Source organism: Labeo rohita, chromosome 13 (genome assembly GCF_022985175.1).
Source record: "Labeo rohita strain BAU-BD-2019 chromosome 13, IGBB_LRoh.1.0, whole genome shotgun sequence".
In the NCBI taxonomy this organism is placed as follows: Eukaryota; Metazoa; Chordata; class Actinopteri; order Cypriniformes; family Cyprinidae; genus Labeo; species Labeo rohita.
The window spans coordinates 21,998,246-22,051,151 of record NC_066881.1 but is presented as its reverse complement, the minus strand read 5'-3'; the positions used below and the strand labels follow the sequence as shown (position 1 = coordinate 22,051,151).

Here is a 52,906-nt window from a genome sequence, read left to right as displayed (position 1 = left end):
AAAATATAAACTTGCAGTGGTGAGATATAAAATCAGAATCATGAGATATAAACTCGCAGTTGGTCAATATATATATATATATATACACATACACACAGACACAATATATTTTTGGTGTGTTCCTCACCTACCTATTGTAGAGCTTTAGATGACTTGGAATTTTGTGCACAAATCTTATGGAAAACTAATGGGTGAACTAGTCATATTTTTGAGCTTCAACCTGGGTAAAGACAGCAAAGTTATTTCTGAAAAAAAAAAAAAAAAAAAAAATCTTTACCCTAAAAAAAAAAAAAAAAAAAAAGTCCAGGAATGTGAACAAATTATTTACTGTACAACAAGAACATGGTCACCTCAGCTTACAGCTACATTTAAACAGACATTGTTTTAAAACATTGCAACATAACATCAAACTTAGAAGTGTTTCTTAAAAACCAAAAAAGTGCAGCTGAATAAATTTTTTTTCAATACAGATTAAGGAACCCTGCATTGTGCAACTGAAATTTCTTTCTCAAGTAGCAAAAATGACAAAACTAAAACACTGCACATTTGATAGAAGTAACATTCACATGTTTCCATCAACATCTTCTAATAAAACTGAAAACCCCACAAAATCTTGTGCAATGCTAGGAGACAATTCTCTTGTGTATGATGCTCCTCACATATTCAGCAAGGTGATTGGATGCAGCTGAAACAGCACGCCTTTGGATTTCCCATCATCCTTCTCCTGTAGCTCCATCTGCTGGGAGCGATCCACCTGATGACACATGGTGAAGAACCCAATGAACTTGTTCTACTGATGAGCTTTAAGAAATTACATTTTTATGGAACAGAGGATTCTTACCTGGTTCCACTTTTTGAACTTCTCATAGTACACAGGTGTGCACTCTGGTCTGGGAGGGGTTTTAATGAACAGTCTAAAGAGACAGAATCACAGATGTTTCTGTTAGTATTCCCATGTTATAGAGATTCTCAAACGTCTCAGGAGGAGGATGGATGGTGATTGAGTACCCAATGAGCCGTTCCCGGGCCTCCTCCTGAAGGCTGCTGATCTTGTCAGGGCTCAGGTTGATCAGGCCGTTTGGTCCATCACACACCAGCTTGTTCACTGTACCTCTCAATGCATTTATCTACACATACACATCATTCAAACAATCACATTTTACCATGCAACTTATTCTAGCAAACTAGAATCCGACACTCAGCTGACCAATGAACGCATAATAACACGCATACACGCCAAAACATACCTCTGTGATGTCTTCAATATCAAACTTGACGTCAAAGGCAAGCTCAATGTCATGTTCAGGCAGCACGGCACTTTGGGAAACAGTGTTCCAGCCCAGCCCGCACAGAGCACCAGTAAAACAGGTCCTGTCCTCATTAGTACTGCAGAATACATCTCAGTGTAATTAAACTGACACATTAAAGCATTCATATTATGCAAAAAAGGATAATTATGAAGATAAACAAGTGTGGGTTGCAATTTGCAGGGGTTGAAAAGCATGGATAATTTTAACATCTTGTGAAAATTTGCACATGGTAGGACTGAATGAACATCTCCTCAAACAGATTTTTTTTTCCTTTACAGAGTGATGTGAGAATCTATGTAATTGAGAGGAAGCGTTTCCATGGTGACTGTTACCGCAGTTCCATGACAGGGGTGAAGAGCATAGTAACAATGGAGGGGAGGCCATGGATATGAGGCATCAGAGATGTTTCCTTCAGCAAAATACGAGAACCTGCACCATGAATTGAATCATGATTTAGGAAAAAAAACATGAAATTTGTTTTCGCACAACCACTATTTTACCAGCTGTGGTAACTTAAAATTAGCCACCACTGATATACAAATACAGGAGTAAAATTAAAATTGATAAATTAATACAATGTGAAAAATGTGTTTATTCTTTAAAGGTCATTTAATATCAATTTATTATGTTTTTTACAGTAGTTTTTATTTTATTTTTTTTTTTTTTTTGGTAAAAAGTGCACTATAGAAGCCCATTTCCGCCACTGAATAAGAAAATAAAGATAATTGCGACTTTTTCATCTCACAATTCTGACTTTTTTTTTTTTTTGCAATTGCAAGCTTTCATCTTATAATTGACTTTTTTTTCTCAGAATTGCACAAGAAAGAAATACTTGCAATTCTGACTTTTTTTTCCTCAGAATTGAGATATAAACTCATAATTGCAAGTTATAGTCAGAAGTTGAGAGTTGTGAGTTTGAGATATAAACTCACAACTCTAAGAAATAAAGTCAGAATTGTTTGATGTAAACTCACAATTCAGAATTAAAACTCACAATTCAGAGTTATAAAATCAGAATTGAGAGATTTAAAATCGTAATTCTAAGAAATACTCACAATTCTGACTTATCTCAGAATTGAGTTTATATCTCGACTTTATAACACGCAACTGCAAATTAAGTCAGAATTGTGAGATATAAACTCGCATTTCTGAGAAAGTCACAATAGTGTGTTATAGTCAGAATTGCAAAATAAAGTCAGAATTGCACATTTAGATATTGCAATTCTGCCTTTATAACACACAAGTTGTTAAGTCAGAGTTCTGAGATGTAAATTTGCAATTCTGAAAACATATCAGTGTTTTTTCCCCCTCAAAACGGGACTGGACCAACTCACAATTGTAAGTTCAGATGTAACATCTATCTCTAAGAAAAAAATCAGAATTGCAAGAAAAAAAGTCAATTACGAGATATAAACTCAAAATTTGGAGACAAAGTCAAAATTGCGAGATACAAACTCAAATTTGTGAGAAAAGTCAGAATTGTGAGTTTGTATCATGTAACTGTATAAAAAAAAAAAAAAAAAAAAAAAAAAATCTGAATTGTGAGATAAAAAGTCACAACCTTTTTTTATTTTTCTATTCAGTGGTGGAAACAGGATTCCATAGTACACACATCATTCAGGGTTGGGAAGGTTTTTTTTTTTTTTCCTTTTTGAAAAAAAGTCACTTATCCTTGCCAAGGCTGCATTTATTTGGTCAAAAACAGTCAAAACAGTAATATTGGGAAATATTATATTTCAAATTTACTAACCCCAATCTTTTGAAAAGCAGTACACATTACATTTACTATGACAAACCCAACCAGTCGTCATCATGTGATTGTGTGCATACCTGAGGCACTAAGAGACACAGTTGCAGCCACCAACATCCTCTCATGGCCGTCCTGTGGATTTTCATTTACCATTACCGAGTTAATGCTGTCCCTCTCAATGCCAACAGCCCTGCAAATAAAACCAAACCCACAACAGTCACCGCATCTGTTCCTGGGATGCAACTTGTGTGTGTTCTATGAGATGCAAAGACAGGTCTTACCTGAAGCTGCTGATCCTGCTCATGCTGTGAAAGCTGACCTTATGTGGGCTGCTGGGACCATAAACTAAAGCCTACAGAGTGACGTAACAGAACTCAGAAACCAGAGAAAATACACATCACAGTTCAAATGTAGGTGATCACAGGGCTGCAATGCCAGCACCTTGCACTTGGGGGCGCTGCTGCCAGAGGCACAAAAGTGCTGAAGGAGCTCGTTGATGAGCAGCTTGTCTTCCTCCATCCTGCTGTTCAAGGAACCACTAGTAGAACTAGGGGTGAATCTGCCACAGGCCATATCCTCATACAGAGACATCAGAACCTCATGGGACTGCTGCAAATACGCAAAAAGAGAAGAGTGGAAAAAAAAAAGCAGATTTAGCTTCTGCATTTTCTCCCCCCATATTTCCATTTTTTTCTAGTTTAATAAACTATAATTTTGAACTTTATGCAAAAAAGTGACCCTGGACAACAAAATCAGTCGTAAGTATCATGGGTATATTTGTAGCAATAGCCAAAAAATTGGGTCAAAATTATCAATTTTTCTTTTATGCCAAAAATCATTAGGATATTAAGTAAAGATCATGTACAATGAAGACATTTTGTAAATATATCAAAACTTAATTTTTTTCAATATTTAGATTTTTTTTTTTTGCACCCTCAGATTCCTGATTTTCAAATAGTTGTATCTCAAACAAATATTGTCCTATCCTAAACAAAAAAAAATATACATCAGTGGAAAGCTTTCAGATGATCTATAAATCTGTTTTAAAAAAAACGACCCTTATGACTGATTTTGTGGTCAATGGTCATAAATATATTAGTGCATATTTCAGGAGTTATTCATTGTTACTAGGCAACACTGGATGGTAAAATGTTAAAATCTACATTAAAATAATGGTATCAAGAAAACTTTTCAGGTAGTCATTACTGTGGTGGTGGCATTGTTACCCGACTCTCAAAGCTTTCAGGGATGTGGCAGGCATGTCCCTCCTGCACCAGGAGGTCCGCCACACTGACATCGCCTGTCTCCATGGAGATGTGCAGGTCGACGCGCATGACGCCGTGCAGAATGGAGCAGAGGGACACTATGGCAGAGCGGCCACTTGTGAGTGTTTTAAAACGGTTACGTGCCCGACTGCTCCAACGACCACCCAGAATCAGCGACTGTGCAGACGGACCCATGCCTGCGATGCAAAACTCCTGTGCCTGCAATTTAACATGCAGATACAGCTTAAGGCTCATTAAAATCCATTAAAAATATCCAGCTGTAGACAGCTAGGAGATATACCATATATTCACAATGACAAATTTAAGCAGCTTCAGGAATGATGCAATGATTTTAAAGAGCTTTTTATTTGGACATTTGAAGGGATAGTTCACCTAAAATGAAAATTCTGCCATTAATTACTCACCCTCATGTCGTTCCAAAAATCAGTAAGACCTTTGCTCATCTTAGGAACACAAATTAAGATATGTCTGAAGAAGTCTGAGAGCTTTCTGACTTAGCATAGACAGCAACGCAACTGACACGTTCAAGGCCCAGATAGGTAGTAAGGACATTGTTAAAATAGTCCATGTGACATCAGTGGTTCAACCTTAATTTTATGAAGTTACAAGAATATTTTTTTCTTGTGCACAAAAAGTAATGACTTCATGCAACAATTTCTTCTCTTGTGTAAGTCTTTGACACACATTCATGAGTACCACCATATATAATAAGGGAACTTTTATTTTTGGGTGCACTATCCCTTTAATATGCCGAAATATAATATAACTTTTTTTTTTTTTTTTATCATTTCAAATTGTGGGGAAAAAACACGTACCTGAAAGGGGGGAGTGATGAGGTCAGATGGGAGTTCTCTCAGACTGCTGCACGGGACCACAGAGGTGTTGCCAAAGTCTACAAAAAACACCTGCGCACATATGTAACCCAGGACCACAAAACCAGTCATAAGTTAGAATAGGACAATATTTGGCCGAGATACAACTACTTGAAATTCTGGAATTTGAGGGTGCAAAAAAAATCTAAATATTCAGTTCTTAGCAATGCATATTACTAATCAAAGATTAGTAAGTTGATATATTTATGGTAGGAAATTTACAAAACATCTTCATGGAACAAGATCTTTACTTAATATCCTAATGATTTTTGGCATACATTTGGCGATAATTTTGACCTATACAATGTATTGTTGGCTATTGCTACAAATATACCCATGTTACTTAATACTGGTTTTGTGATCCAGGGTCTTATATGTATGCATAGATATACACGTAGAGCAATAATTATAGATATGATTGAGGGTTTTGTTCTGTATTGGAACATTGTGAGTGTCTATGTGTGTGCGTGTATGGTACGTACCTCTACGTTGCTGCCTAGGATGTGCAGAACTTTAGCTCTATAGTATTTGGCCATTTGCTGTCCATCTTTGAAGGGGGCCACACACAGCAGATTTGGATAGAGAGAGACAGATAAGGGTCTCAGATCTCTCATGTTTAGGGCTGCTGTTAACTGACACTGTTTCTCTACGCTGCTCTCATCTGTCCGAAAGCCCCAAAAATGGCCCACATCGATCACCTACAAATAATTGTACAATTAATGACCTGCACACTGCTCAAAAAAAAAAAAAAAAAAAAAAAGAAGAACCAAGAATGGGTCATAGTTAAGCTACATTTCTCTATAAGCCTTCAAAAACTAAATTAAGAAGGCTGAGGTGTCACCTCTGTGATGTTAATGATAAAATCCCTGCTGGATGGAAGTTTCTCTGGATTAACAGTGCTGCTCAGAACTCCAACAGGAGACACAGCATGGCTCTGAACATCCACATTAACTCTGAAAGAGAGATTTCTGTTTGAAAACTGCATGTGTCTTTTTTAAGGTCTCCATGTATGTGGACTTGCAGCTACCTTGTGTAACGTAGGTGTGCAATGGGCTTTCCTTTAGCATGCGCCTCGACCTCATCTGCATGGTGCACTTGCAGCTGAAGAGCGGGAGTCTGCCTTGCTCGCAGCAATGCCAACAAGACCTCAGGTAACACACCAGTCTCCCTCACACAAGAGCGATAAAACTCCACATACGCTCTGTGGGGGGAAAAAAAAAAAAAAAAAAAAAAAAAAGGATTTGAGACTTCACAATTTTGAACTTCAAACTAAAATCTCGTAATTCTAAATTAAAACAAATTTGTGAGATTACAACACAAATCTGAGATTATTTATCACAACTCTGAGTTAACATCTAGCAACTCTGAGTCTAGATCTAGCAAATCTCTAAGTTTATATCTCTTTTAATGGCACCTAATTTTGTGGATGAAAATATTTCTTTGTATTACGAAATGCACAGCTCATGAAAAATACATGATGCATTTTATGATCCAGATATAAACTTGCTTTTCTAGAAAAAAAAAAGTTACCTGGATCCATCGAAAGCGATTGATTTGACCTGTCCGCATTGACGGAACAGTGACTGTAGCTGCTTATAGCACAGGAATGCAAATGGAGGCAGATTCCTAATCTGAGAGAGAGAAAGGCATTAGGCCTTAAATACTCAGCACAAGTACAAAAAAAAAACGGTCAATTCATTGCAAGTCTGAGGTACCAGTTCTGGTTGTAAAGGGGGCTCCTTCAAATGTTAACACCTTTAAAGTTACCTTCACAATCTATGCCATTAAACCAGTTGTGTTATTCATCTAGCTAGCTATAAACATTTATAAAGTCTAATTTGCTTAGCAAGATTCATTTCAAACTATTGCTCCACAATGACAGTAGTTTTTGACAGACTTTTGTAAGTGGAGACACTGGTACCATAATGGTGGTCTTTGGATCGTTTCCAGAAAGTTCCTTAGATGCCAGCTGCTCATCGATCTCTCCCTGAGAGAAATAATTTGGGAAGAATGCACCCGCAATGACAACCTAATCCAGAAAGACAAAGAAAGTATAAACAATCACATTCTGTTGGATCACACGCATACTCAAACACCCAGTACCATTTGGAGTTGGTAGAACTGTTCTGATATGTTTAAAACAAGTCTTTTATGCTCACCAAGACTACATTTATTTGATCAAAAGTATAACTGTAAAACAAGTTAAAAACAAAACCTGTTTTACATTTACACTGTAATTTACTTTGCAAATTATATCTGCAATTTAAAATATCAGCTTTATATTTTAATATATTTTAAAATGTAATTTATTCCAGTGATTGCATGACTGTATTTTCAACAGCCATTACTCCAGTCTTCAGACACATGATCCTTCAGAAATCATTCTAACATGGTGATCTGGTGCTCAGTGAACATTTATTTTAAAGAAATGTAAATGTTAAAACTATTTCAGGATTATTTTAATAACAGAAAGTTCTAAAAATCATAATTTATTTGAAATGCATATTGTTTTGTAACTACAGGACTGTACTGTAACCTTTGTTCAATTTAAAGTGTTCTTGCAGTAGTGTAGTATATTGTTGTGTGTGTATACCTGCAGGATGAACCTCTGTTTGTGCAGACTGGTGTAGTCTGTGGGGTTTGAGGAACTGCTGATGTGCATGTTAAATCTGGACACTCTCTTCTTCAGATCCTCAAAGAGCTCTGCCACCTGTAACACACACATACAATGGGTATAAAAAGCAAACTGTGTAGAAAATTAGCATGTTTTGTCTATGCACACTGTATTTACCTCTCTGATTCGTTTGATCTGTATGCAGTTCTCTTTGCCCCATTCCAGTTCATCCTGTTATTTGGAGAAAAAAAAATAACGGTGTTGGAGCGTGCACACAGGACACATTCTGGTTTGACTGTTGATATATGTACACAATGCACTGTCTTTAAGTACACTGCAGCCTGAGCGCCTTTAAGACATTGTGTCAAGCTAAATATAAAAACTTCTCTTGAGAAGGGTTCCATCTAGTGGTTTATGAGAGCAAAAAGCCCTAGTGTGTCCTTTGCCATCTTTAAATATATGATCAATGTCTATGTTTTTACCTTTGGGTGTCTGAGCTCTCCTTTAGCTCTAGATGTGTACCAGGCCTGAACAACAAAGAAGAACAAAATCAGACCAATTAGTTAAAAAAAAAAAAAAAAGAGTTGAGATTGGCCCATAACAATATTGTCAAAACTATTATGTAGTAACTAATATTTACTATTACAGAAATTGTACATTAAAAGATGATAATCTAAAGAAGTTATGTTCAGGTATTTCGTACCTTGAAAGCATTGACGAAAGCAATGAAGTCACTTGGAACATTCTGCGCAAAGCTCAACTTGCTCCTGTAAGATCAAACAGAGACGACAGTACAGACAAGGATTCTAGTGTAAAGGATCAAGTGTAAACCTAATTCAGATAACCAATGAAGTGTATGTGGGGTCAAAGGTCAACCTACCTGTACCCGGCCAGCTGCTGCAGTGATGGCATGGCAAAGAAACTCTTTAGTGAGAGAGATGCAGCTAAAAGAGAGTTTATACCTTTTTATAATTTTTAAAAAATTCATAGCAACATGGCACAACCTGATATTATGCTATACAAATGATATACAGATATTTTCACACGCAAATACACAAAATGTTATACCAATGATAAGACACTCCTCCAGACACCCGAATACATGTCCAAGAACGATCAGCTTGCCCAGTTGCAAGTCCACAGGCAGGTGTGCCAACACACGACCCAAAAATGTCAAATCGCCATCAAACTGCCTCTGATTGTTGCTCTGCACAGAAAGAGCTCCGATCTACACACACACACAGATCAGGGTTATTAATTATAGCTAACTAAAACTTATATTTAAATTATTTCAAAAAATACATTGTTAATTAAAATAAAGCTGAAATAAAACTAAATTATTAGATGAAAATTATAAATGTTGCCTTGGCAACAAACTTGGCAAAAAAAATAAAAAATCTAAATAGTACTAATAAAAAAAACCCCAAAACTAAAAATGACGCAAACACATAACAAAATGATTAAAAATTAATTTTTAAATGAAAGCTGAGAACAAAAATATATAGGCTAATTCTCTCTCTCTCTATATATATAGGCTATACACGTGTCTGTGTGTGTGTGTATGAACAGTAAGACTATAGAAATCATACTGAAATAACACAATATTCATATACAAACTGTAAAATTAAATATAATCACTAGAATATCAAGTCACTTTTATTTCATTAAGACGTGAATTTTCTCACTTGATGTCACTTCCTGTTCTTATTTAAAACTTATACAAAAATGTTGTGTGTTTGCATTAATATGCCATGTAATTTTAATGTCAGATTAGAAGTTCAACATTAATCTGTCAAAACTGCTCATATTTGCAACCAACAACCACTAAGCTTTATCGACCTGTTTGAGTTGCAGGACGGTTCTTTCGATGTCACTGAGGTTGGGTGGTGTGAGGGCCGTGGAGAGAACTGAGCGGGGATCTCCCATATCCAACAACTTCACCTTCAACAAGGTACTGGCCAATGGGGACCGCTGCAATTTAATACACACACTGTCAAAACCAACTCAAAAAAACTTTATAATTAAAAAATTACTATTTCTGAAGATCTTCCAGATCTTGCTGCCATTGATAACATGAAATCGCTCCCTTACCAGCATCTCTGGGATTGTGAAATCTGGAATCTCATTCTCCCAGAAATGTCTGGTCACCAATCTGTAACAGAAGCCTTTAGATACGCGTCCAGCACGACCTGGGAGGATGCACAGGAAAAGACGCAAACTTCAGAAAACCAGAGAACCAATTGCGCCATTACAGTAAATCTGTGCTGTTAAACATCAGGCAACATATGCAGCACCTCGACGCTGGTTGCAACTGGTTTTGGATGCCCAGGTGATTCGAAGAGATCTGTAATTGGTCTCCTTATCGCAAACCAACTGACGCACAAGGCAGAAGTCAATCACTACATAACACACAAAATAACGCATGTGTTATACTTATTACTATAGGATGACCTCAAGAACTCACAGGAGGTGTAAAAATAAACACCCACCGTATTTAACGTCAGGCACAGTGACAGAACTCTCTGCGATGTTTGTGGAGAGAATTATCTGTAAATACAAACAAAGCAGGAATTTATACCATTACATCCTTCAAACACTCTGAACATACAAGTAATTAACTTTGGCTTCAGAGTAAATTTTACCTTCCGGTATCCAGGTACAGGAACCAGGAACACTCCATTTTGCTCCTCTAACGTGACAGTAGAGTGAAGAGGATATACCTGCAACCTATGAGCAAACAAACACACACACATTAACACATTTATACACAAGCACACTTGTTTAAACACACTACACACAGACGTACCTTTTGCGCACAAGTTTTCCGAGGGCCTCCTTCATATATTGTATCTCAGCAAGCCCAGGCAGAAAGACAAGCACACTACCTCTCTCTGGATGAGTAGCACTTCCGGTTTGCTCCGAGGACCTGCTCCACACAAACACACATCTCATTAACAGTTTTAATTAGTTAAAATGTGATTTTTAATCATTAAACATACAACAAACAAAGATACAAAGCATCAAAGAATCCTGAAAAAAAACTGTATCAGTTTCCAAAAAATATTAAACAGCAGAACTTTTTCAATACTGATCATGTGACACTGAAGACTGGAGTAATGGCTGCTAAAAATTCAGCTTTTCCATCAGAGGAGTAAATTAAATTTTAAAACAGAAAAAGAATTTAATTGTAAAAATATTTCACACTATTATTTATACAGTAATTATTTTACTCAAATACATGCAGCCTTGGTGAAGCTTCTTTCAAAAATATTTCAAAAATCTTAAACGATATTGCACGTATGTCTCATTGTGATTACTCACCTTTGATCTTTAGCCTCCATCTCATCAAAGCTCTGGATGAGAGAGACGGCAACATTATACATCTCCTCTGTGATGCAAGGGTCTATTGGGAAGGTTTGCTCCACCTGACACATAAACACAAACATTTATATAAGCAATTTAAACAGAACATATATTAAAAAAAATATAGCTTTTTGTATGCTTTCCATACATTGACTCCAAGAGGTAGGATGGTTTTAAGCTCATCCAGGTAGAACTCTTCAATGGCATATGGGGCTCCTTCCACCTCAAACACGTATGCTGGATTCATCTGATTGCGGATCGGAGATCCAAAATATTCTGCAAACTCTGCACAGTTTATGGTGGCTGACATCAGAATGACCTACAGAAAGAGAGGTGGGACAAATGGAGAAAAGGTAAAAAATTAGAATGTAAAATCTGGTTGCGTGATTTAAAGGCATTGTTCACTCAAAAATGAAAATTGTGTCATTAAATTACTCACCCTCATGTCGTTCCAAACCTGTAAGACCTTTGTTCATCTTTGGAACACAAATTAAATGTTTTTGATGAAACCTGAGAGCTTTCTGACCTTGAATAGACAACTGACACATTCAAGGCCCAGAAAGGTAGTAAGGACATAAACAGTCCAAAAGGTAAAGGTAAAACAGTCCATGCAACATCAGTGTTTCCAATATAATGTTATGAAGCTATGAGAATACCTTTTGTGCACAAAGAAAACAAAAATATTCACTTAATTGAACAATTTCTTTATTCAAAAAGTATTCTTGTAGCTTCATAAAATTGACTATTTTAATGATATCCTTACTACCTTTTTGGGCCTTGAATGTGGTAGTTGCACTGCTGTCTATGCAGGGTCAGAAAGCTTTCGGATTTCATCAAAAATTTTGGAACAACATGAGGGTGAGTAATTAATGACAATTTTCATTTTGGACCAACCCTTTGAACTAACCCTTTAAAGTATGCATGTTGCACAAACCTTGACATATCTGGAATTTGTCCGCAGCAGTTTTCTGACAACCAGCAACAGGAAGTCAAGTTCTTCAGTTCTCTCATGTACCTAAACCAGGTTAAATTGCAAACAATGAAGGCTACATGCTATTGTTTTCAAATTCAACTTTTTCATTATAGCATATTTGTTTTTACCTGCATATTCAGATTGGTATCATTAAAGGAAAAGTTCACTTCCAAAACAAATATTCACATATAATGCACTCACCCCCTTGTCATGTTTTTATTAAAATAACCAATCGTTACGCTAGATAAGACCCTTCTGTCTTGGCTGGGATTGTTTGAAGCCGCATTATCAGCACCATATCAGTCCATTATATGGAGAAAAATGCTGAAATGTTTTCCTTAAAAAACATAATTTCTTTACAGCTGAAGAAAGAAAGACAGGAACATCTTGGATGACAAGAAAGGGGGGGGGGGTACATTATATGTGAATCTTTGTTTTGGAAGTGGACTTCTTTAAATTTCACCAGTATGGCTTAATTATAACTACTTAAATTTTGGTATTGTGAATATCACTAGTCTGATAAGTAAATATGCATACTGTTTCTATAACTGTACACTATCACTCAAAAGTTTAGAGTCAGTGAGATATTTTTTTTTTAAGAAATTAATACTTTTATTTATCAGGGGCACATTAAATTGATTATTAAGTCTTTTTCATTGTTAATAAATGTGTATTTCAAATAAATGCGGTTCTTTTGAACTTTCTATTTATCAAAGAATCCCGAAAAAACATATCACGGCTTCCTCAAAAATATTAAGCAACACAATTGTTTTCAACTTAATAAGAAATGTGTCTTTAGCATAATTTCTGAAGGACCATGTGACACTGAAGACTGGAATAATGGCTGCTAAAAAACTAAGCTTTGACATTACAGGAATAAATTACATTTAAAAGTATTTAAAAATAAAAACATTATTTTATATTGTAACATTTCACAATATTACTGTTTTACTGTACTTTGTATCAAGCAGATGTGGTTTAAATGTGGCAGTAGTACATGTCTACAATTCGCAGATTTGTTTACCTCATCTATGAAGATGTGCGAATACTCTGTGAGTGTTTTAGCTCCCACTAATTTCTGCAGTAAGACTCCTGTGGTCACATAAATCAGCTTGGTGTGCTCTGTGGCCATCTTCTCTAAACCCACCTAGACAGAGAGAGAGAGAGAGAGAGAGAGAGAGAGAGAGAAACATTAAATAAGACATTAAGACATTAAATAAATGTATATAGTATTTAGTCTTGTACCTGATACCCCACCAAACTGCCTAGGGTGCATTTGCGTTCCCGTGCCACCCAGCGGGCAATGCTGGTGGCCCCAATTTTGCGTGGCTGAGTAACAACCAGGTTACAGGGTGTCTTTTTCTCTGCATAGTGATCCAGAATGAACTGCGGCAGCTGGGTGGTTTTCCCACTGCCTGTCGCTCCACGAATGATGATCACAGAGTTGTTCTCAATCAGAGAGATCAACTACACAAACAAACACAGAGAGCGATTGTTATATGCACATATAAAAGCTACACAACATAACCAAACAAGAGAAAATTGATAAATCTTTTACTGAATTATGAGTAAATGTGTCCATATGTGCCTTGCATATGTATGTGTGTACCTCTTGTCTGTTCTTAGTAATAGGGAGAATTGGATACTCATAACTGGCCAGTGAAGGTGGGGTGGTTCCTGGACCTATAGTATAAAGGTCACATGTCAAAACAGTTTGAACAGTGAATGCGAGTTAAGCAATAACATCCTAATAGGTAACACAACAGCTAAACATGGTAATAGGACAGATGTTATGTTAATAGCACTGAAGAGTACTGATTCTAGATAATTAAATAAGCACAATCAAATAACAGTCTTTGGCATGTGGGTGATTACTGGTTAGTAGTTCTGGCCTCCTGCTCTTCTGGTTTCCTCCCTCTGATCCTGCCTTCTCTGGAGAAGCCTGTTCAGACAACTCTTCCACAGAACTGCAGCAAGACAAAAGTGCATGTGGTGTTGTCTTTAGGTTTTCTCTCAATCTACTGTCTAGTTTAACACTACGCAACACTAAAGCCTGGTTTAAAAAGGTCACTTTTAATTGTATTTTTATACAAACCGTGTATACTGTGAAAATGTTAAATGTTGCTTAGTATGGAAGACCCCGTAAAACTAAACTTAGGTAAAGGGTCATACATTAATACTAATTTTTTAGGACATGAAAATGCTTGTGCTAAAATGCAATGATTGACTCTATGTGAAAATCAATCACGTGTCTCCCGAGTTGTTTTCTTCTAATAAGCGATAACTACAGTTGATACAAATATCAGTTTCACCAATATTTATTGTTTAACATGTTTCTTAATCCTCTTTAAGTAAGTTTGCATAATAAAATAACAGTTTTAATTAGCAAAACCACTCATGCCTTCATGACTTATACCTGTCTGCAGCTGCAGGAGCTTCGGCCTTTGCCTGCTTTTTCACTTCATCAGTGATTGTGATGTTTGCAAACTGTACCCCGACAGTAAACCAATGTGCTATCTGAGCTGAGGTGATGGCCTGATGCATCCTGCACAAACCACACAAAAAATCACGCAAAAACAACAAATAAGCAAACACCGAGAAAAGCTCACGTGCGCCCAATTGCTCTCTCCAGCGTCTCTTTCCGCGGCCGCTTCGCCAGGAGGTGCAAGTAGGTGGTCAACGCCCACTTTTTTAATTCTAAACAGTAACGAAATCTTTTTGTTACTGTTGTATATGATATTAAAAAATATAGCTTAAAAATAAATGTGTGCGTCTTTACAGTAATCAGGGACCTGTGACTGTTGACTGCCCGCCAAATCCTTCACGGAAAACCGCCTGCCAAAAAAAAATATATCATTTTTTTCTTTTTTGAAATAAAAAATATAATTTTTTTTTTAATTAGAGTAATTAGAATTAAGCAAATATGAGCCTCGACAAAATTATAGTTTTTTAATTAAAATTAACTTTTGTACAAAGCTACACTACCAGTCAAAAGTTTTTGAACAGTAAGATTTTTAATGTTTTTTTAAGAAGTCTCTTCTGCCCACCAAGCCTGCATTTATTTGATCCAAAGTACAGCATTTAAAATAACTGTTTTCTCTTTGAATATATTTTAAAATGTCATGTATTTCTGTGATTTCAAAGCTGAATTTTAGCATCATTACTGTTACTATTGTTGAACACAGCTGAATAGAATTTTTTTCAAGTTTTTTGGATTAATAGAAAGTTAATCTGAAATAGAAATCTTTTGTAACATTATAAATGTCTTTATAAAGCATCCTCGCTAAATAAAAATAAAAGTGTTAATCTGTATTATCCCATATTTTTATTGTGAAAAAAATATTTTACAGTATTACTGCATTTGCTGTATTTTGGATCAAATAAATGCAGGCTTGGTGAGCAGAAGAGATGTCTTTAGAACATTAAAAACCTTTTTAATGTTTTTTTTTTTTTTTTTTACTTTTGACTGGTAGTGTAATAGAAATACAGAAGATGTAGTTAAAAAAGAAAAGACGAAGTAAAGAAAACGTTAAAACAGTAGAAATAATTTAAAAAAGCCTTTTTCTATTTCTTATTTTGTTTAAAATATACTGTAATGTTTGTTGTTTTGTTTCCATCCAAGTAAAGTTATTGGCTGCTGTATAAGAGTATACTCAGGGTTAGAGTAATGTGCAGCAAAAATCTTCAGTATGTAGACTAAAGTAAGCAAGGCAAGGTCTTTAGTTTAATGGAAGGCTTCACTGTAGTTTTTATTCCTGGAAAATAACAGTGGAAATGTTTAATAGCTTTTTGTACAGTAGGCAGGGCTTTTAGGTATGAGTTCTTACAGAAACTGTGATTTTCAAAAAGAACCAACCATGAGAAATACCCACTGGAATAAAATCAAGTAGATGGAAACCTGTGTTTGCCACACAGTTTTACATCTAACTTACTCATGATGAGTAATTATGAGTCATTTATGGTCATCAGATTATGGCCAGATCTGCATTTAGGTAACGTTACATTCGAAAAATGAGCTCAAGTTAAATTCTAAACATTAATAGTTACTTTAAAAATACTTGAGATTAATAATTACTACTTTCATTTGTTTCATTCATAGCCTTAACAACATGTTCAGTTCAGACTTCAAAAGATTCCACGCTAAACTCCGCCCACACCTACATAACTAACTTTTGATTGGCTCTCCAGAACCTCGTCTCCAAGATACACCCAATGAACTCTAACGGGAAGTTACAATCCTCCCTTAGATTAATGATTTATAATACTGCATATGTCTGGTAGGGTCGATAAACTATGAAACATAATATATATATATTATTCATCCTTATTAATGCTAAAATATTTTAAACCGGAAAAATGCTACAGGAGGTTTAATATAAAATATGCAAAGCCGTTACAGGAAGGACACGGTTTTTTCCGTGTCGTGTTTGCAGTTTCACATAGTTGCGCATCGTTCCGAGGCTTTGATTGGTTGAGCGCTGAGATGGGGAGGTCGGAACGTCATTCATTGCGGACTCGTATGAGAGGAGGGTCTTTTTCACAGTACTCTTCACAGAGCCTAACAACCTGTTCGATCTCAGAGCACACCGTGCTGTCTGTAGCTGCTACCTTGTCTTTGTGAATGTCTGAAATGGCTGCATACAAGCTGGTTCTCATTCGCCATGGCGAGAGCTGCTGGAACCAGGAAAATCGCTTCTGTGGTTGGTTCGACGCGGACCTGAGCGAGACAGGGGCTCAGGAGGCAAAGAAAGGCGGTCAAGCTTTAAAAGGTTTGTATAATATTATATTTTACAGCGTTGTACATCTGCCGTCCTAAGTATATCAAAAGATTAGATCTAGATTTGTTGAAAAGACATGTACATTTTGTCTAAATTGAGTATCCCTTTATCCGCTTTGTGTTATTAATGTTTGCATTGAGAATTTTATGTTTTAAATAAGAAAAATCAAACCGGAAAATTAAAATGACTTTCAGAAGACTGTGCATCCCCAGCACAGCCCCGCCTCCGACATGACGTGTGTACGCTCTGAACCAATAAGATGGCGGTTTGCCTTTTACTGACGGGTTGAGGGCGGGGCCTATCTGATGGCGAACGTGCTACACAGAACGTGATTTTATTCACGTGCTGAATTTCCCAATCAGTAAAGTGAATTTTTGACGCAATTAAAACAGTTTTGTGTATATATTATAAATTAAAATATTTTAATAATTACTTTTAATATTCTATTTTTTTTTTTTACAAATAAATGATGTAATATTAATTTGTATAGTTTTTAATTCCGTATTAGGGCTAGCTGTATTAAATAATATTTTAATAATAAGAAAAATATGATGTACTATGCTGTTCCATATTAAGTCTATACTGTGTCTTTGCAGATGCAGGGTTTGAGTTTGACATTTGTTATACCTCGGTGCTGAAGAGGGCCATCCGGACGTTATGGATTGTTTTGGACAGTATTGATCAGATGTGGCTGCCTGTGCACAGGACCTGGCGCCTGAACGAACGCCATTATGGTGGTCTCACTGGGTTAAACAAGGCCGAGACTGCGGCCAAGCATGGTGAAGCCCAGGTTAAGATTTGGAGGCGCTCCTATGACATCCCTCCACCAACTATGGATGAAGATCATGACTTTTACAGCATCATTAGCAAGGTGGGGACTTCAGCATCTTTCTTTTATTATGAAATGTACTCTAAACCCAAATGCATATTTTAGATGTATTTGTCATCATAATTAGTCACTTCCTCTTCTTTAGATTCCATAGAGTCTCAAAATACATAAGAAACAACAACTCATAAGTGTATAAATGCACATGGTGTCCGATAGCTGCCGCTCTAGAGGATGTGCTTAGTTTTGAGCTTTGTGAATGGATGATATTGCCCAATGACAGCATGCCTATCAACTTTTTTTATTATCTGCATTCTTGTGTCCTGTATTACGAGTCATTTTAACATGTATTTTATCCCAACTCATGAGTCTTAAGACCAAATTTTCAGTTACGTGTTGCAGCACGCTGATGCTACGCACTGAAATTGACGTCCAAGTAGTTAATCAGTGCAAAGACTCAGAAAACAAAGGTCAATCCTTATTTGTATAGGAAACCGCTTACAAATGTTGATAACATTCCAGTTCTCTGGTTTTCCTATGATCTGGAACAAACAAACAAGTCAAGAATTTCAATTAGACTGAACGAGCAGCATTATTACAATGCTCCAATTTTATGTTTTGTGGGATATCTGGTCTTCCTACAGGACAGACGTTATGCTGATTTAACCGAGGACCAACTGCCTTCTTGTGAGAGTCTGAAGGACACTATTGCACGGGCGCTACCCTTCTGGAATGAGGAGATTGTGCCTCAAATCAAGGAGGGAAAGAGAGTGTTGATTGCTGCTCATGGAAACAGTTTGAGAGGCATTGTGAAACACTTAGAAGGTAATTATCCCACAGTATCATTTCAATCCATTATTTAAGGTTCCCACTATTTTTGAAATCTTTTAAATATGATTTCCAGGTTTGGAAAAGTCAAAATCTTTAAAAAGATAAAATCTTTAAAAAAGATTGTGTATAAATGTTGCATGAAAATCCTTCCATTTTCCAAACTGCCTGTTCTAGGGTTGTGGGGATGCTGGAGTCTATACCCAGGGTTGCCAGGTTTTCACAACAAAACCCACCCAACTGCTACTCAAAACTAGCCCAAAACTAGTCCAATCGTGTTTCGAGGTGGGGGGGGTCCCCTGTTAAAAATGGCATTTGGCGGGGTTCCCCTGGTTAAATTCGCATTCCAGGGGACAAATATCATGTTTTTGGGGTTGCTTTAACCCGTGGACATAAAAAAAAAAAAAAAACGCAGCAACAATGTTAAAGTAGCCCAATTCCACGGGAAAACCACAGACTTAGCAACACTGTCTATACCAGCATTTTAAACAATAGGCAGGCTTATGATGGTTTACTAAAACTAAAACCATTAAAAAATTGTTATTTGTAAGAAACATTACCTGATATAAAATATATATTTAAAAAAATATATATTATTTTATTTTTATTTTTTTTTGCCAAGGTATATCTCGTTTTCATTTATTTCAACTTTTACTAAAGTAACTAAAATTAAAACAATAAATTAATAAAAAAATATTTGGACATATTTAAAAAAAAAAAAAAATGGTAAAAATGCAAAAACAAATTACTTAAATGTGAAAATAAATAAATGACTTGTGAGGTCACCCCAAATTATTTAGATTTCATTTCTTCCATAGTCTTATAGTTTGTTTCCTCACTCACAGGTATGTCTGAGGAGGCCATCATGGAGCTGAATCTGCCCACAGGCATCCCTATTCTTTACGAGCTGGACAAGAACCTGAAACCCATCAAGCCCATGCAGTTCCTTGGAGACGAGGAAACTGTTCGCAAAGCCATGGAGGCTGTGGCAGCACAGGGCAAAGCCAAGAAATAGAGTATATACTTTTAAATTATACATCAGCACTGAATTACTTTAAACAAGACTTCCGTATTAAACATCAATGAGACAGAGCTCTATAGAATAAGTATATACAAGTTTAAAAAAATGGGACCTATATGTAACCAGCTTGAAATGTTAGAATTTTGGAATGGTTGTGAGTATTTATTAGTTAAACAGTTTAGGACCACACATTTTTGTTTGGATTTGTCTATGTAATTCATTCCATAATTAACTTTGTCTCCACTTTATTTTGAAGAATATGTTTGGTCAAGTGTTGTCAATGTATGCATCCCCAAATACATTTCTTTTCACATTAAACCAATGTTGAGATGTATGCTGGTAAATGTAAACTTGTGTCAATTATTGTTTATTTGAAGATGGTTTTGCAGTGCTTTATGCAGATTGACTGCTGAATTTAAGTAACAAATCTTAACTAATGCTGTTTTAGCATTAGTTATTTACACCAAACATAATTTATGATTTCATAGCCAATCCATGTGGCCTAAAAGAAATGGGCATCCATTATCATACTAGCATAGGCACATTAATACTTATCAATCACTTTTTGAACGTCAATGATATAACATGTCTCTTCAGGCCTTGTTCCACATCCTTCAAATATCTGATTTGAAATACGTTATTCTGCTCCACAAACTTCTCAAACAGATGAAGGCCACCTCCTACTCCAAAATAGTGAGATTTGGTTGCCAAATAAACAATACCATTCTCATCAAGCAGGTCATTAAACACATTATGCAGTGAAGAGTAGTAGTCTGTGTTGTATATGGTTTCTGATGTGAATATAATGTCATATTTCAGCGATGGGGTTTTATTTCGCACAAGTCCGAGAAAAGAGTTCCAGTCGCCTGAGAAGAAACCACAACGATCTACTAATTTCTCTGATGCATTCAGGGCTTTCCTCTTGGACGGTGGGCTGTCATTTTTCTCATCGTTCTTATCATCTTCTTCACAATTGAGAAACACATTTGGTATTGTTAATTGCTCTATCACAGTGCTGTTATAATCCTGGAAGTCCACTTTTGTGGCTCCTCTCTTTAATGCAAGTATGCCAAGTAGACCTGCTCCACAGCCCAAGTCTAACACTCTTTTTCCAGTAAAGGTCTCACCTTCGTCATCAACGTACTCAAGAAGATCGTAAGTGCATTCCCATATCTTAAGTCCACCCTCATAGACTCCAGAGATGAGGTCAGAGTTTTGATTCAGTGTTTTGGACAGTATCTCCTCACTGTCCTCTAGTTCAGAAGCGGTCTTCTCAAACACTGATTCATTGAGATAGAGAAGGGCAGGCAGGGCACCTATAGTGATAGTCTCAGGCACCCAGTTATCAATTTGGGACAGTGGATCCAACAAAGGTTGGTGCTCCACAGCATCCTTAATATTCTTTGATACGGTTGAACTGGATTCCTATAAAAAAAAAAAAAAAAAACACAATGTGCATTTGATTTTGACAGATGCGATCACAACTTACTTTTTGATTAACGTTAGCGTTTTAACTACACCCACTGTTAATATGGAAAATTATTCAGTCCTAAAGTTTACAGCGTGCTGTATTGCAGCATTAGCAGGTTTTAAAAAGCTAATGATATATTCCCTTACCGAGCACTTAAGATCCACATCTTTTGCTTTGTCGTCTTTGTTTTCTTTATCGTTTGTTTCGTCTGTCTGTAAAGGAATATCGAAGTTAAAACTGAATGCCATGTCTTATATTATTTCTACCCTCGTAGTGCCTTAGCACGTGTGAACGTCTGCTATCGTTGTTCGAATCCTGATTTGGAACGAAGCTTTCGAGTCGGATCTTTTCCATGAATCAGTTAAACAGGTTTAGAAATAGATCTGAGGTATTTAAACAGCTTTTTACAAAAACACATTGAATGCAATTTATAGCTGTGTTTTAAATAAATAAATGTTTTATTAGTTTTTATGAAGTGATTATTCATGACTGCAACGAGCTGGGATTAAATTTAACTACATACATGTAACACGTAAGCAGCACGTAAAATGCCTTTTTGGAGCAGATTTGAACAAATCCGCTAAAAGGCTATTAATAATAAGACTATATCTGATGAAAGACTCACTGAATTGTTTTTGAGTCGTTCCTTTGAAAGGAAGCGTTCGAAAGAACCGATTCGCGAAAATGACTTGGACATGAATCAAACTGCAATTCCCACAATTCTTTGCTGCAGTTTGATTTAAATCCTATGAACAAATCGAACTGAAATACGTTTAATCAATAAATACCACATAGTGTAACGTAATTTTGATTATTAATAAAAAAATATAGATTATAAAAATATTCCCATATAATGTTTCCGTTTTCCACTTAAACTCCACTTCCCAGAATTCCCAGCGTGACAGCTCACATCTCTGAGCGTCAGTCAGACAGACAGTAGATGAAATCAAAGGGATAGTAACTACTCCGTCCATTTATTTGTCTCCGTCTGTCCCGAAAGAAAAACCTTTCGGCGTTATAATGAGTTGATTTTATCCCAGTTTTAGGAGAAGGTCTTGGGCAGGTAAGACAACCGACTGTATACATTTCTGCCATGCTGTGCTTTTTGATGTTTAGCTTTTGCTGTTTGATTTAGTCAGGTCGAGGTACTAAACATCACTGTACCTTTGTTTTATCACTGAACGGTATACAGAGAAATATATATAATATACATATCTATGTGTATGTATATGTATGTATCTATGTATGTATGTATGTATGTATGTGTGCGTATTAGATAGATAGATAGATAGATAGATAGATAGATAGATAGATAGACAGGTGTATATATTGCAGATATTATATTTTGACCAATGTACTTGACACTATCTGTGCATTTTTTTTCTTAATAATAATTTTAGAGACACAGACTTACAATCTGTCTCCGAGATTATAGTCTGTTTATGACATGGGGGGGATGGTGTATGATGTTGACCATTTCAATCCAAATCTCACAGTGTCTATTATCCACTAAAAACATTAACATGTCTTTTTAAAATGTCTTTAAAAACATTTCAATCATACGGGTGGTGTTCCTTCCACATTCACTAGTGTGATCGGAATGTAGAACACCCAGATCCATAGTAAACATGTATGAATTTTACAGTGTCTGGGCATGCTGTACTAAGAATATTTAGAATTCTAACCGGGACACACCTGTATGATTAATAAATTCATTGTTTTAAAACTGGCTTGCCACTGATTTTATGGCCTTAGTAAATTTTAAATAACAAAGTTTCTCTTCATCAACCCAGATCTGTGTTATGCATATTTTAATCTTAAGTCACATCCAATGATTTTTTATGTGACGTTTGAAATTCTTCTAGTAAGAATGGTTTGATTCCAACTACAAATCGACAGAAAGACACTTTAGTCACTAGCCTAACCATCCCTGTTTTGTTTTGTTTTATTTTTTTCCAAAACCTACGTAAACTTAAAAGGGCGGGGTGTTTTAGGTGCATTGTGTCAGTGCAATCATGTAAAGTATGCTGAACATACTTCTGTATATTTGTATTATGTTAGATAATTGAGGGGTATCAGAAAACTAAACCATGCTTGCATTATTAGTTTGGATCAGTCCACACCAACTGCTTAGATGGATACTTGGTTAATCTAATTGGCTTACGGGTTCAACACGAGGGGAACTGTCAGTGAGCAAATTTCAGAGGAACTTGCTTGTGCCGATATTCAGGATGTTCGAACAGATTATCTAAAAGATAAGATCTTGTCTTTACAGGGGCTGAACATGCGTCCCTGCTCTTCTGTCATGCACCTGCTGCTGCGATGCCTGCGTGGGTGTGGCAGGCACGGTCGCAGTCACATGCCCAGAAGACTGAGGCAGCCTGTGAGCTACATCAAACTGATCTTCAAATCCCTTTATTTTAACTCACTCACTAACTCTGAAGTGGTGCTGGACTGCATCCTTGAACCAGTGTTTTGGATGGTGGAGGTTGTCACACGCTGGTTTGGAATGGTACACATTTTATTTCTCATAATCATGTTATTTTGTTACAATGTCTGTTTGTTTCTCTTACCCTTTGCTTTTTCTTTTCTCTAGGTTTTTGTATTTTTAGTAGTAGCTCTTACCAGTTCTGTGGTTTTCATCGCTTACTTCTGCCTTCTTCCGCTGGTCCTCTATACGTACTCTCCGGGCTGGATGATGTGGCACATTTGTTACGGGCATTGGAACTTGGTCATGATAGTCTTCCATTACTACAAAGCCACAAACACTCCTCCTGGATATCCTCCAAAGGTTCGGCACCCCTTAGATCCAGTAGAGCTGATGGATGTGTTAAGTGTCATTCATGACCTAACAGTTTCTCTTTCTTTCCTCACATTGCATTCAGATGAAAAACGATGTTCCATTTGTGTCGTTCTGTAAAAAGTGTGTCATTCCTAAACCAGCACGAAGTCATCACTGTGGCATTTGTAAAACGTAAGAAAGACACAGTTTTCTCTGTCTAAACATTTAACTGGTGACTCAGTGTCAGCTGCATTGTATACTATTATTGTAAGAAACTCCCATGTATCTAAACATACCTGTATCTTTCTCTACAGCTGTATTCTGAAAATGGATCATCATTGCCGTATCCTTTTTAAATCAGCATATTGTACATCTTCTGGAAAAAGTTTACCAATTTGGTCTTATATTATGTTTTTACACTGTTAAACATTCAGTTTAAAGGAATAGTTTAGCCAAAAATGTACAGTTGTGACCCTGGACCGCAAACCCAGTCATAAACAGCACGGGTATATTTGTAGCAATAGCCAACAATACGTTGTATGGGTCAAAATTATCGATTTTTCCTTTATGCCAAAAATAATAAGGATATTAAGTAAAGATCATGTTCCATGAAGATGGATCCTACTGTAAATATATCAAAACTTAATTTTTGATTAGTAATATGCATTGCTAAGGACTTCATTTGGACAACTTTAAAGGTGATTTTCTCAATATTTAGATTTTTTTGCACCCTCAGGTTCCAGATTTTTAAATACTTGTATCTTGCAAATATTGTCCTATCCTAACAAACCATACATCAAGAGAAAGCTTATTTATTCAACTTTCAGATGATGTATAGATCTCAGTTTCAAAAAATTGACCCATATAATTGGTTTTGTGGTCCAGGGTCACAAATTTGTCAATATTTATTCACACTCATGTTGTTGCAAACCTATATATTCCCAAGCTGTATTGCATTTATTCATTATAATTCCATTGAAATAACTGACAACAGTTTCCAGAATAGAGTTCAACAGTTTTTTAAATTATAACCTATAAAGCTTTAAAAACAACCAACTGTGAGCTATGAGGTTGTACACTGTTGGCATATGCTTTTGTTAAAGCCATCAGCTCACATTATTTCTACTTATTTTTAAATAATCATGTTTACCAACAGAATTCCTTGTGAAAAACTACTTTACCCATGATTCTGAAAAAAAAAAAATCCCTATTAATCAGAGAAACTGAACAAACAGATTGGCCCAAAAGAACACTTCAGCCCCCACGCTCCCATGAAGCACTGCAAATGACAAATGACACTCTCAAACTACTTAAATTTTTGTATATGTATTCATTTTGCAGTGAACATGAAATATATTGTCTCTATATACATATTCAACATCTTTAAATCAGTAGTTTTATATTTATCCATTGCTTTTTGTTATGATTGTTATTCACAGTTCGTCATGTTGTAGTTCAGAATTGTGAATTAGAATTGGAATTGGAATTAAAACCTTTAAAGGTACAGTTCACCCAAAAAATTCTCCCTTCTGTTGAACATGAAAGAATGGGGAAAAAATAGTATGGAAGTCAATGAAAACAGAACTTTTTTGGTTACTCACATTTTTCAATATATCTTCTTTTATGTTTAACAGAACTATCCCTTTAGCACTTTTAAGTTCTTCTATTATTGTATTTTTGTCTGATTTTTAAATACCTTTTTGCTTCAAATCAAAATTTCTAATATGAACCACTTTGTTGCTGTTCGGAGACTTTATAAAAACTCCTATGGGAAAAATACTGAAATGGACAGGCATTGCTGCTTTGCAATTTCCCTTGAGTGTTTCACAGGGGGGAAAAAAGTAGTAAAGGTTTGGAATGACATGAATATGAATAAGTGACAATCAAATTTACATTTAAATTGAATTTAGATAGAATTGAACTTAAAATAGGTGAGTTATTCCTTTAACAACCCAAATGCATTTAAGCTTTTTCCACTTCTGTGTAGTTGACTCCTTAATTATTTATATTCAGCTTGGCTTAACAACTGTGTTGGCCATTACAATCATCGTTACTTCTTTTCCTTTTGTCTCTTTTTGACTTTGGGCTGCATGTATTGTAGCATCAGCGGTCGCTATTTGTTTATCGACGCATACAATGCCATAGACGTAAGGCTTTGTTTATTTTTGAAGCATTTGTTGTTTTGTCTTTGTCTTTGCTCTTTTCCATTCAATATTACTTTGTCTTAGTATCATAACATTTTGATTCTTTCACTTGCTCCCAACTCTTGGAAACACCTCAGTGGGTGTATTTTTTTTCTGTACTTATTCTAATGAATGAAGAGTTTTTTCCCTCTTAAGATACTGTTTATCTCATTTTTTTCTGAATGGTTGTGTCTCTCCTTTTCTCTTTCTGTTCTTAAAGTCTGGTGTAGTGGGCATGTCTTAACTGCCAGCTGTCTCTCTGCCATTCCATAGCAATTCAGACACTTGGAAGCGGAGAAACAGGGCGTTCCGGTGACAGGGATTGGGTTGCTCATCGGCATTGTTCCGTCAGAAGGCGTGGCTGGGAAGGGAGTACAGGTGGCTCAAGTCGTTTTTCCTGCTGTCATTAGCTTTAGAGCTGATGAACTTTAGACTTTTTAAGCTCTGCTTGGTACAATCTGGTGTACTAGAATTTCCATTTAGCTTGATGATAATAAGAAATGTTTCTTAAGAACCAAATCAGCATATTAGAATGATTTCTGAATGATCATGTGACACGACTGGAGAAATGGCTGCTGAAAATTCAGCTTTGCCATCACAGGAATAAATTTCAGTTTTAAATTATAATACAATAGAAAACAGCTGTTGTAAATAGGACTGTTTTACTGTATTTTGAATGAATACATGCAGCCTTGGTGGTCATTATGCTTTATATTTTGAATAATATAAAATATTTTTTCTTTTCTGATGCTTCAACCAACACAGGAGGTTTCGCAACCTCCATACACCTACAAAGACAGAATGTTTCACAAGAGTGTTATCTACATGTGGGTCCTCACAAGGTACATCTGTTCTTTCACTGCGGGCCCAATACTGGTTTGACTATTTCTGTAGACTCACATCTTTTGTTATGTTTGCTCTTTTTCCATCAGCACAGTGGCAGTCGCCTTAGGAGGTCTCACATTGTGGCACGCTGTACTTATCACACGTGGAGAAACCAGCATTGAACGCCATATAAACAACAAAGAGGCCAAACGGTTGGCGAAACGTGGAAGGGTAAGAGTGTATTCAGGCTATTCAAAATCAAAATCTTGACTAACTGTTTACATAGGGATTTGTCATTCTTTCTTTATCTGATTTAACCTTTTCCTCTCTTTTTAAAGGTCTATCGAAATCCTTTCAGTTATGGTAAACTAAACAACTGGAAGGTGTTCTTTGGTGTAGAAAAGAGAAGGTGAAATGATGTGATTATGAATTTTACATCCTATTCTGCAGTCTGTAAGCTGTGATTTTAATGTAAATTCTTGTAATTGTCTTCACAGTCATTGGCTGACACGTGTTCTCCTACCCTCTGGACACACACCATATGGTGACGGACTGACATGGGACATTTACCCTTTTAAAAAAGACATGATGCCAGTCTGAGACATTAAAGACTTGACTGTCTTAGTTGGCGATGACCAACATGCTCATCAGGGTGAGTTTCACCTGCTGTGCCAAGGCTGAATGCAGAACCAGAGGCCTGGGAAAATGGGAGTCTGCAGAGTCCAGATTTAGACTGATCTCACTGGATGACTTTTGCTCTTTCTGGCCAAGTGAAAGGGCTGCTTTCCAAAAAAATACCATGCATATTTTGGATGTTTCTATCAATATTTTGTAATGACGTCTATGACAGTTGTCTGTGTGATCTATGGAAGATAGTGTTTTTAAAGGGATAGTTCATCCAAAAATGAAAATACTTTCATGATTTACTCACCAAGTTGTTCCAAACCTGTATAAGTTTCTTTTTTTCTGTTGAACACAAAAGATATTTTGAGGAATATTGGTAACCAAACAGTTAATGGTAGTTATTGAGTTACATAGTATGGAAAAAAAATACTATGGAAGTCAGTGGCTACTGGCAACTGTTTGGTTACCAAAAATATATCATCTTTTGTGAAAGAAAAAGGTTTGGAACAACTTGAGGGTGAGTAAATGATGACAGTATTTTCATTTTTGGGTGAACTTTAAAGCTCAGTTTGTAGCCATGTGGGGCTTAATGTTTGATTATGTAAATATGATTTTTAACTTATTTATATCACAATATCATTATTTAAATGCACTGAAATCCAATACTTCATTTCCAAGTCAACCACATCTGAAGAAACTTGCTGAGAATTTTATTACATGTTAAATAAATGTTTTGGTTTTTAGCAGCATTTGTTGTTTCATCATCTTACAGTTTAGGTTTTTTAGTTTTAGCTTTAGTTTTTCTTAGTTTAGACATCTATAAATGCGTCACTGTACATTACATATATTACTGCCTTTAGATGGCAGTGTACCATCAATTTTTTTTTTTTTTTGTACCAGGTCAGTTGTGATTAATAGCAAGTACAGTTTTATTGTTGTATCTGTAGTAGCATTTCGGAAAATGTATATGAATATACATTTTAATTAATATTAATTTTTATTGTAGAATTGAGATTTGTTACCCCCTGCTGTGCATCTGCTGTTTCTCCATAGCGCTTTAAAGGAGAACTCCACTTCCAGAACAAACATTTACAGATAATGTACTCGCCCCCTTGTCATCCAAGATGTTCATGTCTTTCTTTCTTCAGTCTTAAAGAAATTAATTTTTTTGAGGAAAACATTTTAGGATTTTTGTTCATATAATGCACTGCTATGGTGCCCTGATTTTGAACTTCCAAAATGCAGTTTAAATGCGGCTTCAAACGATCCCAAATGCAGTTGTAATCGATCCCAGCTGAGGGAGAAGGGTCTTATTTAGCGAAACAATCGGTTATTTTCATAAAAAAAATACAATTTGCATACTTTTTATTCTCAAAGGCTTGTCTCGTCTTGCTCTCCCTGAGCTCTGTGTATTCTGGCTCAAGACAGTTAGGGTGTGTCGAAAAACTCCAATCGTATTTTCTCCCTCACCTTCAAAAATTATTTCAAAATCATCCTACATCACTGCAGAAGTACCGACCCAGTCTTTGCAAAGTGAACATGCAAAGAAGATCAAACACCCTTAATAAAAAAAGGTAAAACAGCGATGTTTGAAGTTGAGGAAGAACATGAGATGGGAGTTTTTCGACATACCCTAACTGTCATGAACTGGGAAAAAAACAGTTAAGGCAGAGTACGACAAGGCGAGCATTTGGCATGATAAAGTATATAATTGTATTATTTTTATGAAAATAACTGATCGTTTCGCTAGACAAGACCCTTCTTCCTCGCGTTTGGGATCGTTTGAAGCCGCATTTAAAACTGCATTTTGGAAGTTCAAACTCGGGGCACCGTAAAATAGTCCACTATATGGAGAAAAATGCTGAAATGTTTTCCTCAAAAAACATAATTTCTTTACGACTGAAAAAAGAAAGACATGAACATCTTAGATGACAAGGGGATGAGTACATTATCTGTAAATTGTTGTTCTGGAAGTGGACTTCTCCTTTAACAGATTCCTCCGCCTTGTTCACGATAATCACTGAACGAGCGCCCTCTAGTCGTAAATTTCTCTAGTTCTACACTGATTTATTCTTGAGGGGTTTGAGTGTGGATTACTTCGTGATGTATGTGTGTGTTGAGCTCAGAGGATAATTAAATATCAAGTTTAGATTTGTATTTTCTATTTATTGACTGCATTAGTGTGATAACTTTGTCTTAATGGGCGGTCACTAATCAGCTTAAGGATTGTGTCGACTCAGCGGAATACAACGGGCTTGTGTCTCCCCTCGGACAATGCATCGAATAACTTCAAATAACATTTAACTAGACACACACTTTCTAATTCAGATACAAAATATCATTTGTTAACGTCATTGACTTGGACCTGGATCCTGTAGAAATGCATTTATTCGGGCATCCAGGCATCTGAGGCTTGGTCCTGATGTGGGTTTGAGTGATGGGAAGTTGTTTGGGAGTGATACGTCAAAGGTCTCACCTGTCCTCCAGGAATTCTTCCAGATATAGCGTCAAACGAAGAGGTAAGGGTTGGTCTGTCGAGGAATTCTGTTTGCAAATAATTAGTGTGAATGCACAGGCTATGGTGTTCCTTGAATGAAAAACGTATTTGTGACTCTGGACCACAAAAGTCTTATGTAGCACGGAGATGTTGATTTTTCTTTTATGCCAAAAATTATTAGGATATTAAGTAAAGATCAAGTTACATGAAGATATTTAGTAAATTTCCTCCCGTGAATAAATCACAACTTATTTTTGGATTAGTAATATGCATAAGAACTTCATTTGGACAACTTTAAAGGTGATTTTCTCAAAATTGTAATTTTTTGCACCCTCAGATTTCAGATTTCAGATTTTCAAATAGTTGTTTCTCGATTTATACAGCTCAGTTTTGTTCAAAAATAAATTTGTGTCAAAAAATTAACCTTATGACTAGTTTCTTGGTCCAGGGTCACATTTGTTTTACTCTATCTGCATTATAAATATATATATATATATATATATATGTATGTATGTATGTATGTATGTGATATTTAGAGAATGTGTCACTGTAAAAAGGCAAGATCTTTTATCATAAGGGTTTTCTATTATTTAAAATACCAAAGATGTCCATTCTCATATAAGAGGACCCTTATACTAAACATTCAAAGGAGTCTATAGAATTTCTTGTATTAAAAATGAACATTAATGTGCCTAAATTATTATCTGAAAAATATTTAATTTTTGTACTGTTTGATCATTTTATTTATTTTTTAAATCTATTTATTGTACATTTTTATTTACTTGTTATTTGTTATTTATATATTTTGCTTTCTTTTTTTTTTCTTTTTTTTTTACTTAATTTATCTAAACATTCCATGCACTCCCTTGTGGCCCCTTGGGGGTCCCCGGACCCTATTGTGAAAACCCCTGTCTTAGATTACCAAAATCGCCTTAAAAACTTCTAGGCACAATTTCAAAATGGGTAGTTAGGGTCAATTTTCTTTCTTTTACACAGGTATAACTTACACTGTGGAACCCATAAGTTCCTGCAGGAACTCTGAACACTATTACTGGTTTCTTAAGTATCCCTACATAAAAGATAACTCTCCTTTTTCCTTGAATTGCTTCATTTTGATAGCACAATGCAAAGACGATTGACATTGGAGATTATATAAACTTCTTGTCTGCTTAAATGTGAAATGTTCTTCCTTTACCTAGAAATCCATTAGGATTTGGACATCTTAGATTAGATGTATTTGTGGAATTGCTTGGGTGCACCTGCTCTGGACAATCCTGGGATTTACAGTTTATTTTTGACTCTCCGTCCTGGTCTAAAATAGAGCCGTCAAGATTAAGTTTGTTGTTAAAAGTCACTCATACATCTAAACCCAAGCCAGGGATTGTAAAGGCAAGGACTATTTCTTGCTTCTAGAAACTATCTTGGTGATCAGTTTTGATGTAAATTTGTTCAGTTGTTATTTTTAGATTCAGAAATCAGGTGATGGGCGTGTACATTTTACAAGAAACTATACTAAGCTACTAGCTGAAGGTCAGAGTTTTACTGTGACTGGACATCTTGTAGCACCGCACATGTGGAGTCGATTCTCTTTCAAACCCCTACATGAAGTCATAGGAGCGACTGTTCGATAACTTTTCACTGACTAGAGGAGTAAGTGACCGCTCAGACCATGGGAGTTGCAAACTCGAGAGACTATCAACCAACGATAACAGTTGTGCTGAAAAGTAAGTCGATTAAAGGACACAATTACTAGCAGTGTGCAAGATAAGACCTGGTAAGATTGTTTAGAGATACTTCTAGAGCTGCTGAGGTTGTTGATATACAGTAGCATACTTATTTTTTAGTATAAGAGGCTAAACGAAAAAAAAGTGTCATTCATGCAGATATTACGTTTTTTAGTTATGCTAGCAGGTGTTGTTTTGTTTGAAACCATTTTATACCTGTTCTGTCACACCAAAGTTCCCTGCCTTGGTTCATCCTGCCAGTGGAAAACAAATTAAATGAACATTTTAATCTCCTGTATTAATAAATGAAATGGATTTGTAAGTCCACAAAATGTCAGATGGACTGACCATGTTTCGTCAGTTTGATTTTCGTGAGTGTGGCGTTTCGGTATTACTTTAAATGTGTGTTAAACACGTACGGTATAAGCCAGCATATATTTTTATATTCTTTGTTTATCAGAAGAATTCATCATGGCACGATGAAGTTTAGTGAGTAGGGCTAAATTGTTTGATATTTGTTTATTTATGTTATGAAAATTTTGTCTGTTGTGGTGTGTTTGTTTTGTGCCATTCTGCTCTTGTAAACTCTCATCTATCTAGGAGTGATGCATGATGGGAAAAGGCCACTAAATCCTGTTTTGCATCACCCGATTAAGTCTTTAATCTCAGACACTATAAATAATTTGTTTTTTTTATTTTATTTCTGCAGTGTGTCACAGTGACCGCTGCTTTGACTCAAGACCAAGTTATTACAATTGTGATGAAGATTCATATGTTTCTTTTGAAATCTGTGCTGTGATTTTGTCACGTTTTGTTTGTATACAAATGATTCAGCCTCTTACGTTCTGAGCCAATAGCCTTCAAAGGGATTTCCCTTTGGCGGACATAAGCTCTTCGTCTTTAGTTGACATTGAGCTGGTCTGGCTTGACTGTTGAGATTTAGGTTGTGGTTTCAATGCCATATACACTACCAGTCAAAAGATTTTTAATATTCTTTAAAGTAGTCTTTTTTGCTCACCAAGCCTGCATTTTTTTATTCAAAATACAGCAAAAGTAGTAATACTGTGAAATATTTTTTACTATTTAAAATAACTGCTTTCTATTTGAATATATTTTAAAATTTAATTTATTCCTGAGATCAAAGCTAAATTTTTAGCATCATTACTCCAGTCTTCAGCGTCACATGAAACTTCAGAAATCATTCTTATATGCTGAATTGCTGTTCAAGAAACATTTTTATTATGATTATTATCAATATTTAAAACCGTTTTGTCAGTTTTCTTTAAAGAATAGAAAGATCCAAAGATCAGCATTTATCTATATACAGTATACAATATTATATACAATATACGTGATACGATATGGGAATTAATACTTTTATTTATTGATCAAAAGTAATGATAAAGACATTAATAATGTTACAAAATATTTCTATTTCACATAAATGCTGTTCTATTGAACTTTTATTCTTTAAAGAAACCTGAAAAGAAATCTACCCAGCTGTTTTGTTTTAAAATGTAATGTAAGTGATTACATTGTAAAATATATTCAAATAAAAAAAACAGTTATTTTAAATCTTAAAAATAAGATGCACTGTTTTTGCTGTACTTTGGATCAAATAAATGCAGGCTTGATGAGCGCAAGAGATTTCTTTAAAAACATTACAAATCTTACTGTTCAAAAACTTTTGACTGATAGTGTAGCTTCATAGTTCTTTTAAAAGAAAAGTAGTTATTAAACCGGCATGTTGTTGTGCGACTTTAAAGAGTCGCTACACGTCAAAGAGAAGCTTCTACCATGGAAAATCTGATTCTTGGAAAGATCCACTGAATCTCATTTGGGCAAATGCAGTGATGTCACATACACTATGTAAGACGTGTTTGTTGTCCTAATTCTTTAACAAGAATTCAGGGCCGTTTTTGCAAAACAGGATTTTTACACGTCATCCGGATACATCAGTCAGACCACTTAATGCATCTCTAAATGATCAGGTGACATTTCTACATTGATGACTTTTTCTCCTGTAGGACGCAATGAGCCTTTGAAGAAAGATAAGCCCAAGTGGAAAAGTGAATATCCAATGACAGAGGGCCAGCTGCGCAGTAAAAGAGATGAATTCTGGGACACGGCCCCAGCTTTTGATGGCCGTAAAGAGATCTGGGATGCGCTGAAAGCTGCAGCTGTAGCGATTGAATGTAACGACCATGAGCTGGCGCAGGCTATTGTAGATGGAGCCAGCATCACACTGCCTCATGGTAAACATTTAAACAGCATTTTAATATACAGATCTAGTGCAAATGCTTCTGTTTCGCATTTTGTGTAATACTACTTTTTTCTTATAAAATTGCATTATTATACACTACCAGTCAAAAGTTTTTAGACAGTAAGGTTTTTAATGTTTTTAAAGTCTCTTCTGCTCACCAAGACTGCATTTATTTGATCCAAAGTACAGCCAAAACAGTAAAATTTTGAAATATTTTTACTATTTTAAAAGCTGTTTTGTATTTGAATATATTTTAAAATGTAATTTATTCTTGTGGTTTCAAAGCTGAATTTTTAGCACAATATTACTGCTTTTGCTGTATTTTGGATTGAATAAATGCAGGCTTGGTGAGCAGAAGAGAGTTTTAATTTGTTCTAATTCAATTTGTTTTAAAAGAATTAGTACTTTTGTTTAGCAAAAATGCAATAAATGGATCAAAAGTGACAGTAAAGACATTTGTAAAGTTACAAAAAATATATTTTTCCTATAAATGCTGTTCTTTTGAAATTTCTGTTAACCAAAAACTCCTTTTTGCACAAAAACATTAAACAATAAGAAGAAGAAGAAAAGTTATTTGAGCATCAGATCAGCATGTTAAAATTATTTCTAAAGGATCATGTGACACTTAAGACTAGAGCAATGACTGATTGAAGCTAAAATAATTGAAGCTTTTGATTTGCTCTTTCAGGGTCCCTTATGGAGTGTTATGATGAACTGGGGAACCGCTATCAGCTCCCTGCATACTGCTTGGCACCTCCAGTCAACCTGGTGTCTGAGGGCAACGATCGTAATGTGTCTGAACACTCTGAGCTACAGGAGAAGAAGGAGAAGGAGTTCCAGCTGAAGGTGCGTCTCTCCACCGGAAAAGACCTTCGCCTCAGTGCCACGATGGCCGATTCCATCCGTCAGCTGAAGAAACAGCTTCAAACTCAGGAAGACATTGATGCAGCCAACCAGCGCTGGTTTTTCTCTGGAAAGCTACTTACGGATAAAACACGTTTACTAGACACCAAAATGCAGAAGGACTTTGTAATACAGGTCATTGTTAGTCAGCCCATTATTCCCAACTAAACACACAAAACTCTGAACCGGGTCTCAGTGAACTCACACCATACGAACGCTTTATATGTTTCCATTATATAAAGCCATTGATCAGGTCTTGAGTTATAACACTCATCCTTTCCAAATATTAAGCACAAACATTTCTTCAAGAAATGTCTATTTTCTTAAACCTATGAGGAGCTGAAAAGGCCAAATATACATGCATATAAGCATGTGTAAAGCTTTAATATAGTTCCACAACAATCGGAGAGCATATTCATAAGACTGTGCTAAATCAGCTTTTAAGTTTACTGTATGCTTAACAAACCATTGTGGCATACTAAGTTGTGTAATACTCAATTAGATACTTTGCCTTCATGGTTTTAATATCCTTACATATGTCGTGTGGATATTCATTTCCATATTCTATGTGGTACCAATTGCCTTGATCCTTGATTGAGTCTGCTGTCCATTGCTGAGCAAAGCTATTTACTATCAACAGAGTGTATGGATTTTTAAAATCTTATTAGGACAATAATCATAGACTGTTTTGAGATGTATACATTTTTATGTTAAGTATCTGTGTTATCTGTAAAAAAAAAATGGTCATTTGTATACATTTGTTTGTAGACATGCTTTTATAATTTGTTGTGGAGAGACAAGTTATTTATTTATTTCTAATAAAAATGCATTTTAAATGAATAAGGTTTGTAATCGATGATGAAACAAAACAACTATGTCTAAATTGTTACTGTATATTGTAACATTTAATTTGAACGTTTCATTATGAAACAGAATTGCATAATTACGAATCTGGAGGAAAAACACTGTCAACATTTTACAAGTTTTTATAAAATTTGAATTTTGAATTTTCTATTGAAAGGTTGACTTGCTTCATTTATGAATTGGCTTAAGTGAATACAAGTGAAATTGTGTTGACAATATTTGCAGCATAATTTCTGCAGAAAGGATTTATTTAAGAATTTTATTTAAATATGATGTGATGAAATTGAATTAAATAGCAATTTTAATAAATGTATCAATGTAAATACCAGTGCATGATTTATTTTTAACACCATGTTTTAATAAAAACCTATAAAGATATACGTCTGACTGACGAACTCTTGTTTCTTTTCCTAATGTCAACGTATCATATGCCCTGTCATGTGTGAGTAAATTGAATCCTTTTTGTTATCCTTTGATCTTTTAATATTTGATGTTTTGAATGTATAGTATATTTTATATCAGTGCCTGCACAGTGGTGATTTGCTGCACAATGGTCCAACAGCGGGAATAATAATTAAAACTGTTAAAAATTTAATTAGTAACAGTGTGATAGGGTTATGCAAAGACCCAATATTTGCAGTGTTGACCCTTCCTTTTCAAGACCTCTGCAATTCATCCTGGCATGCTGTCAATCAAACTTCTGGGCCACATCCTGACTGATTGCAGCCCATTCTTGCACAATCAGTGCTTGGAGTTTGTCAGAATATGTGGGTTTTTGTTTGTCCACCCATCTCTTGAGGATTGACTACAAGTTCTTATTGGAATTAGAGTCTAGGGAGTTTCCTGGCCATGGACCCAACATTTTGTTGTTTTGTTCCCCGAACCACTGAGTTATCACTATTGCCTTAAGGCAACCCCACTGGTTGAGAACCACTGCCTTAAGGCAATAGTGATAACTCAGTGGTTCGGGGAACAAAACAACAAAATGTTGGGTCCATGGCCAGGAAACTCCCTAGACTCTAATTCCAATAAGAACTTGTAGTCAATCCTCAAGAGATGGGTGGACAAACAAAAACCCACATATTCTGACAAACTCCAAGCACTGATTGTGCAAGAATGGGCTGCAATCAGTCAGGATGTGGCCCAGAAGTTTGATTGACAGCATGCCAGGATGAATTGCAGAGGTCTTGAAAAGGAAGGGTCAACACTGCAAATATTGGGTCTTTGCATAACCCTATCACACTGTTACTAATTAAATTTTTAACAGTTTTAATTATTATTCCCGCTGTTGGACCATTGTGCAGCAAATGAATCGCGCATGCGCATGGCCGCCGATAATGCCAATTCCAAATTATAGCAATAGCCTAGTAATGATAATAGGCCTATACTGATGATAATAATAATAATAATAATAATAATAATAATAATAATAATAATAATAATAATAACAATAAAGCATGTAGCATCATATAATTATATAGCAATAGCCTAGTAATGAGGATAGGCCTACTACTACTCATAATAATATTAATGTCTGCAAGCTCACATTAGAAGTCTGGTGCTACTGCCAATTATGACAATTATGACAATAGTCTTAGTAATGATAATAGGCCTACCAACCGCTACTGATGATAATAATAATAACAATAATAATAATAATGTGGGCCTAATAATAATAGCCTAGGGCTATCTATCTATCTATCTATCTATCTATCTATCTATCTATCTATCTATGTATGCAAGGTGTTATGGTTAGTTTTGGGGGGTTGGGGGGGTGGGGGGGTGCGGGGTGGGGGCCCAACTGCAATGAACCAGCTTTGGGGGGGCCCAGCTTGCAAAAGGTTGAGAACCCCTGCCTTAAGGCAAGGTGCTCCATCATGCTAGAAAAGGCATTGTTCGTCACCAGACTTCTCTCGGAGGATGTTTATGTGTGAAAAAGAACGGTCAATACTGCAAATATTGAGTCATTACATGAACTTAATGTACTTGTCAATAAAAGCCTTTGACATGAAATGCTTGTAATTTTACTTCAGTATACCATAGTAACACCTGACAAAAAGATCTAAAACAATGAACCAGCAGACTTTGTGAAAATTAATATTTGTGTCATTCTCAAAACTTTTGGTCATGGCGGTACAACAGAGCAGTACAATCGAGGAGCCCTACTATCTACAATCAACTCGTGCACAGTAGATGGCGGTATAGACGATGAAGACGCTTGCTGATGACGCAAGGCCAAGCGCGACACGCAGCGTAGAGAGACCAACGTGACTGCAGCACTGTACGGATTTCCACCTGCGAAAATGGTGAAGTCCGGAAAACTTCGATCCGGAGCAGCCCAGAAAATCAGGCGATGGAAGAAAGGTCACAGTAGTGACAGCAATCCAGAGACAAGTCGCTTTCGAGCGGCCGCGAGAAGCCGATATTTTAGCCGTCCATCAGGTGAGACTCTGGCCTGGCTGACAACACGTGGGTAGCCGGTCGAACTTTGTAAACAAGTTAAAAAATCACGCTTGGTTGCTTTGGAGGGCGATGACGACTTTATTTTCGGGTTTATTGTAAAGTACATTAAAAGAAATGTAAAAATGTTTATTTCTGACCGTTGGAAAACTCTTGTTTTGACTGTATTCATGACTAGTATGTCATAACATTGTGTTGAGATGGTTAGGTTGATGTGAATGAGAGATTCATCAAACCTCTATTTAAACAGAAAAAAGTGATCTGACAGTAGATGCCTTGAAACTCCACAATGAGCTTCAGGCAGGAGCTCTGGAGAAAAGCAGTGATGCCATGGAAGCAGGAGATGCCATGGAGGATCAAGCCCTGACAGAGAAAACCTCTGGGACTTTTCTTAGCGGACTGTCGGACTGCACCAACCTCACTTTTAGAAAAGTGCAGCGCTACTGGGAGTCAAACTCTGCGGCACATAAAGAGGTCATTTTTACTAGATTATTATTAAAGCAGAATTTCACCCAAAAATGAAATTTAGCTGAATTTTCTTGTAGATGAGTTTGTTTGGAACTGTCTTGGACTGTTTTTGCTTGTATATGGTGCTTGGTCTGTGCATATTTCACTCCTGATTTAGACAAGATACCTTTTCACTGGAGAAGGCAATATTTTGGAGAGAACTCAGATTTTAGCTGAAAGCTAATTATTTTTTTAAGTTTACAAATGTCTTGATGCATTCGTTTATTACAAACAAGCAGCTTTTTACTTAACAAGATGTTATTTCATGGACTGGTCTTGTGTGGATAACTTGTAGATTATTGTGATGTTTTTATCAGCTGTTTTAACACTCATTCTGACGGCACCCATTCACTGCAGAGGGTCTGTTGGTGAGCTAGTGATTTAATGCTAAATCTCTTCAAATCTGTTCTGATGAAGAAACTCATCTACATTTTGGATTGGCTGAGGGAGTGGAATTATATAAATTTTATAAATAATTTTTTTAGCAAACTTCCTTTTGGGGTGAATTATTCCTGTAAGTTAATACCAGATGATGTTTAATGGATGGCGTCTTTTTCTACAGATCTGTGCTGTATTGGCGGCCGTAACTGAAGTGATTCGCTCTCAGGGAGGAAAGGAGTCAGAGACGGAGTACTTTGCAGCCTTGGTAAATTTAAAGCCACCATGAAATCAATTTGCTTCATATTGACTTGAAATGTCGAAATGCTTAAAAGTGTGCTGTCTGTGAATCACTCCATGAATTTCCATTTTGCACTTTTTTGAATGGCAGATGACAACACTTGAGGCTGTAGATAGCAGCGAATCTCTGGCAGCTGTTGCCTACCTCCTAAACCTGGTCATGAAAAGGTGAGTGTTGTCATTGGACAAATGAGCAGCACCATAGGAAGATGTTAAATTCTGTTGTAGCATTTCAGAATCTGGCTGTTAGTCTGAATAAATACATCTTCTGATTATCTTCTTAAGGGTTCCTCCTGCGGTGCTTAAGAAAAAGTTCTCAGACACGGCCAAGACTTTGATTGATGTCATGTCAAACCAAGCCAGTTCTGACTGTTTGTCCAGCCTGCGATGGGTTTGTACACTCTTCTTGTAAATCTAAGCCTTTAGTATTCCTTAACATTTGTTTAATTTTGTTTAATTTTTTTTTTACTATATCTGACCCTGGACCACAAAACCAGTGATAAGGGTACATTTTTGGTTACCATTGATGTATGGCTTGTTAGGATAGGGCAATATTTGGCCGAGATACAACTATTTGAAAATCTGGAATCTGAGGTGCAAATAAATCAAAATATTAAGAAAGTCACCTTTAAAGTTGTCTGATTTAAGTTCTTAGCAATGCATATTACTATTGAAAAAACTTGATAAATTTATGGTAGGAAATTTACAAAATATCTTAATGGAACATGATCTTTACTTAATACCCTAATGATTTTTTGGCATAAAAGAAAAGATAATTTTGACCCATACAATGTAGTGTTGTCTATTGCTACAAATATACCCGTGCTACTTACAGCATATTTTGTGTCAATGATATTAATTTTTTAGTTTGTATTCTAATGGAATTTTATAGTACTACACAATTTTTACGTTCTAGTGCGCCATTTACTTTTATATAAAATAATACAAATATTAGGAAAATATTTCATATTTTCGATTAATACAATATTTAAGTTTAAAATAGAACAAAGGTATTTAAAATCTAATGCACTGATAGTAGATAAGACATTATCAAACACTTCTTCATGGCTGATTTGTAGATTGTGCCCCAAAATACTTCAATGTATTTTTGTATATTTCTTATTTCTATTAATTTCCTGTAGCCATCGCCTTTGACTGCTGAGAACATTTTAAGACCATGTAGCCTTTTCTAATGTCCACAATTATTTATATATATTTATTTTTTCATATAGCAAGTGCAACAAAAGTTTTGTGCCATTCTAATGAAGTAAAAAAAAAAGTTAATTCAAAACAATGAATATCACCAGTGGGGAAATGTAATGCTCTGTCTCCACTCATTATGTCACACATTGTTATTGTGTTAATCTAAATCGCTCCTACATTCTTTTGCAGATCATATCCTGTCTAGCGACATTGCTGCGTAAGCAGGATCTGTCAATCTGGAGTTACCCTTCGACTCTGCAGATGTACCACGGCCTTTTGAGCTTCACAGTGCACGCTAAACCAAAGGTCTGTCTGTTCGATTCCCATTCGGTCAGAGTTGGAAGGTTACTGTTAATATAAGATTCCTTTTGTGCCTTTTTAATCAGACTATCCGCCGCTAGTTATTATAGTCATATACAATGGAAGCACTCTTTTTGTATTCACATTAGAGAGCGAATATGATTATTTGATATTTCTAAATAATGATTGTCCATGTGTTGCAGGTGCGAAAAGCAGCGCAGCAGGGTGTTTGCTCAGTCCTTCGCTACAGCGACTTCATGTTCTCCGATAACGCCCCGGTCCATCACCCAGCAGCAGTCGCCACAGCCAAATTCTGCTGCAAAGAATTGGAGCAGTCAGGAGGTCAGCGAACTCATGTTCTTACTGTCAAAATGCTCAAAACTAACAATTACACCTGCTTATGAAAAGTTATCCAGCATCTAAAGCTACCACTAAATAATTTAAAAAAAATAACAATAAAATTAGAAAAATCAGCAACAGTGCATATCTCAATCATTTTAGTTTTTTTAAAAACATTTTAGTTGTAGATAAGATACAGTTCTAAGTTTAAATTCAAACTGCATTAAAGGGATAGTTCAACCAAAAATGAAAATTCTGTTGTTAATTACTCACCGTCATGTTGTTCCAAAATCGTAAGACCTCCGTTCAACTTTGGAGGGTTAAAATATTTTTCATGAAATCTGAAAGCTTTTTGGCCCTGCATAGATGGAAGAGAAGAAACTGTTGAATAAAGTCATTATTTTAGTTTTCTTTGCGCACAAAAAGTATAACATTACAGTTAAACCACTGATGTCACATGGACTTTATAACAATGCCCTTACTACCTTTCTGGGCCTTGAATGTGTCAGTTGCGTTGCTGTCTATGAAGGGTCAGAAAGCTCTCAGATTTCATCAAAAATATATTAATTTGTATTCTGAAGATGAACAAAGATCTTACGGATTTGGAACAGCATGAGGGTGAGTAATTAATTTTCATTTTTGGGCAAACTATCCATTGAGGTTATTGTGTAAGCTATTGTGCAGCAAAAATTGCACGATAGCACCACCTAGTGTCCGTTACACTTAGTAACAATGGATTAGAACTGGGCCCAAAAAGTACCCCCCAAGTTTTACAGAATTAAATAATATTCTACTTATTGATTAAATGATTCTTTCTGACTAAAGGTAGCAAAGAAGACACTACCACTCTCCACGTGCTTGGTCTTCTAAAAGACCTGCTGTCTACTTTTCCTCTGAGCTCTGTCAAATCTTGCTGTGAGTCCCTTCTCCGTGTGATGACCCTGAGCCATGTGGTAAGAGAGCAATTTACCGGATACATTTTCATTTAAAAATAAGTTTTGTGATGCTTTTTATCAATTCTTAACACTTGCCTCTGTTTCTCTGAAGCTGGTAACAGCAAATGCAATGCAGGCTTTCCACAAGCTTTTCAGCAGCAAGCCTAGTCCTACCAATATGTCCGCAGAACTGAATGCACAGATCATCGCAGTGAGTATGATAATTGATAAACACATGCACAGATCTCAAAATGATGTTGTTTCTACATTTTAATTTCCCAGTGCATTTATTAATGCATCTTTCAACACCCTTCTTCCAGGCGTTATATGACTATGTTCCAAGTGAGAATGATCTGCAGCCTTTACTAGCATGGCTTGCTGTAATGGAAAAAGCCCATGTTCATCTTTTCAGGTAGGCCTTTTTCAGCAATGAGTCTTTGTTTGCTGCCTTTGTGAGTAATATTAGTCATTACATAATTTTTAACCTGTAGTTTACAGAGCTCTCTGAGTGTCGGTCATCTTCCTCGCCTCTTCTCTGTCGCCATGACGTGTCTTCTGTCCCCGCACACACAAGTAGTGTCTGCTGCAACTCAGACTCTGAAGGTTTGTCACTCCTTGTGTATTAGTGAATTCTGTTTTTTGGTAGAATTTCTTGTTCTTGTATGTTTTAAAGAATTTTCTTCCCTTTCTACATCCAGACTCTGTTAAATGAGTGTGTGGCTCCACACATGGCTGACATTGGACCTGTTTTACCAAGCTCATCAGCTGGAAATGGAGCTTGCATCCTAAAGATGTTTCAGTGAGCTATCTGTGACTTCTGTCTTTCGTAATGTTGTCTGTCTCTAGAGCATGGTCTTTCTAAAGTCTGACCTCTGTCTCTTTCAGTATCGTGGAGGAAGGGTTGTCCTATCGTTTTCATGCTTCTTGGGCATTTGTGCTGCAGATCCTGGGCTGTTTCTACCGAGCTGCAGGAAAACAGGCTCACCCGATTATGATAAAGGTTGATTGGAATACAGTATTTTTGTAGTTTGTGCGTTTGTTTAATTGATAGATTACTCATAGATGTGTGTGTGTGTGTGATCCTCAGAGTCTGCAGTCTCTCTGTGAGCTGCGGGCCACTCCTCAGTTCCCCTTCACTGGGGAGCTGGATCTGGTCGTGGGCAACGCGGTAGAGAGCATGGGCCCAGAGGTGGTCCTGAAAGCTGTGCCCCTCCTTATCACTGGAACAGAGTGAGTTACTTTGCTGGTGTATCTCAGTCTAGAAACTAAGGCTTTTAAATAAGAATGTATTAATGCTGTGAAATGTGTTTGTTTGCAGTGATGACTTGGAGTTCCCACGTAGCTGGCTTATCCCGGTCATAAGAGATCATGTGAAAAACACTCAGTTGGCTTACTTCACCTCATACTTTTTCCCTCTAGCAAACAAACTTAAACAGACAGGTATGTATCAGTCCACACACATACATTGGTTTCATGTTGAAATGTCATGTGGTGTCAGTATTACTGTATTAAATTACATGTTAATATATGCAATGTGTCATGATTTTTGCTCTGATATTTCAGCTGATGAACAGGAACAGTCAGGACAGAAACTGATGGCTAAAGTGTATCAGACTCTGCAGATGCAGGTGCGCTAAGTATTTTGACACATTGGCCGATTATTTTGACTGTTACCATCTATGCAGTGACTGCAATTAAAGGATTAGTTCACTTCTAGAATAAAATATTCCTGATAATTTACTCACCCCCACGTCATCCAAGATGTTCATACCTTTCTGTTATCTGTCACAAAGAATTTAAGGTATTTGAAGAAAACATTCCAGGATTTTTCTGCATATAACGGATTTAAATGGGAACCAATGGGTTGAAGGTCAAAACTGCAATTTCATTTCTGCTTTAAAGGGCTCTACACGATTCCAGCTGAGGATTAAGGGTCTTATTTATTGAAATCTTTCATTTTCTAAATAAAAATTGATATACTTTATATACAAGTAAAAATTGATATACACAAATGCTTGTCTTGCGCTAGATCTGCGATGCATGTCTTTGACTTCACATTATGTAATCATGTTGGAAAGGTCACTTGTGGTTAGTTCTTTCATCTGTGTTCTCCAGTTCTGAAAAGTAAAAATGTTTTCTTTTTTTAAAGTATATATAAAAAAATGTTTTGCTAGATCAGACCCTTATTCCATGGCTGGGATCGTGTAGAGCCCTTTGAAGCCACACTGAAACTGCAATTTGGACTTTCAACCCGTTAACCACCATTAAAAAAAATCCTGGAATTTTCCTCAAAAACTTTAATTTCTTTGAGACTGAAATTTGATGACATGGGGGTGAGCAAATTATCAGGAAATTTTTATTCTTGGTGTGAACTAATTCTTTAAAGGGATAGTTCCCACAGAAATTAAAATGATCATTTACGCACCATCATGCTGTTTCAAAACTGTATGATTTTTTTTTTTTTTTTTTTTTTGTGCTCTCGTGAATACCATATATACTGTTTTCTACCACTTATCCTTCCTTCGTACATGGAAATGTTTGGATTGTCATTGAGTGAAATTAATCATCGATTTGATTTATTTTTCCAGTGTTTTAAATGTTTAATTTTTGTTTTTCCAGATTTGGACCATGTTACCTGGATTCTGCACTAAACCCACTGATCTTCTGACCTCGTTTAAGGGCATTGCTCGGTCTCTGGGTATGGCCCTGAATGATCGCCCTGACCTCCGACTGTGCATCTGTCAGGCCTTGCGGACTCTCATAAACAAAAGCTGTGAAACAGGTCAGCTGCATTATTAGAACCATAACTCAATAGCATTGGGCTTTTTCTTTTTTTTTTTTTTTTATTGCTGTGGCTGTATTTTCAGTGAAGACTGCTCATTGAGATTTATGATTGTATATGAATTTTATTTATTTATTTTTTCAGAGGAGGAAAAGGAAGAATTAAAACGATTTTCCAAGAACTTCCTTCCCATCCTATTTAATGTCTATAGTCAGCAGCCGAAATCTGGAGAGATGACGTCTGCTAGAATGGCTGTCCTGGACACAGTCAGAGTCTACCTGAAGATTACAGAACAGGCGGTAATTAATTTACCATATTAACAAATTAATTACATCATAGCAAGAATGACATTGTTGCACACTTTCCTAGATGTTACAAATGAGCTGCAAATGTCTTGAAGTCCTGAAAAGCTTTTGTAACATAATATACTATACCATTCAAAAGCTTGGAGTCAGTATATATATATTTTTTTATTTTGAGAAAGAAATTATAGAAATTAATAGCAAGGATGAAGATAAAGACATTTATAATGCTACAAAAGATTTCTATTTTAGATAAATGCTGTTCTGATCTTTCTGTTCATCAAAGAAACCTGAAAAAAATTCTACTTAGCTATTTTTAACGTAATAAATGTTTTTTTTGAGCAGCAAATCACAATATTAGAATGATTTCTAAAGGATGCTAAAATTCAGCTTTGAAATGACAGGAAAAAATGACATTTTAAAATATTGAAATAGGAAAAAGTTGATTTAAGTATTAAAAATATTTCAAAATGTTTACTGTACTTTGGATCGGTGAGCAGAAGAGACTTCTTTAAAAAACAAAATTTGACTGTTCAAAAACTTTTGACAGGTAGTCTATTTGTGCCATTGGTCTTATTGTCGGTTCTAAATATTTGTTCCATTGGTTCAGATGGTGTGCACGTTTCTGCAAAAAGCATCAGAGAGACTCAACAGTGCAGACAACTCTGAGTTCACACGGTAAGACAGCTCCACTCCTTTTTGTTTTTATTTACAAGGCTTTAGGTGTGTTTGACAGATCTTTGAGACATTTAGAAAAGCTTAGAGACTTGGATCAAAACCATATTTTTGTGACTGGACTATTAGCCTGAAAAGTGTCTTGTTTCATTGGAATGGCACCTTATTGAAGCTTACATCTTAGTTTGGAAAATAACTGTCTCTTATTTTGCAGGCTTGCAGTTATCGACTTGATCATTGCAATGGCTCCGTTTGTAGATGAAGCATCCATGACCCAGACATTCAATTTGATTAAACCTTTTGTCGAGGTGGGAATCTTCGTGTTACTATTTTAAAACACATTTTCAATCTTGTGTTACGAGTGTACTTCATGTAATGTTTGTCCGTGTTTACAGAGCAAGGATTTCAGCATCCAGAAGAGAGCCTACCGTGTGCTGGAGGAAATTTGTGGAGGAGAGAGTGCATCCTGTAAGGCTTTTGTTCACCAGAATCTCGAGCAGCTGAAAACAATGTTGATGAATGGCCTGACAACAGCAGCCTCAACTTCCAAACGGGTGAGAGCTTTGGAAAAACACCACCAAATAATCATATTTACAAAGAGAATGAGTAATGGATTAATATTTGGTGCTTTTTTGACACCTTTCAGCCTAGACTCAAGTGTCTGATTCACATAGTGAAGCAGCTAAATGAAGAACACCGTGATTTTATTACAGCTGTGCTTCCTGAGGTATGTCTCACAAAGAGCACAATCTTAAGTCAGAGTTTAAGATTGTTTATGAAAGTGTTAATATGTGGTTTTTCATTTGTTTAGGTCATTCTTTGCACCAAGGAAACCTCTATCGCTGCTTGCAAAAATGCCTACTCTCTTCTAGTTGAAATCGGAAGTGCATTTGTAAGGTTTTGTGGGAACACTACAGGTGAGAATAAAATGTTTATATCTTGAATGAATTTATTTGTATTACTGTGATATGTTGCTGAGTAATGAGTTGAAATAATTTCTGTTTTCAGATGCCATAAATGAGTATTTAGCCCAGGTGTACGTTGGATTAACTAGCTCTGTAACGATGGTCACCTGCACAGTTCTGGCATTAACAAGACTAGTGTTCCATTACAAAGGTAAGAGTGACTTATTCTGTCCACTTTATTTACCAAGACAAAACTAAGCTATTTGCTGCTATAGAGTCGTCAATCAATCGGCCATACTGGCGGCACTAAACGTAAACAGTGCCACTGAACCTAACGAAACTAGCGCATTTTGCTCATTATTACTACTGAAAATGGTCAATTATTGCCTTTTTTGGGCTGTACTAATTGTAATAAACATTGAGAAGAGAAGAGTGCAAAAAATGCCTGAGGAACATAAGGTGTTTGTGGTTGGCCAAACTGAACTAGGGTTTCTAGGGCAAGAATCTTGAAACATTCATGTTTATTCTTATCATTTTCAGTCAGGTAGGTGAAATATTAGGCTAATATCTTTCTTAATACTGCTCTTACATATCTTTACCACCTGTTAACTGTAGTTTGTCAAAATATTGCGCCCTTTCCTGCTGTCTAAGTCCTTCTCTATATGATTTAGCAGCTTCCACATTTTTTTCATGGTTTAGACAGGATAAATTAGCAGAACAGCATATTCAGTAGTGCAGTCCATGCTGTTGTTTACATCTGAGTATCGCCAATATGGCTAACCCAAAATTGTGACGCAAGTGCAAACCCTCTATAGGAAAATAACTAGAAGAATAACTAAAAATATGATGACAAAATGTCAGTTTTTAATATAAATGTCACAGGAAGCTTTGCATGTTCAAGTTACAGATAGCTGTGACCATGTCTGCTCTTGCTTTAAAATAAGGTGGAAACTCCACTGAAACGTACTTTTGAGCTATTTTTGCTGAATAATTCTTCTGGTGAACAATCAAACAACTAGCCCTGTTCTATGTTTAATTTTCTTCAGAAAACATAGTAATACATGGATTGTAAAGAATCATTAAATGTTTGTAATCTGTGATTTTAAAGCAAAAATATTGGCTGGTCTTTATGTGCAGATTCCATTGACACGTCCTCACTGGAGCTGCTGCTGCAAAATGTGTCTCTTCTGCTTTCGAGCAGGACGCGAGAAGTCGTCAAAGCCTCTCTGGGTTTTCTAAAAGTCTTGCTCTTTTGTCTGGATGTCAAGGTTTTAGCCAGCCATATTACTGTTATTGTAAGTAAAGGAGAAATAGTGTGTTTTCAAGTACATATTTGAACTTTTAAAAAGTGTCTGAGAGGTGTCTATTACAGTGACCATGTTTTTTCCCTATCATCTTGCAGATGGAAGGCATTAACAATATGAATGACATGCGAAGACATTTTAGGGCGAAGCTTAAGAACATTTACACCAAGTTGATTAGGAAATTTGGGTAAGCTTAACAGCTAATCAAACTTTGTTTCTTAAAGGAGAAGTTCACTTCCAGAACAAAAATTGACAGATAATTTACCCCCCGTATCATCCAAGATATTCATGTCTTTCTTCAGTCGTAAAGAAATAGTTTTTTGAGGGGAAACATTTCAGGATTTTGCTCCATATAGTGAACTTCCAAAATGCAGTTTCAATGCAGCTTCAAAGGGCTCTAAACGATCCCAGCCGAGGAAGAAGGGTTTTATCTAGTGAAATAATCGGTAATTTTCTAAAAAAAAAAAAAAATTACAATTTATATACTTTTTAACCTCAAATCCTCGTCTTGTCTAGCTCTGCGTGAACACTGTGTATTCCGGTTCAAGACAGTTAGGGTATGTTGAAAAACTCCCATGTCATTTTCTTCTCCAACTTCAAAATCGTCAAATGCGGGCACCATAGAAGTCCACTATATTGAGAGAAATCCTGAAAAGTTTTTCTCAAAAAAACATAATTTCTTATCGACTGAAGAAAGAAAGACATGAATGTTTTGGATGACAAGGGGGTGAGTAAATTATCTGTACATTTTTGTTCTGGAAGTGAACTCCTTTAATGCGTTTTTTGTCGTCTGTATCTGTGTATGATTGTGATGTAAATTGTGTTCAGGTTTGAACTGGTCAAAAGCATGTTGCCAGTCGATCAACACAAGGTGCTAGTGAACATCCGTAAAACAGAGGTCAGAAATAAGAGACGCAAACTTGTGAGCCAGACAGAAGAGGACGGATCAGACACTGAGGATGAGACACCTAGGGTGAAAGGAGAGAGGTAACTTACAGTGTTTCTAAAACAATATTTTAGAGCTTAGTTGACGTTGGTGAGCAGGCAAGATGTTTTGAACTTATTTGTCTCTCTGCAGTATTGAGGACATTCTGGCCGAGACAGACTCTGACTTGGATGAAGATGAAAAGCCTAAAAAGGGTCAGAAGAAGCCAGTGAAAAAGGGCCAGGCCTGGTTAAAGGAAGGTGTATCTGATGAACCACTCAACTTCCTTGATCCAAAAGCAGCGCAGAGAGTTTTGGGTAAGTGCTCCTTAGATGGGCTCAGTTAGATTCAGTCATCATCAACTTAAATTGATTGATTGTTCATTGTTATTTTACAATATATCCAGCCACCAACCCGAATCTAAAGAAGGCCAGCAAAACAGACCATGGATTCAAGGTGACATCCGATGGAAGATTGATCATCAAAGATGATGATGAGGATGATGATGATGATAATGATAAAACAAAAGGTGGGACAATCATCTTTGTTTAACTATATTGCTCACATTTATAATTGTAATAAACCACAGTATAATCATATCCATATCTCTCTTCAGATGCTGAAATGGATGATGTACTTGAAGAAGCTGGAGTCAAATTTGTAAGTATTTACAGTATGTATTTCACATACTTTGAGACGTATAAAGAAATATTTTACAGTGTGTGATGTTAATTTCCTTTCCTGTTCAACAGAAGAAGAATCCAAAGAGGAAAATACATGACGACGTAGATGATGACATGGATGTTGAACCTAAAATGAAATATAAAGGTATAAATGAAAAGGCCTTTACAGATAATATAGTATGGATGGTAATAGTTTAGTGTTTGGATTTGCAAAATTAAACACATTGACTTTAAGATTCAATTAATCCCAAATCAGTTTCTTAGACTATCTAGATTGTATCACTCGAATCACTGTTAACTATGTTAATACAGCAGCTGTTAAACCGATTAATCACATCCAAAAGTTTGTGGTTAGATAACATATGACTGTGCTGTGTATGTGTATGTGTATATATAAATATGCACACATGTATACATTAATAAATGTAGTTTATATTAATATATAATATAAAAAATATTTACAAATATGAATACATATACGTGTAAATATTTCTTAAATATATACATGTATGTTTGTGTGTGTGTATGTATGTGTGTATGTGTATATATGTGTATATGTGTATATATATATATGTGTGTATATATGTGTGTGTGTGTGTGTGTATATATATATATATGTATATATCTGTGTGTGTGTGTGTGTGTGTATTTATGTATGCATGTACATGCATATATATATATATATATATATATATATATATATATATATATATATATATGTGACGAGTGCCTCCCCCTAATTGTCAGCTGCACCCCGTGGTAATCGCCGCCCTTCACCAGGCTCCCGACGGGAGTGGGCGTGTGGGAGGAGGAGGGGCGCCGAAACATCCAGGTCTGGCGGCGTGTGATGACACCTGATGTGAATGAAGCCTCATCACCGCCGCTGTTAAAATGCCGAGCGCGCCTCTCCTCAGGAGACCGGTCTCTTCCCGTGCATGCACGCTGGTGTCCTCGTGGGTCCAGGAAGGGGTGAAGAGGGAACCAGCGCCGCAGGACGAGTTGCCGGACCCCGCGGGTCCGGATGAGGACCGCACCCGTAACGGGCCAGGATGCATCCCCCAGACGCGCCGCGTAGGTGGAGGAGGACGATGCCGCTGTTGCGGCCGCCGGACTCCGCCCCTTACCTGGACCCTTCCCTTTTGGAACACTACCCCTCCTTCACGGAACCCCGTCACTTCGAGGACACCAGATCCCCCTTTTGTTTTGGACACTTTTTCCCCCTTTTTGGACACTTTGTTTTATTGTTTAATAAAAGCCTCTCCGAGGCCTGACGTCACGCCCACTGTGTCTGTCGCTTTGCTCCGCCCCCGTGACAATATATATATATATATACATATATATATATATACATATATATATATATATACATATATACATGTATATATGTACATGCATGTACATGTATGTATGTATAAAATGCACTGGAAATACCATGGTACTAGCTTGGTACATTGTGTTTTGTTTTTTTTTTAGCACTGAAATGTAAATAATTAAGTTTTTCAGTGTAATGATAAATACTGTTGCCAACAAAGGTAATGTTTTCTCAACATTTTAATATTTGTATGTGTTTTTGAACTCCTCAGCTGGTGGCATTGGAATCCACAGGCCTCTGGATAGAAAACCGGAGATTGGGACGGAGTATAAATCCAAGGTTAGAAGTGAATAGCCATTTTCATCAGAACATTTTTTTTTAATAACCAAAATAAAATGCATTTCTGAAGGACCTCTGCTGAACATCTGTTTGTTGCAGAAGGGAAAAGGTGATGTTAAGAAGGCAGGCAAGTGTGACCCGTATGCTTATATACCACTGAAGAAGGCCCAGCTCAACCGCAGGTAAAGAACAAAGTCTGTCTTTACATTCATCCGCTTAATTATGAGTGAAGAAGCTGATCAAAATTTGCTTTTACCTTTAACAGGAAAAAGGCCAAACTCCAAGGCCAGTTCAAAGGCATGGTCAGAGGGGCCAAAAAGGGAGCACGTTCTGGATCGAGAATGTTGAAGAAGAGGAAACCCTGAAGTGTGTTTTTGTTATTGTCTTCCTGGATCTGCCCTCATTTCCCATGGCATGATTAAATTAAAGCTAGAGACTTTTTGTTTTCCTGTACAAATGCTCTGAGAACTTCCTGTGGAAGCATAACTTCAAAAGAGATTTCAAAAGGTCCTAGTTGATGTTGGCTGTGCTTGGATTTAAGAACATAGCAGTGTGACAGTAGCTTTGAGCCAAATGTATTAATGGACTTGCTATGTTGGACAGAAAATAAACTGTTCAGAAAACCCCATTAAAAACAACAAATCCCATATTGCGTTAGACTTTCTGCCCTACCATTATTCATGTATTGAACCCCCAAAAACATTAAGACCAATGTCAGGTTTCTACAGTTAAATGGTAGTGCTTTCTTAAAGCATACCTAGAATGATTTCTAAATTGCTTTAATAAAGTAATAAAAACATAGTTCCCACGTGCCCATCAAAAAGTCATTTAAATCTCATGATTGTTACAGCGTGATTGATATTGTGTGCTACATATTTTCAGTAGAGGATATTGGGGGTATTAATGTAAATCCCAGCTGTGTGTAAGTGAATGAGTTCTGCTGGAGGTCAAACGTGTCCTCTTACTCCATAAGCTCAACTGGATTTTTCCTGATGGGCCCAGTGAGAATAAAGTGATGCAAACTCTAGCTGATTTTTAGAGTTATTATTATTATTAAAAGGATAGTTCACCCAAAAACGATTCTGTTATTATTTACCCTGAGTTTTCTTTATGACTTTCCTTGAGGGGCTTTTGTGAAAAAGGCTTGACTGAAAAAATGAAAGTCTCACAGGAGTTTGAACCGCTTGTTTTCATTAACTTTTTAGTTCTAGAGTACACCAGTCTGCTAAGTTTGTATAGATTAGAATTTAATAATTTGGCTAAACATTAAGCAAATCAGCAAACTAAGTTTCTACAATGTCAGAGCATCAATTATTAAATCGAAGATTGAATCCTGTCTGATGTACTGCAGTAATTTTGGCCAACAGAGGGCACTGTTTCACTTCACAGCAAAGTGAGACGTCAATGAGGTGAAATTCACTGTAGGAGCTATTGCAGTTATTGCAACTGCATTCAAAAACATACTAGATCATTTCCATTCTTACGTGGTAAGTTTAAATC

General features: G+C 36.2%; 6 protein-coding genes across 9 annotated transcripts; 4 read left to right on the top strand and 2 right to left on the bottom strand.

Moving 5' to 3' along the window:
* Window positions 1-310: 310 nt before the first annotated feature.
* On the bottom strand, window positions 311-14,990 carry tdrd9 (tudor domain containing 9). 2 transcript variants are annotated; one of them, XM_051125160.1, is made up of 36 exons: window positions 14,961-14,990; window positions 14,585-14,865; window positions 14,044-14,135; window positions 13,778-13,851; window positions 13,414-13,635; window positions 13,193-13,315; window positions 12,130-12,210; window positions 11,344-11,514; window positions 11,154-11,257; window positions 10,639-10,758; window positions 10,475-10,559; window positions 10,322-10,379; window positions 10,127-10,231; window positions 9,924-10,021; window positions 9,672-9,803; window positions 8,901-9,060; window positions 8,713-8,776; window positions 8,536-8,599; window positions 8,315-8,359; window positions 8,010-8,063; window positions 7,812-7,928; window positions 7,140-7,247; window positions 6,749-6,849; window positions 6,246-6,419; window positions 6,060-6,171; window positions 5,701-5,916; window positions 5,162-5,251; window positions 4,287-4,544; window positions 3,502-3,669; window positions 3,342-3,412; window positions 3,141-3,250; window positions 1,643-1,739; window positions 1,248-1,386; window positions 1,009-1,127; window positions 842-914; window positions 311-754 (listed from the first exon to the last, which is right to left on the bottom strand). In XM_051125160.1, exons 2-36 carry the CDS (start codon window positions 14,710-14,712, stop codon window positions 656-658), a joined length of 4,032 nt encoding a protein of 1,343 aa, XP_050981117.1. In that variant the 5' UTR covers window positions 14,713-14,865; window positions 14,961-14,990; the 3' UTR covers window positions 311-655. The 2 variants fall into 2 exon arrangements, with proteins under 2 accessions (XP_050981117.1, XP_050981118.1); XM_051125161.1 differs by having other exon boundaries at window positions 14,948-14,970.
* Window positions 14,991-16,674: 1,684 nt separating this feature from the next.
* On the top strand, window positions 16,675-19,971 carry pgam1a (phosphoglycerate mutase 1a). Its single transcript, XM_051126202.1, has 4 exons — window positions 16,675-16,937; window positions 17,543-17,817; window positions 18,417-18,597; window positions 19,446-19,971. The coding sequence occupies exons 1-4, from the start codon at window positions 16,790-16,792 to the stop codon at window positions 19,613-19,615; spliced, it is 774 nt and encodes a 257-aa protein (XP_050982159.1). The 5' UTR covers window positions 16,675-16,789; the 3' UTR covers window positions 19,616-19,971.
* Window position 19,972: 1 nt separating this feature from the next.
* Window positions 19,973-21,393, bottom strand: mettl18 (methyltransferase like 18). Its single transcript, XM_051126201.1, has 2 exons — window positions 21,239-21,393; window positions 19,973-21,046 (listed from the first exon to the last, which is right to left on the bottom strand). Exons 1-2 carry the CDS (start codon window positions 21,338-21,340, stop codon window positions 20,180-20,182), a joined length of 969 nt encoding a protein of 322 aa, XP_050982158.1. The 5' UTR covers window positions 21,341-21,393; the 3' UTR covers window positions 19,973-20,179.
* Window positions 21,394-22,003: 610 nt separating this feature from the next.
* On the top strand, window positions 22,004-28,249 carry zdhhc16a (zinc finger DHHC-type palmitoyltransferase 16a). Of its 2 annotated transcripts, XM_051126198.1 has the most exons (11): window positions 22,004-22,155; window positions 23,368-23,604; window positions 23,689-23,883; window positions 23,978-24,066; window positions 24,189-24,217; window positions 25,888-26,021; window positions 26,331-26,435; window positions 26,823-26,899; window positions 26,990-27,113; window positions 27,221-27,291; window positions 27,380-28,249. In XM_051126198.1, the coding sequence occupies exons 2-11, from the start codon at window positions 23,377-23,379 to the stop codon at window positions 27,480-27,482; spliced, it is 1,155 nt and encodes a 384-aa protein (XP_050982155.1). In that variant the 5' UTR covers window positions 22,004-22,155; window positions 23,368-23,376; the 3' UTR covers window positions 27,483-28,249. The 2 variants fall into 2 exon arrangements, with proteins under 2 accessions (XP_050982155.1, XP_050982156.1); XM_051126199.1 differs by lacking the exon at window positions 26,331-26,435.
* A 1,199-nt stretch (window positions 28,250-29,448) lies between these two features.
* On the top strand, window positions 29,449-36,067 carry ubtd1a (ubiquitin domain containing 1a). Of its 2 annotated transcripts, none has more exons than XM_051126428.1 (3): window positions 29,449-30,025; window positions 33,755-33,982; window positions 34,679-36,067. In XM_051126428.1, exons 1-3 carry the CDS (start codon window positions 29,944-29,946, stop codon window positions 35,059-35,061), a joined length of 693 nt encoding a protein of 230 aa, XP_050982385.1. In that variant the 5' UTR covers window positions 29,449-29,943; the 3' UTR covers window positions 35,062-36,067. The 2 variants fall into 2 exon arrangements, with proteins under 2 accessions (XP_050982385.1, XP_050982386.1); XM_051126429.1 differs by lacking the exon at window positions 29,449-30,025 and adding an exon at window positions 31,397-31,727.
* A 1,910-nt stretch (window positions 36,068-37,977) lies between these two features.
* On the top strand, window positions 37,978-52,017 carry rrp12 (ribosomal RNA processing 12 homolog). Its single transcript, XM_051126613.1, has 34 exons — window positions 37,978-38,199; window positions 38,468-38,691; window positions 39,287-39,370; window positions 39,494-39,570; window positions 39,688-39,793; window positions 40,795-40,911; window positions 41,109-41,247; window positions 42,070-42,197; window positions 42,292-42,390; window positions 42,500-42,591; window positions 42,671-42,782; window positions 42,878-42,978; window positions 43,065-43,179; window positions 43,267-43,409; window positions 43,498-43,619; window positions 43,743-43,807; window positions 44,799-44,961; window positions 45,106-45,260; window positions 45,874-45,941; window positions 46,153-46,246; window positions 46,334-46,492; window positions 46,585-46,665; window positions 46,750-46,855; window positions 46,947-47,054; window positions 47,981-48,138; window positions 48,246-48,334; window positions 48,976-49,134; window positions 49,226-49,389; window positions 49,479-49,601; window positions 49,689-49,732; window positions 49,825-49,900; window positions 51,339-51,406; window positions 51,506-51,588; window positions 51,672-52,017. The coding sequence occupies exons 1-34, from the start codon at window positions 38,061-38,063 to the stop codon at window positions 51,769-51,771; spliced, it is 3,861 nt and encodes a 1,286-aa protein (XP_050982570.1). The 5' UTR covers window positions 37,978-38,060; the 3' UTR covers window positions 51,772-52,017.
* Window positions 52,018-52,906: the final 889 nt, after the last annotated feature.

What these genes read in the sequence shown, in the direction of transcription:
- tdrd9 (XM_051125160.1), bottom strand. Translation starts at nt 14,712, where the DNA reads ATGCATCAGGCCATCACCTCAGCTCAGATAGCACATTGGTTTACTGTC. An exon ending in CAGCAGCTGGCCGGGTACAG is followed by an intron (nt 8,600 to 8,712) that starts GTAGGTTGACCT and finishes TTGATCTTACAG; the next exon opens with GAGCAAGTTGAGCTTTGCGC. An exon ending in CTGAAAGCTTTGAGAGTCGG is followed by an intron (nt 3,670 to 4,286) that starts GTAACAATGCCA and finishes GCGTATTTGCAG; the next exon opens with CAGTCCCATGAGGTTCTGAT.
- pgam1a (XM_051126202.1), top strand. Translation starts at nt 16,790, where the DNA reads ATGTCTGAAATGGCTGCATACAAGCTGGTTCTCATTCGCCATGGCGAG. An exon ending in AGGCGGTCAAGCTTTAAAAG is followed by an intron (nt 16,938 to 17,542) that starts GTTTGTATAATA and finishes GTGTCTTTGCAG; the next exon opens with ATGCAGGGTTTGAGTTTGAC. An exon ending in TTTACAGCATCATTAGCAAG is followed by an intron (nt 17,818 to 18,416) that starts GTGGGGACTTCA and finishes GTCTTCCTACAG; the next exon opens with GACAGACGTTATGCTGATTT.
- mettl18 (XM_051126201.1), bottom strand. Translation starts at nt 21,340, where the DNA reads ATGGCATTCAGTTTTAACTTCGATATTCCTTTACAGACAGACGAAACA. An exon ending in ATGTGGATCTTAAGTGCTCG is followed by an intron (nt 21,047 to 21,238) that starts GTAAGGGAATAT and finishes TTTTTTTTATAG; the next exon opens with GAATCCAGTTCAACCGTATC.
- zdhhc16a (XM_051126198.1), top strand. Translation starts at nt 23,377, where the DNA reads ATGCGTCCCTGCTCTTCTGTCATGCACCTGCTGCTGCGATGCCTGCGT. An exon ending in ACGCATACAATGCCATAGAC is followed by an intron (nt 26,022 to 26,330) that starts GTAAGGCTTTGT and finishes GCCATTCCATAG; the next exon opens with CAATTCAGACACTTGGAAGC. An exon ending in TGGCTGGGAAGGGAGTACAG is followed by an intron (nt 26,436 to 26,822) that starts GTGGCTCAAGTC and finishes CAACCAACACAG; the next exon opens with GAGGTTTCGCAACCTCCATA.
- ubtd1a (XM_051126428.1), top strand. Translation starts at nt 29,944, where the DNA reads ATGGGAAGTTGTTTGGGAGTGATACGTCAAAGGTCTCACCTGTCCTCC. An exon ending in ATATAGCGTCAAACGAAGAG is followed by an intron (nt 30,026 to 33,754) that starts GTAAGGGTTGGT and finishes TTTCTCCTGTAG; the next exon opens with GACGCAATGAGCCTTTGAAG. An exon ending in CAGCATCACACTGCCTCATG is followed by an intron (nt 33,983 to 34,678) that starts GTAAACATTTAA and finishes TTGCTCTTTCAG; the next exon opens with GGTCCCTTATGGAGTGTTAT.
- rrp12 (XM_051126613.1), top strand. Translation starts at nt 38,061, where the DNA reads ATGGTGAAGTCCGGAAAACTTCGATCCGGAGCAGCCCAGAAAATCAGG. An exon ending in TGAAGATTACAGAACAGGCG is followed by an intron (nt 45,261 to 45,873) that starts GTAATTAATTTA and finishes CCATTGGTTCAG; the next exon opens with ATGGTGTGCACGTTTCTGCA. An exon ending in TTACAGCTGTGCTTCCTGAG is followed by an intron (nt 46,666 to 46,749) that starts GTATGTCTCACA and finishes TCATTTGTTTAG; the next exon opens with GTCATTCTTTGCACCAAGGA.